Here is a 72,089-nt window from a genome sequence, read left to right on the forward strand (position 1 = left end):
AAATGCTTACTCTAATTGATTGAAATAGAAAAGATTAATCGTTAGTTAAGCATAAGTGATTACAACCTACAATAGATACAATAATATGACCATGATCACTTAATAAAATTTATTTGTCTTTATGTGTTCTTTATGTTGATAAGAATAAGGAAGTATGTTTTCCTTTTAATATAGCAACATATCTTATATGATATTTGAAATGTTCATTGTATACACTTGTTAAGTGTTTTGCTTATAAAAATGTTGATGATTTACTTTTTCTTATGTAACTCTTGCTACAAATGTTTAAATTTTTATAATACAAGTTTTGGTATAATATGTTTTTACAATATTAAAACAATGATTTATATGTATTTAATAATATTTGTAATGAAATATGATAGTAAATATACTTCTATTATAAATTTTAATAATTTTAACATATGTAAACAATAAATACTTAATCTATGATAGATTTAATATTTTAAGTAATGTTGTGTTCATTATATATTTTATAAGTTATATTATATTATATCTAACAATATATTTTTTACATAAGTATTAATATATAATATTATACTTCACATTATTAAAATCAAGCAATTTTAATATTAGTATGTACTAGTTGACATACATATTTTCAAGTTAACAATATTTATCTTACTCATTGCATTGGAGTTTGTTTAGTATAATATTATTTAAACAAAATTTACAAGTAGTATCACGTACGCATGCTTATTTGGGTATTTTGGTTTCATATTTAGTTGAGATGTTCAAGCATACATTGTTACTTATATATATTGTATGAAATTACTTATATTTAGATATTTTAATTACTTATGTTGATATTGCTACATTTGATATGATGATCACTTTAGTATTCTTGAGATATTTGACTTATATATGGATATGTTGGATTATCCAGACTTAGTTCTTACATGTTGTCTATCCATTTATATGGATGATTAAATATATGTTTCGATTGTGCTTGTGTATATGGTTATTGGCATACTAATGATACTAATAAAACTTGATTATTATGCTATCATGTAATCTTGTTTGATGTGCGTGAAGGATGTTGGGGTGAAGTTGTAGTCACTTCTTCGAGTGATCTACACGGTATCTCACTCCCCCTCCTTGTTTCTTATTGTGTATATGTATGTATATATCATCTTTGTAATGCAATTGTAGGTAGGTATTTAGGTATATCTCCTCTAAATTGGCAAGATTGAATGTACCTCTACTCGATGAAAATTGATTGTTAATGGAGACAACTTCATATCCACATTGCCCTTCTAATTGTACTTGATTCACATTTTGTTTTGTTTTTTTGCCCTTGCTTGTATGTGTGTTTCTTGTTATCGCTTACCTACTAGGTTGAGAAGTTTAAACAATTAGTAAGCATGAAATCAACAATTAGTAAAATTAATTTTTAAAAGAAAACAAAAAAAACAACAATATCGTTATAATTAAGTAAAATCAAACTAACTAGTTAAATTAACAATACACCTATTGAAATTTTGCAAAGCTTGTTGGATAACTAATCTAGCATTAATATTTAATATTGGTAATAATAATATCATTATTATTTCACTAATATTGTCATTGATATTATAAGATCAATTGTACAAATAATATAGTTAAACTATTTGTATTTATTATTAATAAGGACTTGATTTAATTTATAATATCAAGGCTAAATGTTATTTTATTCAAGGGAACATAATATTATCTTTATAAAATGTTAGAGTAATAAGATAGTTTCTTATTAGCTTTATTCTACTTGAGCTAAATTTTAGGCATATAATAATTAATTCTTTTATTAATTATTATAATGCAACCTAGGTTTTACCTTTTAGAGTTTCTAATATCCTTTATAAGGATGATCTCTCTTTGTAATTTTATTCATTCACTTTTGATTAATACCAATTCTCTTTTTCCCTATCAAGAATGTCACCTCTGTGGATCTGGGAATTCCAACCTCTATCGCTTGTGCTTCTCTCTATCTGTGACAAGTGTTTGCATGCAAGTGATTCTTGGGAGCTATGGGGTTGATCTGTCATCAACTTCAACATGGTATCAAAGCTCTAGATCTTCATGCCCTTGCTTTGTTTGTGAGATGTTTGGCTTAGTTTTCAGATTTATGTCTTCTCTTTCAAAGGGTTTTAGTTTTTAGAAGATTTTTTATTGGATCTGAGCAAGACTTTTATTTCAAGGCACTTTGAGCACAAACATACATCATTGTTGAGCTTAGAGCGCTTGAAAACCCCTATTCCCATATAAAACATGTCTAGTGTGGACATTGTTGAAAATCTGAAGCAAAACAAATTTAGCCCAAGGTCATAGAGCCTTGGGCTTAGAAATCCAGATGACAATTATTTAATTTTTTTTTTCAAAAAAGTAATTGAAAACAATGGCATTATTTTTGTTTATTTTTTAAACAAAAATAAAATTAGCGTTCAAAAAAGTGCACGCGATTGTTACAATTGTAGAGGCATTTTTTTGGTGGAAACACACATTTAAAGGAAAGGGGGTGTGTGGGCCCAGTTTGACAATGTCTACATTGAACAACCTTAAGGTTTCATTGATCCAAACAAAAAAAATACGGTTTGCAAACTGCACAAAGCTTTATATGGTTTGAAACAAGCTCCTAGTGCATGGTATGAAAGACTACATGGTTATCTGGTAAGAATTGTTTTTCAAAGAACAAATGATAATAGTAATTTGTATATTAAAGGATCACATAATAAGATATTGCTAGTAGAAATATGTTTAGATGATATTTTATTCATAGGTAATGATGACTTATGTAAATCATTCTTTGAAGAAATGAGGAAAGAATTTGAAATGTAAATGTTTGAAGAGATAAAATTCTTTGTTGGTTTACAAGTTCATTAAATGAAGGATGGCATCTACATAACTTAGTCAAAGTACATCAAGGAAATATTGAAGACCTTTGGAATGGAAGATTCCAAACCAATTGGAATACCTATGTCTACTGGACACATACTGTCTAAGAATGATAATTCAAAGGAGGTAAATCAAACTACCTACAGATCCATGATTGGAAAACTTTAGTATGTGGTACACACAAGGCCTAATATTGCATTAGCAATTGGTATAGTTGCAAGATTTTCTTTATTTCCTAAAGAAAATCATATGATGGCAGTCAAAATAATCTAAGATATCTAAAAGGCACTCAAGACTATAGTTTATGGTACAAGAAAGGAGAAAACTTTGAGTTAAAATCCTTTACTGATGCAAATTGGACTGGACGCATTGATGACAGGAAAAACACCAGTGGAGGAGGATTTTTTCTCAGAAAGAGGTTAGTGTCGTGGACAAGCAAGAAGCAGAATTGCATCTCTCAATCTACAGTAGAGGTAGAATATATTGTTGCAGAAGTTAATTGTTCTAACATAAAATGGATCAAGCAACTATTGTCTAGAATGAAGGAAGAAATTAAGGAACCAGTGGTTATCTATTGTGATAATACAAGTGCAATCAACATATCCAAGAACCCAGTGATGCACACTAAGACAAAACACATTGCAATTAAGTATCATTTTCTAAGGAAATTAGTTCAAGAAAAGAGGTGAGATCCAAAATATGTGAACACCAAGGAGCAGGTTACAAGCATATTCACCAAGCCATTATTGAAGGATACATTTTTGTATCTTAGAGGTAAGCTAGGGGTCATTCCCCTATCTGATCCTCACTAGAGTATAAATTAGTGATGCATCAATCAAGTTTCATTGAAGAATTACCAAATTGATGCAAGTTTGTTAGAGTACATTGCATATGAGTACATCAGGTACATTACAATTTTATTATATGAAGTCTTTGGCATTTGATGTCAAAGAGGGAGAGATTGATTTCATGTCAAAGAAAAGAATAAGAGGGAGAGATTTTTATAAGAGCAAGAGGGAGAGATTGATAAGACATAATTTGAAGATATATGACAGAGGGAGAATCTCATAGGGAGTTCTTCTGGATGGAGAATCGAAATCAAACAAAGGATATTATAAAATCTTATAAATAAATTTGCAGCTCTAAATTCTCTTTGCATAATGACATATTGTGTTGCCATTAATGTTAGAGGGAGGTTTTTCAAAATAATTATTCAATTGTATATAGTCATTGATGTTACACAAATGTCAAGCTTTAATTAAGCACAGTGTAAGTTGAGCTCAGTCGGGCACTAAAGGAGATTCCAGTATCAGTCGAGCAGAAGTTAGTGTCAATGAAGATAATTAGTATTAACTGAGTTTGGTAGGTCAATAAAGAGAGTTAGTATTAACCGAGTTTGGTCGGTCATCAAAGGAAGTTCTGTATTAACTGAGTGATTAGTTCAGTGTTAGCCGACTGTCAACATATTACTTTTGTTAATTAATTGGTTAATACAATCCAACTAAATGGATGTTAAATGTTTGTATGGAAGGGTATTCAAGCCAACTTGACATTGAATATCATATATATGAAAGTCCAAGTTGTGGATTGAATCAAGCAATTGGGAACAATGTAAAAGAAGCTAAATGAGAAGGATATATGATTAAGGAAGAGCATTCGAGTAAGAACTAGACTGAGCTACAAAGAATATTCTGATCAGGAAGGATCAAGAGGTTAAACCAAAACAACAATCTGAATCTACAAAGTCAGTTGCTTCAACAATCAGGTCAATCATTGTTACTGACTAACAATTATAGTAGTGAAGAAATGTCTTAACAGAGTTGGCTTAACAGTTAATTTTGTAAATCCTCTAATAAGGTGGCATTTCTAGATTGAAGTGTTGGAAGACCTCTAACAAGGCCACTCCTTATAGGGTGATTCAAATCCTCTAATAGGGTCACACTCAACCATGTGTTTTGAAACCTTTAACAGGGTTGGCTCCTTATAGGGCTCACTTCAAAAGAGTGAAAAGTTGTAACTAGTTGCATTGGTGGTTTTCCCAAATTGGGTTTACATGTTAAATCTTGGTTTCTCATGTGTTCATGTTATTTGCTTAATGCTTTATGTTTTTGAAACTAAGTTACTAAAGTTTAATACACATTATTATCTTAAGACTACTTTGTTAACCGAGTTATAGTGAATATCTAGTTCTAACCGAGCATAGAAAGGATTTGGTTTATTAAGTGAGAAGTCTATATTGATATCTAAGGGACTTGGAATTCATTTTGTGGTAACTGATTCACCCCTCCTCTCTACATTACTCCTTGAATTTCCAACAAAAGGATGGGTAGGAGAAGGTATGGTCATCTCTTGGATGTTGATTTGGAAAATTGAGAACTTTTTCTCTCAAAAGGTTGTTGGTTCCACATGAGCTCCACGTAAGGGTCAAGGTCCAAAGAGATTGACAAGGTAACCAAGGAGTGGGAGCTATGTAATGAAACCTCTCAACATGTTTCATGGGATTTTGTTATGTTATTTTTAGACTTGCCTCTAGTATAGGGTGCTTCCTGTGGAAATTCATTTGTTTTTTATGATTTTCTTTTATGTAGGACTATTCTAGCTCTTGAAGCCTTTGAGCATTTGGAGTCAAGGTCCAAAAAGGAGGTCTTGACATTTGAGGAGGATTTTTTAATTCCTAGAGTAATAATTATGTTCCCTAAATTGATAAATTAATTTATAAAAAAAATGAGTTGTAGATCTAGAAGATTGGATGGATAGAATTGGTTCTAAAGAATCTACCTTATCATAGACATGAGTGATTTGAGCGATAGAACTGAGCAAGATCTTACAATCATTTTGGCTAGGATTATAGGATCTAAACAAATCCATTCTTGTTTCAAAGATTTATTTGATTATTGTAAATATATGGAAAAAAGGAGAATAGGGGCAAATGTTGCAAATAACAAGTGTGAATGAGGCTAGAGTTTAGTGTATGCATATTGTGCAATCATGACATGTAGGGTGTGTTTTGAATTAAGCATTTATATATGCATTCAATTTATGAAGGTGTTTGTTTATGTATCAATTATAAAATCAATCATGTCTATGTTGATTACAAATAGTAATGATTATTGCCTAGGAATTCATATGACATTGCTACAATGGTCAGAACGATTAAAATATAATAACTAAAATCAATTACAAAAGTTTGTACTTGTGTAGAAAGTTAGTCCCTTGTTCCAAAAGTTTTATGTTGTATCCTAATGTCTACTTTGTCATTTTATCATTTTTCCTTTGGATTCTTGTGTTTCTCTATGTTGGCTTTTGGTTCCATGTGTTTATTTATGCTTATTTATGTGTGTAGCATGTAAGGGCCTAAAGTCTATCTCCTAGCCCAGGGTAGTGGCCAATAGGTTCCACATGGTTGGATAGTGAACATTTTTTCACCAAGGATCATGATTTTAATTTGTGGATTTTGAATGATTTTTACGACATACTGGCTTCTTCTATATGTCATCATGTTAGACTCTTGATACATAGTCATTTTTGTAATATTCTATTATATGATGTAAAAGAGTTTATTTGACATTGTAAACTTATGCACATTTAAACACTTGATTATCATGTTATGATTATTTACTGTAATCATTGAAATGTATCGTTGGATGGATTATGTACTTATGTATTAAGACTATGTAATTGTTTAGACTCTTAATGGATTTATGTTGATTATTGAATTATTGACCTAATGTTTTTGCTTTAGACTATGTTGTGTTATTGGTTATTTGTTGTGAGTTGCAATGTTAGGGAACCTAAGAGGATGATATGTTGTCATTGTAATATGTTGTTAACGTGATGTTTAAAAAAATATTGCATGTCTTTTAGTTTTTCCATGTTATCCTCTTGGTTCCCTCATAGGGACATTTCATATAAGCTCTAGAAAAATATTTTTATTATAACACAATATATATGTAACCATACTTTAAATATAAATATGTGATTCAAAATATTGTGCAACTCTACTGCATTAATTTTAATATTTGTAATACATGTTTCTCATAGTAAGTCTTTGCTATCTTAAAACAAAAATTTACATATATTTAATAATACACATTATATAATTTTTTTTATGAAATATGATAGTTAATATAGTTCTATTATATTTCTCAAAAAAATAAAAAATAAAGAAATAAATACTAAATGTATAATATATTTATTATTTAAATTACTATTTTGTTCATTATATATAATATAATATTATATGTAATAATGTATATTGTATATAACTTCAAGTAAATAATTTTAAATTATAATTGTTGTACAATCCAATTTCTTAGATGAAAATAAATAGCTTTATGTTTTGATTTATCATGCATAGCAGAAAAATATATTGCTACCAATGGCAATATACCTAAGAAAAGTGTGTTCTCATGTATTGCAATGATTGCAGGATATGCATAAAATGAATTTGCTGAAAGTGTTTTAGAAACTCTCAAGCAAATGCAAGTAGGTGTAAAGCTTGCTTCAACAAGATTTATTGAAACTAAGGTAGAATGTGATAAATATCATCACCTCTTAAAGTGGAATTTCTCCTACACCATATACAACTAAATGTGCAAACTCCTAAGTGTCTCAAATACAATCTATTATGTTCGTATTATCCTATAAGCTTAACTAAAGTGTAATAAGGTAAATAATTAATCACAATAAACTCATGTATCACAATAGAAATAACATCTCCTTGCTCATGTCTGCAACGAATATGCCTTTGGCCATGTCCTTGCTTGCATCAGGGCTTGCGTTCGCTTTGCCCCCATGGATGACTACTCCAGGGTTTGCATTTGTCTCTTCCATTGGCGTGGTTGTGGATGGGTCTACCTTGGCACCATTTGCTTTAGACTCCTTCCTGCGCAGCATTGCCCTAGTTGGGACTTCGTCCTCTCCTGCTCGAGCTTGCTGTGGCACTAGTTTTGACTGCCGCTCTCCGGTTGCGCCTGTTGGGTCAATTACTACTCCTCTTGGTGCCACCTACACGAATGTTGCTGCTTACGAGGCCAACCTTGGTAGTTTGAATATGCATTTGGGGATTCAGGATGTTGTGCCAGTGGCTATCAACAACCTAATAATAATTGATTTAGAACCTGATATTGTATATGAGATCTATGATCAGTTGGATGATTTCTCCTCCACTGTCGCTATCTTTTGCTTTCAGGGTTTCTGGCCCACTCTTTTAGCCCTGCACGCTTGGATTGGTTATGTTTGGGTGCCCCTCATTTTGGCAACCACCCAGATATACCTTGTGGCAAGGGGTTTTTCATTGTGAAGTTTGATACTACTGAAGGTAGAAATGCCATCCTATACCGTGGTTTCTCTTGGGGGGAAAGTTTCCCTTGATGGCTAAACCTTGGTTAAGGATTTTGACCCGTCAACGAAATCTTTTAATAAGATCCCTCTGTGTGTCAGGTTGTCGAATCTCCCTCTTCACCTCTAGTTGGATTCAGTCTTGGAGGCGATGGGGGAAGCCCTAGGGGATTTCTTGCTGGTTGATACTGCTTCTTCTAATGTGTTTCAGACGACACATGCTTGCATCCTGGATGAGATCGGCCTCTCCAAGGGACTCCCTGAAAAGATTAAGTTGGACTCTCTACTTGGTTCTTGGATCTAGCTTCTTGATTATGAGGGTATCCCCTTCTGTTGTAGGAAATGCCACATGACTGGCCACCTTGCTGCCGATGTTCCTCTAAAGAATCTAGACTGAAGAAGTCTCCTTCTTGGTGGAAGGGGATTTCGGATTATCACTACACGGTTCAGAAAGCCTCCTCTACAGGGGATGGTGACTCTTCTTAGGACACTTTGGTGGTCGGCTCGGTTGCTATCTCAGAAGGCATGACTGTTGCCCCTACATTGGTGACTACCCCTATTCACCCCTTATCGGATTCTATTGTTGCCCCTCCAAAGGCTCCGTCTCTGGATGTTGCTGCCTCGTCTCAGGATGTTGTTGTCCCTGTTTCAGTCACGATTCATTCCTTGGCTACAGAGGTTTTGGGGGTTGGTTGTCGTGATGCTAACTTTGTGTGGCAGAAGGCTGCTAGTTTAGTGGAGGATGGATAGACCACAGTAAAAGGTTAAAAGATCAAGCCCTCCACTCCTTTTGATATGGCATTACAATCTCATAAAACAGGATTGAAAGGGAAAGCTTGAGTCCCTATTGTGGTTGTTCCATTTTTGGTTCTCTTAGCTCTTTTGGCCTGTTTGTTCTTTGTAGTCTGTCATGATAAGGGGCTTACTGTCTATTCCTCTTTGTTACTATGGGGTTTCAGGTGCCCGTTGTAAACTTGTTTTTGTGGTTGTTGAGTACTGTGTTATCTGCGATGCCACCCTGGTCACATGTTCTTGGTTGTTGATCTGTTTCACATTTGGGCTATAGTTGTGTTCGGTTTGGGCTTCATTGGAATGTTTTTGATATGTAAAGAGTTTCAAGAACCCTTCAAAACCTGTTTTCCTTAATCAAAAACATTGCAAGTGTAAAATAAGAAGAAAAAAAGGAAACAAGGTGGTTGATCTTATTTCCTAATGTTAGATGGAAGATGACCCAATAGGCTCAAGTTAGACTTAAACGCTAAGTGAGTCAATGATCATTCACTAATAAGGAATAAGAATGATTCAGATGAATTGGATTTGAGCAGAATTGATATGATGATGCAAGATAAAAACTTAAATAAGATAGTTAGAGGAAATATAGACTATCAAAAAATAGATAGACACTTGCAATGACTTAAAATAGAAACCATAAGAATTTGAATGTGATGAAATATGTTGATGCAATAGCTTTGACTTTACACGAAATCCCAAAAGGAAAACATAAAAAATAAAATCTCGTGTAATTGATGTTGGTGTTCACCATATTATTTGATGGATAAGAAGAGAAAAGACCTAGATGAATGTAAATGTATGTATATCTCCTTCATTGATAGAAAACTCCTTTACTTGGCCTACAATGAGGGAAAGAAGCTTGATTCATTGAGAGAACCCTTTAAATTCTTGAGAAGAAGTCTAGATCTTGAATACTTGTTGATTATTGCCTTGATTGCTTAATAATGGTCGTGGATGCTTGAGAGGAGATGTAAAATCTTGTCTTAAAAACTTGATGCCTCAATGGAGAAATATGTGGTGTTTATATATAGGGCTCACAACATATAGGGGGGTAAGACTCAAGAGGGTTGACTATAAATCCAAATACCCCACTAAATTATCAAGATGGGGCCCAATTCAAATTTCAGCCAAAACCTTAAGCAACACAACATTGTAAGGTTTAAATACATAGAAGTACATTGTCATTCTTTTTGTAACTTAATCTAAAATCAAGCTATGGAATATATGTTATGAGAAAGACACTTCAAATTGCTAATATATTTGAGAGAGCATTGCCTTTACTATTATTTGTTAAACATGTAGTCTTTTATTTTATTAAAGCTAAAGTAGTTTTTAAAGGGTCCTTGAAATAGTTCTTGAAACTATTTTAAAGTGTTGATCCTTATGTTCACTACAAATAATCATAGGTTCATTTGACAACAAGAGAGATTTTTTGACGTAGAAAGATCACTAATTTTCAAGGAAACGTCAAAATAAAAAAATGTTAGATAATCAATTTGTTAAATTCAATCTTTGTAGAATTGAATATGTTGAAAACTAGGCTAATATTTGATATTGTGTACCTTTTTTTCACTATAAATAATCTCATAGATTTGAATGTTTGAAAAGGGTGAGATTTTTTTTAGTGAGTAGTCATTAACTTGTTAAAAATCATCTAGGAATAAGAAACAAGAGATCGCAAATTTGTAGAATCTACATTTCAAGATTAAAGTTTTGAAAGTCTAAAGATGTGTAGCAATGCAATTGACAAGTAGTTTGGGAGTTGAAAAACATGGTTTTGAGGAAAAAAATATTAAATGCTCAAAACATACACTCCACTACATGACTTATAATGAATTTAAAAGTGTTCAAAAAAGAAAAATGTTGATTTTAATGTGAAACCACTAATCCTTTGTTTCACTAGAAATAAGCATCGGTTCAAAGGTTTGAAAGGGTAAGAGACATTTTGACTCAAATAATATCATTAACTTGTACATAATCATTAGAGTAATCATAACTAAAAGCATTAATGAATTTCCAAGATTGTCACTTTTGAGATTGAAGTTTTGATAATCTAAATATGCATTAGTGATGAAATTTATAAAGGAGGGAATATAAAATATTAAAGATATGTAAATGATAGCTAAGCTGTGCAAGAGATGCAACATTCACATTGTAATAGTAAATGGCATACACAAGCATGTTGGAAACTACATCTATGATCAATACTAGATTGAAAGAGTGAATCTATTATCAAATTTATGAATAAGAAAAATATTGCATATGCTCTCAAGGTTTTTCAATTATAAATCTTCATATGTGAAAAAAGATAATAGAGGTTTGAATGTTTGAAGAACTTGACAAATATTTTGATTTGGAAATAAAATTAAATCGTACAAAATCATCTCATGAGAAACATTATTTAATGAGTACTTAGGATCAACATTTCAAGTGTGATGTTGGGAAGATCAAAAAGATCAACTAGCAATGGAATGCAAAGGTCAGTTTGGAAGTAAAAACCAATTCTCATAAAAAATTGTGTACAAATCCTAAAAAGTTCAAATTATGATGAATACTTTTAAGTTTTAGGTTAATTATCAAAAATTCTATTTTACATATCAATTTTAAACTTTGTCTTGTCTATCACAGTTGAATTTACATAGATTTAGATTTAGGTTGCATTTTATCTTTTCAATTTAGGCTAAGCATTACAAACTTATATCAATCATAGAACTAATTGATTAATTCTATTATATTATTTTTTGATCATCTTTCATTCATGCATTATACATTTAAAAATTAATGTTGCGTTAAATTTTCATTCATTTTTATATTTTGTTGTACAAGCACAATCAACATTTTCTTTAATTTTACATCTAATATATATGGTAAACTATTTTTTTAATTTAACCATCTATTTATAATAGTGAGTAGATTTCCACAATCTATGAACATTATTTGAATATTGTTTTTGGGTTTGATTGCATGAATGTTTATTTTCATCAACACTTCAAATCACACTCGATGATCCATCATCAAGACAAAGAGAGACAACATAAAGAGAAAACAAGATGAGTTGTAGATCTAAGACTAATAAGAAAAAAGGAGACACAAATTTTAAGCCAAAAAATAAAATAACCTACCACAAACACCAAATCAATAACAAATTCAAACAATAAATATTGAAGATAAATCAAATACACAAAATGTAAACCATAAAATAAGAAATAGGAAACATAACAAAAAACAAAGTTCAAATAAAATAACTACAAGATTTTATTTTTTAAATGTGTAATAAAAATAATATATTAATCAAAACAATTGTTAATAGATTCCCTATTGTTTTGTTCTTAAGGATCAAACCCCTCACTTACAATACTTTAATATCAAAAACAATATATTATTCAAAACAATGTTGATCAATATTCATTTATTATTAGAATTGTTTAATGAGACTTCCCCGAATGGTTTGTGTCAGCTTCCCCAACTCTTGGCCATGACATATTATCTATCCGATCCATAAATTTGGGCTAGCTTCGGACCCCAGAAACTATAGGACCATCATGGTTGGACATACCTTCACCAAACTCTATGCGACGTGCTCAACAATATCCTGTCTAGTGAGCTCGATCAACAACATTGTTAAGCTAAGGGTCAAGCTGGGTTTCGTTCAGAGTTTCAGACCACTGATCACGTTTTGACTTTACGGGCCATCATTGAGGAGGCTCGCCACCGCTCGGCAAAAGTTTATTGTTGCTTTGTTGACTTCCGCAAAGCCTTTGACTCTGTTCCTCAGGTGACTCTCTTTTAGCGTCTTAGGGATATCGGGATCTCATAGATTCTTCTTACAACTATTAGCAGGTTATACGAGCACATTGAGCAAATTCAGGACTTCACAGAGCTTTTTTGATCCTATCCAGAGCACTATCGGGGTGAAACAGGGTTGTCCTCTCTCCCCCACTCTTTTTGGCATCTACATCGACGAGCTTGAGGCATTTCTACGTGATTGCTTGCTCCCTGGTGATGGTTGTTATTTACATCAAGTATTAATCTCTATTCTCTTATTTGTTGACAATGTGATTCTCCTAGCATTTTCTCCTGATGGTCTTTAACAACTCCTTGATGGCTTGGCCTCTTTCTGCGACTCACGTGAGCTAGTTGTAAATCTAGGCAAGACTTGGGTTATGGGCTTCAATTGTTTGAGGACATCTCATCTCCATTTTAACTTCCAGGTTACCGAGATCGAGATTGCATCTTCATATACTTACTTGGGGGTTAAGTATTATGGAACTCGATTCAGCCTGAGACCAGCCATGCAGCCCAGAGTCAACAAGGGGCTCGACTCCCTCGCTATTCTTGAGCATCAGTGTTTTCAACACCACTTCTAGGACACCACATCTCTTCTTGACTCCTTGGCCAAGCGGACTGTCCTTTATGGCTCTACTATTTCAGGGCCCTCCCTCTTGGAGTCTAACTGGGCCTCTGTTGAGAGAGTCCAAACTCTTTTCCTTCGGTGCATTATCAGATGTCATCGGTTCACACCACACAACATTGTTCTGGTTGAGTTTGGTGCTCATCCTTTCAAATTGGGGACCATCTTTGATTTAGTTTGGCTTCTTCACCGGCTTCGAAACCTTGCCGATTCCTCCGATGATCATCATAGATATTCCTACTTGGCTTATTGCTCTTCTATGGAGGTTGTGGATTCAGATTCTAGTCACATGTCTTGTTGTTGGTACACCTAGGTTTCTGCTCTCTTGGGCTCGATTGGTATTAGCTTGGATTGTCTTCCCCTCTTTCAGTTTTCTCTGGACGCTCCTACCCATCTTCTTCCATCTAAGCGGGAGTTAAATGAGCATGTTAGACTTGACATCTACAAACAATATGTTATCGCGACTTGGAAGAATCCCTTAGGTGGGCTCCGTCCATGCATGGCCTTCTATGCTGAGTACTCTCTTGATACATAAGACGAGATCATCTTACGTCCTTGGTACCTCACTCGTCATTAGACTCCCACTTTTTGCATCTCCTTGGGATCTTTTAGGGTGGGATCTCATCGGCTACGTATTCTAACTGATCACTAGATTGGTAGGGAAAACATGATCTGTCAGCTTTGTCACCTTGAGGAGGTCGAAATCGAGTCTCACTTTATTTTTCATTGTCCCATTTACTATGAGATCCAAGGGAGATTCTACTGTTTGTTCATAGAGTGTTGATCTCTTCCCTCATTCTTTAGATATATTGACCAACATTGTCTTGCACTCTACCTTATGGAGACGATGTAGCTCCGCGAGCACACTATACAGCTCCAGCTTTGCTCGACTTCGACCCCTATGCAGCTCATCACCTCTTTCTTCAATCCTACATTTCCTGCCCGTGGATCGAAGCGGCCTCTTTGCACTATCTTGGTTCACATCAAATCTGTGAGACCCCGCAGAGATTATACTTGGCAACGTCCCTCTAGTAGACCTTAGAGGCAACCTTCCAGAGTATCTAATTGTCCTAATGTACACCTTTCCATTATGGACTACTTCTCGCCTATGAGAAGTTCTTAGTTCTTTTGTTGTCTTGCTTTCACATTCTTTTTGTGGACACCGTTTAGTGCTCCCCTGTTGGCGTTTGCCCTTTGTACCATTTATAGTCCCTTAGACCCTCATTGGTTTCTTGTTGGACATTAATAAATTTATCTTATCTTATCTTTATCTTCACTAATTAGCTATTGACAACTCTAATGTGTCCATTATACAATTTTTTTTATAGTTAAAAATAGTCAAAGAGAATCACCATTCTCACTTGTAGTGACTTTAAATTTTTGTATTAAAAAGTTAATTTTATTGATTTAATAGTTATGTTAATGTGTGATATAAGTATTTTTAAGTAGAAGTTAAATTTTAAAAATAGGATTAGAAATATATATTTTGATATAAGCAATGTGTTCTATTGTGTTGTGTACTTATAATCAGAAGTTAAATTTTTTAAATGGGGGCTTGAAATATATCTTTGGATATAAACTATGTGTTATAATATGTTGTGAAATGATAGGTCTTGAGTATAGAGCGTTAACACACACACATATAATTAATAGTTCAAATTTAGCTAAATGCACTATTTTATCCACCCTTATAATTATTACAATTATCAAACTCTAAGATCATTGATTTATCAATTTCATTTATCTTTACATTTTAGACTTTTCCTTCAAATATTATGAATATCTACTAACTTACTCTAATCTTCATTATAAATTCTTGTTATTTGAATATATTACATATTTTCAACTATATTGATATCAAATGTACATTATTATATCTTATTATTTACGAGTGTTACATAGCTGCAAAATTTAACCTCTCTGCTTAGCCTGCTTATATTTTTTTTAAAAGTAACCATGCTAATAATGAATCTATTGCATCTTCTCTCACGGAACCCACATAATGTGATAATGAGATTTAGATGCCTACCGACAGTTATCCATAATTGTTGAGACAAAGAACATGGTGGACGATTGTGTAAATGAGGAAGTCAACAAGAATGAAGATCTGGGCTTACGTTCTTCTGCGGATTCTTTTACTGGAGAAAATAGTGTATTGCCTAATCTTGTGAAAAACACACCAACCTAATGTTAACACATCAACCGAGGCCAAAACCATAGACAGGTCAGTAACACCACCCAATTGTCCTTCTCAAAGAACAAGCCACGTAGAAGATTAAAATGTAGCTTTTTAATCGTAAACCCACGGCAACGCTCTATTTCAATCTGCTGATAATATTTTCTCAGTTTTCCAGAGTCAAATTTTCTCCGTTAGGAGCTTATCCCCTGGATCTGCCATACACTAATTGTTTTGGTAGCACGCCGGGACAATTTATTGCAGAGTATATATCCATGCCTGTGTTTCTTCTTTCTTGAAATGTTCATTGCAGATAAATAAAAAGGTATATAGAATGAAATAAAATTAAATCACAACTTCTGTACTTATTATACCGAGAGTTTCTAGAGTCACAGAATTGTGGTTCAAAAACCATGCAAACAAAATAAAAAGGATGGTTAATGCCGTGTATATATCTAGTAATATTGCCTTGGTTAATGCCTTGCATACATTTCTTACTGCAGAGTATATATCTAATCATAATGTCTTGTGACCCGCTACCGCCATAATATGATTAGAGGGAAAGTTACTTTAGTTCAGTGAACAGTTCGGGGTGGTATACCATTTCATTAACTTTGTTCTATAAGATGTAGATGCTCATTAAGCAAAAAACTTTCCTACAAACGCAAATTCAAAGCTATAATTGTTCAAATTTCTAATACTAAATTACGTGAGCTCATAGTCATCCAATAGGCACTGCCAAAGAACGCTAGGCAGGCGCTTCTATGCCCAAGCGTTGAGTTTGAGAAAACTTCAATAGTTCACACTGATAAAAACTAATTACAAGACATATATAGTTATGTAGATTACAATGCTGCAAATATATACACAAGTCTACTGTCTGAAAAGCCTGATAAATAATACAGGCAGACATGCAAGACTTTTCTGTTGACATAACAAAACTTACACATACGCTAGGGATAAAACTAGTTCACAATTTTAAATAGTTTTAAACAGTCCATATTTTCCTTAATACCTAAGCTAACCTTACAATATCATCCAACTTATACCCGTTTGCCAAGGCCTATCAAGAGAAGAACAATGCCAACCATTGATGAAATCTTGATAGCCCTCTCCATAAAATCTCCATCTTTCTTCACAAAGACCGTGTCTGCAAATTCCAAAAACTGGTTACAGACTTCTGTTATCTTCTCCTTGAATCCCATCATCTTTGCCTTCATATTCTCAATGGCTTCAGTAAAAGGATTCTTACGATCATGAGGAGGCTTGTCTACAGCTTTATTTTCATTTGATTTCTCTGATTCACCTGCTTCACAGTTACATCTCTCAAAGTCAATATATATAGGGCAAATGTATATTTAGAAAGGTACTAACCTGCTTAATATGAAAAATAAATTTCGCAGTAACCTTTCAATAGTGATTGTCTGAATTCTTGAACCTTCTCATTTTTCGTCATAGCATCCCAAACATCTTTGTCTAAGGCTAGTGAGGCAACCATCCCCTGCATTACAAAACCCCAAAGAAAACCCCATGAATTACCCAGTTATGGAGTAACCAATTAAAAACTTAGACGTAGAATGTTATATATCAGAGAGAACGTATAATCCAATTTAACTTGACATCCTGTAATACTTGTAACTGCATCTATATTTACCAATCAGCCAGATACACCATATGATTGAAACTTGATATTAAATAAAACCATTTCTGAATAGCATCAAAACATTTGAGGCAGTCTGTTAGTAAGAATATCAGAATGGTGTAAATCAAGATTAGGAATCAAAAGAAACAATTGAATTTCATGATAATTGCAATTAAACAAGGAATACAAATGAGTACTTGTTTGCTATCAGTGAAAATTTCATTTACTTCATGATTATACAATGGCAAAGAAAAATTTAATCAAGTGAATATCAGATAGTAGTAGTGCATAATTGCTTCACAGAGCGAACAAAACTCGTAGATTTGTTTAGAAGATTGAAGCAGAAAAATGCATATTTGTCAAGACTCTCGAGACTGGTGCTTCACGTACCCAAAACATGCCACAGATAAAACATGTGCTTCAAGTCTCCCTTGAATGTAGTGACTGGAGAGCTCGACAGGATTACACATACTGAGTGCCTTATAAAGGGATAAACAAATAGATAGTTCATTTAGACTAGGAGTTCCTAAAAGTATGATGAGGAGCACCCTGGGCAGTTAGGTGATCAGTATCACCCCAAAACAATTTTCAGTTTTGGCATTCAGTTTTGGCTTGTTTTAAGTTTCAGTTGGCATATTCAACACTTGGCAAACACTTCTAGGCCGACAATTGTTAGGACGCTAAAAATATGATGAGGACCATCCCGGGCAATCAGGTGATCAGCATCACCCCAAAACAATTTTCAGTTTTGGCTTGTTTTGAGTTTCAGTTGGCATATTCAGCACTTGGCAAACACTTCTAGGGCGACAACTGGTAGGACACAGTTGTATTGGTCATGCACCTTAATATCGTATTCTTGTCCAGCATCAAGATGGCTGCCAATGTTAGATGCTTATTCAAGCCACCATTAGGTTATGATTTGTTTGCAATCATGAATTGATCATTGATACTTCCAGCACAGTCACCAATATTGAAGCAAGTGCTTATTTATTCGCTGCAGTCCAGGCAAAAGCAGACATTGCTGCAATTTGCAACATTGTTGGAATGCTTCAATTGTGGTGAATGGCAACTGGTTCTTGAATGACAGGAAACATTTCAAAGGCTACCCAGTGGCCGATTTCAATCATCATATGCCAAAGTCTGGATGTAAACAAGTTCCTACACAGAAAGATTGAGTTGTACTCTACCTGAATTTTACATAAAAATGTCACCCCATGAAGCTGGGACTCTTGTGTGCATACCTCTTTGTTCTCGGATGTTAAACTGAGAAAGTCTTTGTCTTGACTGAGAGAAGTCATAGAGGATGTAAAGAAACTAAAGAATTGGATAACCATTCAGCCCCAAGAAGAGAGGGTTGAAGGAAAATTACATGGCATCATGGGGAAAGTAAGGAAGGAATCAGGCTGTTACCCCAAAAGAAAAAGGTTAAAAATGCCCTGGGCAGCAGGAAGGAAGATCGGAGGTTGTGGGAGATAGAAGAGCAGCATGGAAGAAGAAGAGGGGAGTAAGCCACGGGGGTAGGAAGGAGGCCACCAGAAGACATTAAATAAACCTATACATTGCTGTTGGAATAGAGAGGACAATGCGAGGATAAAGATTAGGGAAAGCTAAGGAAAGTTTGGTGTAGGACATCGAGGATGTGAAAAGGGTCACAGAAATAGACTGAAAACAGAGGCCAGTATCAATGAATGGTTGGTAATATTGACAACGGTGTAGGGGAAGAGAGGAGAGGGCAGTAAGTTGGGGGGTTCCAGGGAACTCAAGCAGAAGTGGGGGTCAGAAAGGAAGAAGGGCTGTGCAATGACACATGGTGCCATGGAATTGAGAAGGATAACAGTAAAAGCATGGTGAGTGGAAGCTATGGGTGTTTTAAAATAGAAATAAAGTAATGGGCAGGAGACAGAGATGTATGGGGAACAAAAGAGAAGATTAGAAAAACGAAGCAAAGGTTGCACAGCAGGGAGAGTAAGAAGGGGCTGATACAAGGCATCACATGGTGGATGGAATAGGAGAGAACAGAGGAAGGGGGACAAAAAGATGTCATTAGCTGGCCATAATTGTAATAACGTGTTTGTGCTTTGCAGTATGGAATAAAATTTTGAATTCTTCATTGCAAATCAAGCATTGATCTAAAACAGAGTCTCTGTTTTGTGTTATGCATTTTAGAGTTTGAGAATTTGCGAGGTGAGGAGGGTGTTCGTCATGCGCCAAAATATACTTGCATGGTGAAATCAAGTGCATCTGATGATGGTTCATAAAAGAATACTTCGATATTTTCAGGTTAAAAGGAAATAGGGAGCTGTTTGAAAGGTTTAGGTGATAGAGTAGATTGGTAGCAGTTTGAAATTTTGCAAGTCTCTTGAGCTTAAGTATTGCAAAATTGAGAAATGGCAAATAAATTGGTTAAGAATAAGAGCAAGAAGGCAATGGTCAAATGTTTGGATTAAGTTAGTCAACGGCATTGAAGAAACATCAACACTCTATTAAGAAATTGCTTGATTGAATAGGAAAGTTGGTTCACCCTGCCAGATAGACTAGTGGAATCCACCACCTTAAATGGCAGCCTGCCAAGCAAGGGAGTGGAATTCACTTAAGTGGCGAACTTCCAGAAGTCAATACCAATGTATGACGTAGTCTTGCAAAATTGTCTAAGTTAAATAGTCATAACAGAAAATACAGGTCAAAATGTTATTTAAATAGTCATAACAGAAAATAAAGGTCAAAATGTTATTTAACTCTTTCAGTGTGGTTCTGAATGACAAATAAAGGAGTGCAATCCACCACCTTAGTGGCAATTTGAAAAATAAAGAAGTGGAATCCACTCACATAAGTGGCAATGGAGTGAATTACATCTATTGGACAATGGGACCCATTGTGAGGTTTTCAGACCATCGTAATGGGGACCCCAACTTTTTGTTTTAACAGTATAAGTGATCTTAGCTGGCTTTAGTGGCAATTTTCAAGTTTCCAAGTCTGAGAGATGAGTTTAAGCAACTTTAGCTTGTTGGATATTCAAGTCAATCATGGGTATGGGTGAGAGCTGGGCTAAATTATCAGAGAGGTGAAGTTGAAATCAAGGGATTTGTGATGAAACAAGTTGGATTCTGTTGAAAATCCTTGTTCCAATCTCAATTTTATCTTCAAAAGTTAGGAAAGGTTGTGGGAGATAACACTGCTCGAAGTGTGTTGAATCCTCAATTTGGCTAAGTTCGAAATTTTTCAGAAACTCTCAAAATCTAAAATCTTTATTATAAATCCTATGAACTTGAAACCACTCTAAAACATCTTGACAGTGTTTATATAAAATATAACTTAGAGTATAAGAAAGTAACTTGAATGTTATATTTTATATAAATTATTTCGCCCTCTAAGCTAAAGAGATTGAAGTGGGCAAATTGGGAATAACTTGAAAAATAAAAAAATCTTGAGAGTAGGTCGGAATACGACCATGTCTCAGGATTCTTAATCCCAACAACCTCCAAATTTCCGCGCAGCTATAAGGCCCAATGAATTCCATTTTTTGGGATATGTTTTTCATTTCAAGTCATTGGAATTGCCTAATCAAGTCAGAAGGAGGCACCCAAATTCAATCACATTCAAGGTTTAAAACTCAGGTTTTTCAGGGCAAAGGAAGTTTAGAAAGATCAAGCTCTTGCAGATCTGAGCTTCTAGATTCAGAATTTTAAGGCTAAATGCTTTGATTGGGTTCTACTTTTGTCTTAATGTGATCAGATTTTAAAAGTTTTAAAAAACCAGTCTTCCATGTTAAATTAGGCAAAATACTCAATGATATTGTTGGAGTAGAGTGATATCCTCTAAAAATTCACTTCTTAGCATCCAATGTTGATTTTAGGAACAAGTATGAAATCCAAGCTTTTAAGAAGTGTTGTTGTCTTGTTTTGCAAGGAGAGAATGATGGAAAAGTTGAAGGCAAGAGAAGGCTATGGCGAGATTTCACCGAGAGGACAAAAAAGATGATACTTAAAGTTGGAAGTGCAAACTCTAAGAGCAAGATCAAGATGGAGTTCCAAGAGCAAAGAACAAGGAGAGGGGAAAAAATCAAAGTCTAGAAGTAGAATTTTTTTATCATCAACTTGAATTTCCTCTAGAAATCCAAGTCCACTCCGAAGGATCCAGCTACATGAAGACTTCATCATTATCACGGTGATAAGAAAATTTCCAAGAACAAAGAGTGGAGAAAATTGGTGAAGATGAAGCAATTTGGGAATATCTCATCAAAATTGAAGGCTTGGTAATGTTGAGTGTCAAGAGATATTTTCTCATCATCAAAGAATTAATCAAGTCAAATGATAATGTTGATATGGTGTCTATCCATTTCCAGCCAATTGGAAAATTCTAGATACACATGTGTAAGGCATCTAGTGCTTCCACCTTATCTGTTTTCTCAATGGCTCTCAAAAGCATTGCAATTTTCTTATTGGCCCACAAAGAGGTGCCTTTGTGTAATTGGATGCTAGTGGTGGCAACCCTAATTAGAGTTTGTAATGGATAAATCTTGGCCATTGATCTTAAACCAATCTTAGTTCTTCATTGCAACTGAGCAAGTATAAAAGGCCAAGGCCTTCTCATTTGTAACACATTAGGTGAGAGATAAGTTTAGATTAAGAAGATATTAGATTAGAGCAGTTCAGGGAGAGACTTGTTGAAGTTGTTTAAATAATGCTATGAAAGTTTTGTTGATTCATTGGTGGCCTTCATAGTGGATTACTTGTGTTGCTTTAGAGTATTGCTTGGTTTTACATTTCCTCACTTAGAGTAGATTTCATTTCATGTTGATTAGAAGTAGTGTTTAGTTGAATGGAAGTGATTTCAAATTCATCTTTGGTGAACTTGCTTAGACCAAACCACTAGTTGCTTGTTGAATGAAGGATTATCTTATGTGGTCAAATGGCATAAAATCACAAACTTAACTTCAACTAGTGTTGCGCATTAATATGCATCGATGGATGGTGTCAATGGAATGGTGATAGTTTGAACATCTTACATCTACCTTAGGAGATCGCAGTAGCTCAGTCGATGTGGATGGCTAAACTAAGTCTAGTAGAGTCACAAAGACATCCACAATTTCTCACACTTTTTATGAGTAGATTAGCTCTCTAAACCCTTTCCCTTGCAATGGTTTGATTTGAAGAAGTTGAAGTCAAGATGATTTCCATTGAATGAAGAGCATAAGTCCCTTTGTGATAACCAGCATATCACATCATAAAACTGAGTGAAAGTCCACAATTAAGAAGGAACTTTGAGGTTGTCTCATTTGATCACATAATTCATTACATTATTTAGCATATGAGCATCTTTATTCAAGAGAGAGTTTGAGATTTGGTGTTTCATCCTGGAATGTATTCAATTATGCATGTTTAGTGGAACAAAACTCAGATCAACAAGACCAAAAGGATCAATTTGAACATGGAGAATATGAAATTAAGAAGCAATTTGAAGTGAGAAAAACTTTGAGCAAATCATGAAAACCCTAATGCTGATCGGTCAAACTTGATTTAAGTTACTAAGGGCCGATAAATGAAACATGTAGGCCTCAAGTTAAGCCTATAGGCCCCAAATTTCAAACATGTGGACTTGAGGCCTAAATCAGAACCTGAATTCAATGAAGATCAGACCTATGATGAAACATATGGACCTACAACCCAATGGCAAAGCCTCCTATATCTAAACATTTGGGCATACAGCTGTAATGTATGAGCTAATCTCAAGTATGAGACCGTATATCCAAACGTGTGGCGTCACAATCCAAACAATTAAGCCCTTAAATCTAAATGTATAAGCTCCATAAGCTCAAACTCCATGACCTAAGCGTACGACTCCATGGTCTAAACCTGGAGCTTGGCCAAGGCATGTGGGCATTAATTTCAGATAGGACAGACCTTGAATCAAGTATGTGAACCCCCTCAAACTCAATGCAATCATACCTAAATGGGCCTTAGACATGAAACGTATGGCTTTAATTCAAACATGTGGCATCATATTTTAATACAATAGCTTAGGTCCAAAGTCTCTAACGTGTGGACTGAAATTAAATAGGCCCACCCCACAATTAGTGGCATATGACTCTGAACCCAATTGTAGAGGCTAATAAAATTGCTATGCCTAATTATTTTAATTCCCATAGGCTAGCAAATTTAATAAAGGGATATGTCCATTTTCAGTCATGAAAAAGGACCAATTTCAGTGGCTATCAATTTGATTTCTTCCACTTCAGTAGAGAAGTTTCTACAGCCTGATTGCATGCTTTCATGACCTGGCAATTGGGGGTACAAATTAGAATGTTTCCATCGAGTGATATTCCAATTTAGAAGCAAGAAAAAAGTCTTCTTTTTGGAGTGCTGGGCATTGGTTATAAGGAATTCGATTGAAGAGATAAGGATATGCTGAATATTATTATTTTCTTTATATTCTGCAAGCTTGGTCACTTTAGTCTTTCTCAAGATGCAAACCCTAGAGAAGGTCTCACATCTGGACGAAATCCCAGATTAATGAAGGTCATTCAGAAGTAGGTGTGCACAGCAATAAGCACATTGGTAATTTTGCCAGGTTGACAGTAGCAGGGAATAAACAGCTTCATATAGCTGGTAAAATCTGACAGAGAGATCGTATTACAGCCAGTGATTTGATTGAACACTCCTAATTCTAAATTATCAATATTGTCTGATTTCAGATATGGTATGAGCATTAGGTGCCATCCGTTGTTCAGTTCCTTTGTAATAAATTCTCTATAATCAGAAGGGCACTGTTGTCGGCATGAAAGGGAAATCTATATTGCTCGTGCAGTTAATATATTAATTTTATGTCTGCAATTTTATTGAGTCAAGTTAAGAAGTTGCATTCTGAATTGTAAGACTTATATCTGTTGAGAATTCATAGCATAGAATATTTCAGAGGTATTAGAGCACACATTGGCCCTCCATGTAGTTGCATGTCAGAGATTTCTCAATTGCTTGGTAGCTTTTTCAGTCACATGTTAGAATATCTGGTTGCATGTTGCTTCTAGTCCCTTGCATGTCAAATTAAAGCTGTCCCATGCACTCAAGAGGAATAGGATCATATAGATATTTCACCAGAAGTAGAGCCGGTCAACAGTCAGACGCATCTGATGAAGAGAATCCCCGATTTGATCAAGGCAACATGGCAGAACAAAGAAACGATGGGAGTAGTGATCAACTGAACCTGGCACAGCAACAGCAATAGATGATGCAAATGTTTATGCAATCTCAACAACAACTTCTTGCTCAAGTCAAAAATCTATGGGTCCAACAACTGAATGCACAAAATCAGGATGGTGATAGAAGTGGTGCTAGAAAAGAACAGCATGGTAGGATAATGTCTAGCATTGTTAGAACAGAAGACACCACCTCTTATCAACCTCGTAGTCTTGTTTTCTTACTAAGGCTCATTGAAGCAGCAGTTCTAGAAGTAAAGGTAGAGGAAACACGCATCACAGATGAAATTATGGTGGTACAAGACAAATTTGCAACTACCAGCTGATGTAAGGCAACTAATGAACTTAAATCAGTTCATGAACTGGCATAAAGACGGGTAGAAACCATTTAGAAAGACAAGACAGGAGACTTAGAGGGCGAGTTAGGCAGGGCACACAACCTATGGAGTATAAAGATGATTTGAACAAAATAACTATACACACTTTTAAGGGAACCAATTACATGTCAGCAAGATCATGGGTTCTTAAGTTGGATACATTTTTGGCACTCAAGCCCATGGAAGAGGAGAAAGCAATTCAATTTGCTACTATGCACCTGGAAGGAGTAGCATATATGATTGGTGGCATCATGAACTTGTCTCCTGGAATCATCGCCACAATTTAGTCTTATGAAGTGTTTGTGAAGAGGTTGGTTACTCGCTTTGACTGAAAAGACATAGAGGTCTATTACAGAGAGCTACAGCAGCTTAAGCAGGCAGGACTTCTAGACTCTTACAAAAATGAATTCCAAAGAATTGTCGTATTGGTTCCTGATATGCCACAGAATAGAGTTACAATGCTCTTTGTTGAAGGTTTAAGTGATAAATTAAAGGGTTGGTTAAGGCATACATCCATGGTTCATTAGATGATGCTATTGGGTTAGCCACGAATTTAGAAGTCGCAACTTCTTACCTGTCACAGAGGAAACATGTCAGTTCTTGGAAATCTGATAAGAGAGGTTCAAATCAGCAGATGAACATGAGCTTCAATCAGCAAAGAAACATAACTTTCAAAACTAAGCAGGAGAAACAAAATGAATTAAGGATGAGAACATTATGCTTCGGTTGTAAAGAACCGTGGGCATTTGGTCATGGCTGTCTTGGAAAAGCCAAGATTTATTTGATACAAGTCCATTTGGACAATGAGGAACAGAGTAAGCAGGAAGACAACACTGATGAGGATATTGCTCAACAGGTTCAGCTAAACAAATTGAGTTGGAAGATACTATGGACAGAGAGACTCCTTACATTGCCACATTATCTGGGGTCACCCTTTCTGACTGAAAGGTGTCCTTAAAGGACAAATAATGATATGTTTAGTGGACAGTGGAGCTACACACAATTTTATAGATGAAGGATTGGTGAGCAAGCATGGACTTCACACTGAGGAATTTCATAGATTCGGCATTATTGTTGCAGATGGTTTTCCATTAAGTTGCAATTGAGTTGTGCCACAACTGAACATACAGAGGGGAGAGTATACTTTGATTGGTGATTTCTATGTGCTTGGGTTGAGCAATGTGGACGCTGTTTTAGGAGTACAGCGGTTGGAATCATTTGAATGTTATTTTCAAGACTTCAAGCAGATGCAGTTGGAATTCATGGCTAACGGAAAGAAAACAGTACTTAAGCTTGTGTCTCATGGTGGACCATGGGTGGTTTCCCCAAAGAGGATGGAGGCTCTTTTTAGACACAAGGATGTGGAACGGGCAGCTCACTGTTTTAGCAAACCACCCACTAGTAGTGCGTCACCTTATCATGTGGATATCCAAACATTGTTAGATAAACATAGTGCAATGTTTGGAGATGTTCCCTGTCATCCAACTGATTAGGGTTTTGAGCATGCGATTGAGTTAGAGGAGGGTTCAAAGCCTATTATCACAACAGCTTACAAACATCGCCATCACTTTGAAGAAGAAATTAAAAAAAGCAATTAAGAAGCTGCTGATAATGGGTCATATATGCCCTAGTTCCATCTCTTTTGCTTCTTCTGTTGTGTTGGTCAAGAAGGATGGAAAAATGTGGATGTGCATATATTACGGGGTGCCAAACAAGAGGACTATTAAGAATATATATCAGTTTCCCAGGATTGATGAGCTTCTCGGTGAGTTACATGGAGTATATTCTTCTCTAAAATTGATTTGTGTTTACGCTATCATCATATTAGTGTTTGGGAAGAAGACTACTTTTTGTTGTCACTATGGGCATTTTGAGTTACTTGTTATGCCATTTGGACTCACAAACGCCCTAGCAACCTTCCAGTCTTGCACGAACCACACATTCCGTGAACAATTGCAGAAGTTTGTTATGGTTTTCTTTGACGATATACCGATCTACAATAAGACATGGGATGAACATTTGCAACACTTGGATGTGGTTCTAAGTATAATGGAACAACAATCACTGTTTGCAAAGGCTTCCAAATGTGAGTTCAAAATGCCCATAGATTCTCTATTTAGGACATGTGATTAGGGTGGATGGAATGAAGGTTCACCAAGAGAAATTACATGCAATCTTGGATTGGCCACCTCCCAAAAACATATCTGATTTGAGGGGTTTCTTGGGTTTGTGTTGTTATTACAAAAGGTTTGTAAGAGGTTTCTTGCAATTGGCATCCCCTTTGACTGATATTACTAGGAAAGGTGCATTCCAATAGATTGGTAAGGCACAAATTACTTTTAAAAAACTCATTGAAGTTATGAGCACATGCCCAGTACTGGTGTTACCTAACCTCTCACGTCCATTTGTTGTGAGCGTGATGCCTTAGGCCAGGGAATTGGTGCAGTTCTAATGCAGGATATGCATCCCATTCCGTTTGAAAGCAAGAACTCAGGAATCTAGAAAGGTTGTAGTCCACTTATGATAAAGAAATGCTATCTATCATGCACGCACTAGCTAAGTTTTGATAGTATTTCATGGGTGCCAAATTTGTTGTTACGAATGATCACAACAATCTTATGTTTTTCCTAGAACAAAAAGATCTCAATGAGCAGCAACAAAAATGGGTGAGTAAGACTCGGACATATGATTTTGACGTAGAATACATTAAAGGAAAAGCTTATGAGGGCATTTCATGGTACTACTCTAGCAAGACATCTAGGCTCCTTCAAAACCTATCGCCAAGTTCATGAGAGTTTTACCTAGAAGGGGTCAATAGATGATGTATTACAACATATTAGAGAATGTCTAACTTGTCAACAAAACAAGTCAGAGCGCACATTTTCTACAGGTCTTCTACAACCACTTTCGATAGCTGAACAAAAGTGGGAAGGGTTATCAATGGGATTCATCATAAGCCTACACCGAGCACAAGGGAGAGACTGTATCTTCGTAGTTAGGAAGAGGTTAACAAAATATTCTCACTTTTTTGCCATTGCTATCAATTTTTCAGCATCCTACATTGCTGAATTATTTTTCAAAGAGGTTTTTAGATTACATGGTCTACCTAAGAGTCAAGACCATTGTGAGTGACTCGTACAGCAGATACATTGTATGTTTTGGCAGAAATTGTTAGATTGGCAATAACAGAATTAACTTCAAGAACCAGCTACCATCCACAAACAGATGGACAAATGCAAATCATAAACAAATGGGTAGAGGGCTGCTTGAGAAACTATGTTTTGGGGCAATAGTGTGCTTGGGCAAGATGGCTTCATTTAGGTGAGTATTGTCACAATACCACCTATCATATGTCTATTGAAATGTCTCCATTCGAAGCCTTGTACGGATATGATGCTTTATCATTTGTACATTTGGCATTTGATGAAAGTAAGGTCCCTCGTGCAAAAGAAACAATTCCAGGATATCAAGATATTCTCAAGGCACTAAAAGATAACATCCAACATGCACAAAATCAACAGAAAATGTTTGCAAACGGGCATAGAATTGAGAGAACATTTCAGGTTGGGAATTTGGTTCCTGTGCCTAGAACCAGAAAGGCAGCCATCATTGAAGAGTAGTTGTGCAAAAAACCTGAAGCCACATTTTCTGGTCCATACAGATTCTCAGGAATATTGGCAAGGTTGCATCATGAGTCGGAGGTGCCTGAAGGAAGTAAGATTCATTATGTGTTCCATGTTTCCTGCAAAAAGAAGGCATTGGGACAGCATACTGTTGCATCTCCAAAGCTGTCACCCTTAGATGAAGAAGGGAACTTTGTCCTAGTCCTTGAAGTTATTGCTGATTGGGGGGAAAGGAAGTTAAGGAATTAAATAATCTGGGAGGACCTAATTAAATGGAAGGATTTACCTATGAAAGACGCAACCTAGGAAGGCGCAGAGATTTTGACACATCCCAATTTGGAATTGCTAGCAGACCAACAATCTGAGAAAGGGAGGACTGTAATGTCCCCTTTCGTCTAGGTATTTGTATTAGTTAATCAATAAAATTGCTATGCCTTATTCTGTTTTAAATTCCATAGGATAGCAAATGTAATAAAGGGACTGTTAAGAATATTAACTAAGATAAACCTACAGGTCTGATAGTACAGACCGTACTTCCTCTTAATAGTAATATATCTCTAATGTTGGCATCTAATGATATATATATCTCTCCTATAGGTGCCAAGTTAGGAAGGGTTATGTCCCTTGAGGGACATACCCTTTACAAAGGATATATAAGTAGGTTGTAAATGCAGATTATAGGACACACAGTTACAGCAGTCTGCTCCTATAAGCAATTTATATCCTGCAATTTATATCTAAGATTCTCTATCACAATAAAAGGTTAAATATTTAGTATTGTATCTACATTATAAGAAGCACTAATTTCATCAATATTCATACTACTTAGAAGATCATTCTCAGCATATAAGACTTGATTAAAAGTCTGATTAAGAGATAAGGATTTAGTAGAAACTTTACATGGTATTAGAGCTTTGGTAATCGAACCTAGGCTCTGCTAAATTTCAATAATCAGACTTTGTACACATCAAGCAACAATCTTCTATCTTCCATTGCTTACACAATCAGACCCGAGGACAGGTTTGATGGGAAAGAGCACTTTGAAGCCTGGAAGTTCAAAATCATGATAATTCTTGAAGAGAACAATGTAAAACAATTAATTGATGGAGCATCCAAACAACCCCCAGTTGAACCTCACAAATCTATCTGAAGCAAAGGAAATAGAAAAGCTATTCAAATCATCTTGGATGGAGTTAAAAATGATATTGTACCTATCCTTACAAAACATCAAACTGCCTTTGATATGATGAATGCATTACGAAATGCCTAGAAGTAAACAATGCAACCAGGGTTCTTGCACTAAGAAGGCAACTGAATCACATTTAGATAAAGAAAGGAGAATCAATAAGTTCTTACTTTTTAAGAGTTGCCGGCATTAGAGATGAACTATCAAGCATAGGAACCATCATTAGTGACACAAAATTAACACTTATGGCTATAGATGGATTGCTATATTCATGGGAGACATTTACACAAGGAATAAGTGCCAAAGATCAGCTTTCGGACTTTAACAGAGTCAAGAATGATTGTTTTCAAGAGGAATCCCGAAAACTAAAGAAAGGAGGGAAACCAAAAGTAGAAGATGAAGAACTTCATGTTCTTAATACAAATTCCTATAAAGGCAAGAAGAAGCATTTCAAGAAGAAAAAGGGAAATCAAAAGAATGGAAAGCCCAAGAAAGATCTATCTAAAAATAAAGTGTTTCAAATGTGAAAAATTTGGACACTATAGGTCTAATTGTCCTGAAAATTCCAAACAACAGGCAAATTGTACAAATGTCATTAGAGAAGAAGATACTTATGATCCTGAGAACCGTGTTTTGTATTCCTCTCTATCAAATGAAATTTCAAATAAAGCATGGGTAATTGATAGTGGATCTTCTAGACATATAACAGGATACAAAGAAACTCTAGATTCTTTATCAGAGAAGGTTAAAGGTGAAGTTACCATTGGTGATAACTCAGCACACTCCGTTGAAGGAATTGGAAATTGTACTTTGAAACTAAAATCAGGAAATAGTCTTCTTCTTAAAGGTGTACTCTATGTACTAGGGATTAAAAGAAACCTAATCTCAATTACAGCACTTGAAGATGATGGACACAATGTTGCATTCGTGGATGGCAAAGTATTAACTTGGGCTAAGAACTCGTCCATCAAGAAAGCAAAGTTAATTGGTCAAAGAAAGGGATATTTGTATGAATTGAATACAGAATCTAGTCGATCCATTCAAGCCCTAGTCCACGAAGCTGAAGATTCAAATGAAATATGGCATAGAAGATTAGGGCATCTAAATTTTAAAACTTTATCAACTATGGAAAAGATGGTTACTAGATTACCCAAATTAAATAAAGACCACCCTAGTATTTGCAAAGGGTGTGCTCTGGGTAAAAGCACCAGAAGTCCCTTTCATGATAGTACTAGGAAAACAAATAATGTACTAGAATTAATTCATTCAAATTTATGTAGACCTATGTCTATTCCTTCTCTTGAAGGATTTTGGTATTATATCTTGTTCATAGATGACTTCTCTAGGAAAACATGGATTTACTTTTTAAAATGCAAAGAAATCCTACAAAGATTTAAAGAATTCAAAGCATTAACTGAAAATTTTTCAAGACATAAAATTAAAGCCCTTAGAACTGATAATGGAGGAGAATATACCTCAAACTTGTTTAAAAGGTTTTGTAAAGAATCAGGGATTAAGAGGGAGTACACTGTTCCTTATAACCCATAGCAAAACGGAGTAGCATAAAGAAAGAATAGGACAATTATAGAAGCTATTAGGGCTATGATTTTTGACCAAAACCTAGAATATTATCTTTGGGTAGAAGCCTCTTGTACTACTGTATTTATTCAAAACAAAAGTCCTCACTCCTATCTTAAAGATAAAACACCTGAAGAAGTATTTACTAAAGTAAAACCCAATATAAGTCATCTTAGAATATTTGGATGTCCTGTATATATCCATGTTCAAAAAGAAAAGAGAACCAAGTCAGAACCCTTTGAGAGGAAAGGTATTTTTGTAGGGTATAGAGAAACTTCTAAAGCATATAGGATTTTCATACCTAGACAGAAAACTATTGAACTTAGCCGAGATGTAATCTTTGAAGAAGATCTTGCATTCAAAAGAGCCATAAGTTTTGATGAACCTTCTCCTTTATCTAGTTCTGAAAGAAATAGTGAATCTAAGTCCTAGAGGGAGAACTTAGAAGAAATCGAAGATGAAATTCAAAATATGAACCTTGAAGAAAATTCAAAGAAAAGACCACTTTAGGGCATTAAAATAGTTGAAGCAACTCAAGACTTTGTTGCACCTTCCAGAACAGTCAGAGAAAGCAAAAGACCTAAAAGATTCTCTAGTTATATAGCTAACATAAGTGATTTATCCAAAACAAAGCCAACCAATCCCTCTGATGCTATTAAACATACAGCTTGGAAAGAAGCTATGACAGAATAATACCAATCTATCATGAAAAATGATGTTTGGAAAATTGTTCCAAGACCTAAAGGAAAATCTATTGTTTCTTCCAAGTGGATATTTAAAATAAAGCATGCTACTGACGGTAGTATTGAGAAGTATAAAGCCAAATTTGTAGCCAGAGGATTTTTTCAGAAAGAAGGGATTGATTATGAAGAAACCTTTGCTCCTGTTGCCATATATACCTCCGTAAGAGCAGTCTTAGCAATTGCCGTATCAAAGGGATGGAAGGTACATCAAATGGATGTGAAAACAACATTCCTAAATGGAAAGATTTCAGAAGAAGTATATCTGGAGCAACCTGAAGGATTTGAAACTCATGATCCTAACACTTTTGTTTGCAGGCTCAAGAAAGCTCTCTATGGGCTTAAACAGGCTCCCAGGGCTTGGTACGAAAGAGTTGATAAGTATCTCACCAGCTTAGGATTCTCCAAGAATAAAGCTGATTCAAATTTATATTATAAAAGAGATAAAGATGATATGATAATTCTGATACTGTATGTTGATGATCTACTAATAATAGGTGATGATCATCTCATAGATCAATGCAAAAAAGATCTAACTGGAGAATTTGAGATGAAAGATTTGGGACTCCTTCATTACTTCCTAGGATTGGAAGTACGGCAGAATTCTGACAGTATCATACTAAATCAAGGGAAGTATACATAAAATATTTTAAAGAAATTTGGAATGTGGAATTGCAAACCTATGTCTTCTCCAATGGAGACTAATCTAAATAAACTTAAGGAAGCAGCTGCAGAATCACCATCCATAGATTCTATTCTCTACAGACAGATGATTGGGTCTCTTATGCACTTAGCAAATACAAGACTAGATATTTTCTATGCAGTTAATGCCTTAAGTCAGTTTATGTGTGAACTGAAGGAGATTCACCTAGTCACAATTAAACACATTATGAGATACTTACAAGGCACTCTTAATCTCGGACTCAAATATGAGAAAGTTGCTTTAGACTTACATGGATTCACTGATTCAAATTGGGGTGGAAGTGTTAAAGACAGGAAAAGTATTTCAGGATGTTGTTTCAATTTGGGATCAGCAATGATATCTTCGATATGTAGAAAGCAGTCTTCAGTAGCACAGAGTTCCACAAAAGTTGAATACATTGCAACAGTGATGGCCTCCCGAGAAGCAATATGTCTGAGGAAGTTACTTGTGAGATTATTTGGGCAAGCTATGAATCCCACAATTATTCATTGTGATAATCAGAGTTCCATCAAGCTCTCAGTGAATCTAGTTTTCATGTCAGGTCCAAGCATATTGAAATTCCTTAGCATTATGTAAGAGATATGGTAGATAGGAATTTTGTAAAATTGAAATACATTTGCACTGCAGATCAGACAACAGACATACTCACCAAACCTCTATCTAGAGTGAAGATAGAACACTTCATGAGGAGACTTGGTATGGTTGAGTTGTAATCCATTTGTACTCTCTTGATTATTAATAAAATAATTTTATTTTGTCAGGCTATTGACTGTTATGGGCTCCACCATTTGTATTCATTATTTTAAGAGGTGACTATCTCTGAAAATAATGAACACTCGTATAAAACATTATGAGAGGAGATGATCTCTTGGATAATGTGCTAAACAGTAGAGTTCTACTGTAAGATCTAGATGAGTTCAAGATCATATTGTGATGTTGACATTGCTATGTTCATGGGTCACAAATTGGATAAAGGAAGAATCTTAGTATTCTCTAGGTTTATCCTGTATTCTGGTAGATCTTAAAACTCGGGATCATGTTGTGATATAGAAATACCAGTTTCTATGAAATCATAACTTGGATAAATGAAGAGATTACTCTTCAAATTTATCCTGTATAATATCACTAGTGGCAGTGATTTGTCATATCACAGGTTTAGTAATATGACTTTGTATCATGTGTTCTATGATACCACATACTAAGAAGAGATAGACAAACATAGAGCATTAATTCTTGCTTATTCATATGTATTGGTGTTGCTAGATATAATATCTCTGTGTAGGATTATCAAGTTAAGAGAAAGTGTTAAGAATATTAACCAAGATAAACCTACAGGTCTGACAGTACAGACCGTACTTCCTCTTAATAGTAATATATCTCTAAGGTTGGCATTTAATGATATATATATATATATCTCTCCTATACGTGCCAAGTTAAGAAGGGTTATGTCCCTTGAGGGACATACCCTTTACAAAGGATATATAAGTAGGTTGTAAATGCAGATTATAGGACACACAGTTATAGCAGTCTGCTCCTATAAGCAATTTATATCCTGCAATTTATATTTGAGATTCTTTGATGAAGTACGGCTCTGATACCACTTGATGAAGGTACGCTTTGATACCACTGACAAAGGTACGCTCTGATATCACTAATGAAGGGCCACACCACCCTTACCAACTCAAAACCAAGAATGCAACAATATGAAGACAACGAGATGACAAAATGTTTCAAACAATTTGATTATACTTGAAAATCCTTAGCAATTACTATAACATTTCTACAAGATCCAATCCAAGCCCAAGCTAGCCCAGATCCACACTCTAGTAGAAACCTCCAAGATCTCAACTTGTGCTCGCAAGCCACCAAGCAACCTCCTTGTTTCTAAATCGCAGTCACTAGCTCTTCTCCAACCTTATCCAAGATCCAAGTGTAAACTGCCTCACATTCGACACTCTGTCTACACTCACAAATCCACCATAATCCTGCTGTAAATTGCCTCACATTCGGCGCTCTGTCCACAGACTCAAGAAAACTCACTCTTCACTTCCTCCTTCTTTTTCACACCTTGAAGCCTTCCAAGCTTTCCAAGCTTCACCTTCCACAACTTTCACCTTTCCAAGCTTTCCTTCCAAAGCTTCTACTTCCCGAGCTTCTCCTTCTTGAGCTTCCACTTCTCAAGCTTGATTAAAAATGCTCATATGCTTTGCTTAAATAGGCACTTACCACCTAATGCATGACTTATCCACAACCTTCTAGAATTCCACCTACACAATATCCACAACCTTCTACAACTTCCAAAACCTTCTACAATATCCACAACTTTCTACAATATTCATAACTTTCTAAAATTCTTCCCACACACCTCAATAAATGGAATGACAACCATTTATTTTTTATTTTTTCAATTATGCCACCTATGCACCTCGAAAATAGAAATCCCCTTTTCCTTTCTTTTCTCCTTTTTCCCCTTTTTTATTTGTTTTTATTATTTCTCCTCTAATTTTCGTCACTTTCTCTCTCCTCCAGATATATATATATTTTTTTTAAAAAAAAATTTCAATAATTTTCCCATGCACGATGCTCCTGCATCATTCTCTATCACAATAAAAGGTTAAATATTCAGTATTGTATCTGTATTATAATAAGCACTAATTTCATCAATATTCATACTACTTAGAAGATCATTCTCAGCATATAAGACTGGATTAAAAGTCTGATTAAGAGATAAGGATTTAGCAGACACTTTACAGGGACATACCCTATCTTTCAATCAAGAAAGGGGACTGATTTCAAGTGTTTATCGATTTGATTTTCTTCCACCTTAGTTAGAGTTTCTACAGCCTGATTGCATGCTTTCATGGCCTAGCAATTGGGGGTTACAAATTAGAATGTTTCCATTGAGTGCTCTTCCAATTTAGAAGTGAATATCAATTTTTTTGGATCATTGGGTATTGGTTATAAGGAATTCGATTGAAGAGACAAGAATATTCAAAAGTATTATTTTCTTTATCTTCTACAAGCTTGGTCGCTTCAATCTATCTTAGGACACAAACTCTAAAGAAAGTCTCACATCTGGATGAAATCCCAAAAGAATCATGGTTAGACTTTTCAGCTGTAGGTGTACACAGTAATAAGCACATTGGTATTTTTGGCATGTTGAGAGTACCCGAGAAGAGAATGCTTCATCTAGCTGGTAAAATCTGACAGAGAGATTGTACTACAGCCAGCAATTTGAATGAATACTTGTGATTCTATGTTGATGTTTTGGTAGCTTTGGAAGGATAAACCTATGAGATTAAAGAAAAACTAAAATAATTACATATGCACACGCGCGCGCACACACACAACTATAATTAAGTTTGTCATTATATTAGTTATATTGATAAATAGACATGTCTCATGAAGGGACATGTCTCTTCTCTTGGTTTATTCCTCATACAAATACAAGAGGACACTACCATTTGGAAAACACATACCAAACATTATGGTAGTGCTATTACATTTGCAGTGATCCTTAGAACCTTAACATGGTATTAGAACCAACACCAAATGTAGAAGATAACATAATTATCGTGGCACATATCGCAGAAATGCATTTGCACTTACAAAGACTAAAAGATATATATCGCAGAGGATAATACATATTATAGAGATTATTATACATACTGCAGAGTGCATACCAAACACACTTGTCCATAGGAAGATCAATCAAGGTTGATTGAAATCATTGAACATAAAGACGGACTAATAAGCTAAATAAAACAAAAACAGCCATCCCTTCAACAACCACCCCGGAAAAACCAGATAGACAAAAAATCCTCCAAATTTATCAAGGATTTCATGAGAACTTGATAAGCCATTGCCTTCAATGGTTATATAAATAGTAGATTGAAGCAGACTTTTCAACTTCAGGTGCACAGATTTTACTTTCTTTATTCCTAAAGAGAAACAGAGAAAATCTGCATTTTCTTAAGATGGAAGAAGTGACAAAAGCAATGGCGAAGTTGGATCTCAATGACGATAAGGAAGTGCCGAAGAAGAACTGCATTCAAGTTTCTAATATGAAGAAGCCGCTCTTTTTCTATGTAAATTTGGCTAAGGAGTAAGAAGCCTTATGTACTTCCGCTCGAGCTGCATACCCATACAAAAGTAGTGAGAAGAGACTTGAGATCAACGACAGGGCCTACTAGCTTAGACCACGTAAAAGAGAAATGAGAGGAGTTTGTGAAGATATATATAAATGTTACATCCCAATTTTTGACCTAGTTTGGAATATAGACATTGAGGTTCACATGAAGTCAGTTGGTAGTTTAATTTGATATAATCTGGCGAAATGGTAAGTTAGTTGGTCGTTATGATTTCAAGTGCAGATGACATGTTAGTTGATTGTTAATCGCGAAATTCATGGAATTAGGATTAAAGGTTAACTGTTATGATTATTTATGGTTATATAATTTATAATTTAACTACGGAGAAAATTCTTGCAGGGAGCATGCCGAAGAGGTGGAAGTATTGTTAGAAAAGAATTAGGCAGAGTGTCACCATCACTGGGCAGACAGGTAGAAGACCTAGTGACTTGGAACAGAATACATCTGTGGAATCGCATGAGTTATTTTAATAAATAGTTCAATCAAAATAATTGAGTTATTAATAATTTATTTATTTAAAATAATTAAATTATTTGTAAATCGTATCTTAAAGGATTTTAAATTATCTTTTGTCGTAGTATTTTTTATAATTGTTTATAAATGTTCATCTAACTATAACCTTGATTTGGCACCATCAATATAATAGTCGTACTTTATAATAATGTTCGGATTATAATGATTGTATTATTATAATCTTCGAATTTTATTCTTTCCAACTTCTTATTCCTTTCTTTTAGTAAATTTAATATTTGGATTTTCCAAATGGTCATCTTGATTTTCGTTGGGATTTTCTTGTAACTGATGGAAGCCATAGAGTCAGGTTCTTATTATTTATTTAATAGGTGATGTTGCTTATTAGTTTTTAATAAATTAAAAATAACTCTTTTTAAAACCTTGTATCTTCTTTTCTTTCTTGCCTTAGCCGGATTGATTGAAAATTTGAGTGATCTTTGTAACTGCTGGGTAGCCATATGGTCGGCTCAACATTTTATATGCAAACCTTGTCATATCTCAGGGAATTCACCTTTTGTTTTACAACTTCTTTTACTTTTTGGACGAATTGATATTCCTCAAGTTCGAAATTCTTTTGAATTGTGTGTTGTATCAGCAGAACTCGGTTTTAAATCCTTCTTGTTGATAGTTGACGCCCAAACCATTTACCTAGGTTCTCAGACGTGGAAACCAGAGCAAGGAAGACGTTTTCACTCCAAGTATCCGCCCATTTCATATTGCATTAAGTCACGTTTAAACCTACGCAGGTTTGGCATATGATTTTCATTGATATTGAAGGTATGAAGCCATGCGTTTTTCTTTCAGCCTTTTAATTTATTTTGTAATGGATGTAATATATATAAAGCTGATTGTAGTCATTACAGAATTTCGAGTTCATTTATCACAGGGCTAGGTCATATGAGATATCTTTTGTATTTTATGAAAAACGCTTTCTCTTCCTTTTCACAATGATAATAATATGAAATCATCCCTATAAGCCGACCATATAGCCAATGTTTTTGTATCATCGAATTGTTCAAAGAGCCAAACGTAAATCCTTTTAGTCTTTATTCCTTGTTATGATTTAAGTCCTGGATGAAGTCGTCCACAGTTATCTCTCTCAATTTATTATATATATATAAATCTTGTTCAAGATCAGTTGATTCATTTGTCATATTTTCTATTCAAATTAGTAACTGCATGATACCCGAATAGACAATTTCTCTTAAATTTCTTTTATCTTAAAGACCATCTTCTTGGATAACATATATCATACAATTTGAAATCATGTTTAATGCAGAGATAAGTTAATAAAGCAGAGTTTTTCAACAAACGTACAAAAAGAATACCAATCGACCATAGTAAGAAAAATGAGGCGAGTCTTTATGAGACCACAGTAAATTATTATGTCAGCATCAGGGAGTCACCAGTTGATGGCCTCAGAGAGGTGAGGAGGTGCAGAAATCAAGATTGTCATCAAAATAAGATAAAATATGATTAATAATAATATTGATTAATAATAATAGCTCATGTATGTTTCACTCATGAAAAATGTTGTCAAAATTGTTGAGATCCTTAAGTGGAATTCTGTAATAATCAAATCCGTACCAAAAAAGATACTTCATTATTTATCATTTAAAATTAAATAATAGCTCATGCACATTCCTATTACTGTGATCTCCTGCTACCGAGTCGTGTGGTGAGTTAAATTATCAGGAAGCCCAGTGGATGGCAAGATGACCCCTGTTAATTCCGAGTAGGGAGGGCCTTTCTCGTCAGAAATTGTGTGGGGATAAGTTGTGGTCCACGGTTGGGTGGCAAAGCCCTTGACATTGTTTCACCTCTCTCAAGATGTTGGATATGCGTCACACAAAGATAAGCCATGCATTCAATTGTTTACCGGAAATAGGTATTATCATTTTTGTTTATTAGAAGGTAAGATTAAATTGAAGTATTTCACTGTTATCATCATTTTACTTTCATATAAATGAATATTGAATATAAGTATTTAGCTAATCTTGAGAAACTGTCACAGATAAGTAATCGGAAGGAAAAGAAATCCAAAGCCCTAATTGATTATGTGACAGTTGGAACCTTAAATGATACAGTGGTATTGGAAGCCCTAGTTGAATCCGTGGTATCAAAAGCCCTAGTTGAATCCGTGGTTGCGGAAGCCCTAGATTAAATCTGTCATCGCGGAAGCCCTAAATTGAATATGTGGACGCGGAAGCTCTAAGTGGTAAAGCGATATCAGAAGCCCTAAATGAACCGATGGTAATTGATGCCCTAATTGGTAAAATGATATGTAATGCCCTAATTTAAATCATATTGGTAATTAGTTGTAATCATCATAGGATTTTTAAGATAGCGGTTTTTAGATGATGGTCGAGTTGTGAAATTGTTATAGTATATTTGTGGACTAATCTGGGTGGTTGCAGAAACATTCTTAGTTGATTTTCAATCTCAGTTTTCCGAGGTATGTGATTTCTTTTTCTGAAGTAATTTCATTTAATGGTATTTCAAGTATTTAGTTAAGAAATTTTGTTTAACTGAATTTAACGGTATATCTTAATCACATGAACTTGAATGACACAACTACCTTACTATGAATTCGATATTATAACTGTATTCTTTGAGTATGTTGAATGTTAAATTAGACCCTAGAAAACCGGATGTTACAATAAAAAAGAGAGGGATATACCCGACATGGCACTTGACCCAATGACATGGCATTTCGTATCACCATGGTGATAGAGTTGAAGAGAGTTATGTTTCAAACTTTGGAAATCGCCAATTCTTGAGTACTATCAACATGGGTGTGAAAATGACATGGCATTCCATATCGCCATGGTGACAGAGTTGGAGAGAGTTATGTTTCAAACTTTAGAGATTGCCAATTCTTGAGTACCATCAATATGGGCGTGAAATTATACTTACTTTGCGGCCCCACCATAACATAGGCCACCATGTATTGACATTAACATAGCAACGACCAAATTGTACGGAGGTAGTTAGTGAAGCCGTGACATGGATAGGGATTGAGCAACGGTCTTAAAAGGATAGGGAGATGCATGGCCCCACACCTTAGATAAGAGGTATGATATATTACAATTAATGATATTTGTAATCATTTAACTATATTTGTATAGAATTAATTCATTATGAATGTATACAATCAAATTACTAATGTTCTTATAGTTAAAATATTATAATATTATTATTGAGAATAATTATTAAAAGTGTTTTTTATTGTAAGAGCTATTTGAGTTGATCTTTTTCTCCGAGAATGTTATTGTAGGAAAAGGGAGATCAATTTCAGACTTGGAGGGAGTTTTGACAATTCTTCAAAGGCAACTTTGATTGAGGAGCTCAGATGATTTATATTCAGAGGGAGTTCAAAAGTTTGTGTGTATGACTATGTGTTTTAAATGGGTCTATCCCTTGTGTATGTCATGAGGAAGTGATGACTTCCAAATGATTATCACTCGTATTTGCAAAAGTTATTGAAAGGTGACGATCTTACAATAACTTAATTTTCTATTATGGATATCTTACAATGTCTATGCAAATCATGATAGATTAAACTTTGCATGGTGCATGTTTATATGGTACGTATTATGAGAATAAGTGTGCACATACCTTATAAACATTGTTTGAGTACATGGTGAATGTAATGCAAATTGATGTTCTAGAGGCCATTACACAGAGTACTTGGTGAATATCATGGAACTTGATGTTCTGGAAACCATTACTCATAGTACTTGGTGAATATCTTGCATCTCAACATTCTGAAGGCCATTACTCGAAGAATATTTGGTGAATATCATACATTATTATTCTAGAGAGCAATACTCAAATGTGATATAAAAATGGTGAATATCATATGTTCATATTCTGGAGACCATTGTCTTATTAAGTACATGGTGAATACCAAGTGTTGATATTTCGAAGACCATTACTTAGAGTTTTGGTAAATATCATATGTTGATATTCTAATATCATATGTTCATATTCTGGAGACCATTGTCTTATTAAGTACATGGTGAATACCAAGTGTTGATATTTCGAAGACCATTACTTAGAGTTTCGGTGAATATCATATGTTGATATTCTAAAGGCTAATATTTTTGATATCATATGTGATATCAAAATGGTGGATATCTTCTGATCAAAGATGTCTTTAAAATTTGCCATACCTACCAATGGTGTAATACGTGTCCCATGTTTATCCTCCCTAGCTAAGAGGGAGTGTTGATGTTTTGGTAGGATAAGCCTGTGAGATTAAAGAGAAGTTACATATATAATTAAGTTTGCTATTATATTAATTATATTGATGAATAGACATGTTTCATGAAGGGACATGTATCTTCTCTTGGTTTATTCCTCATATGAATACAAGAGGACACTATCGTTTGGAAAACAAATACCAAACATTATGGCAGTGCTATTACATTTGCAGCGATCCTCAGAACCGTAACATTTTAAAGTATCAATATTGCCTGATAACATCAGTTATGGTATGAGCATAATGTGCAATCTATTGTTCAGTTCGTTTGTAATAAATTCTCTATAATCAGGCCATTGCTTTTGTGATAAAAGGGAAATCTATATTGCTTATGCAGTTTATTAATTTTCTGTCCACACTTTTTTTTTGAGTCAAGCTAAGAAGTTGTACTCTGGACCATACGATTTATATCTGTTCTCATAACATAGAACATTTCAGAACAGCAATATGCGGTGGCCTAGTCTATTGAATTTTGAATATGTGAGAGTTGCTTACCACATTCTTTGGTTGGTCTATATGTATGGTTGGATGACGGATAATGATTCTTGGTATTATTCTACTTCATCTCATACAGCAGGTTCTATAACTGGGATCCAACTATTGACTGGTTGGATGTATTGTTTCACATAAATCCCATTATGTTACTTCACAGTTTGTGGTGTATCAGCATTGATATCAGAATAGCGCAGCATTTTGGTGGAGCAACATTCCTGAGGTTGATATGGGATCCAGGTATTTGGTTCAGCATGAAGGTGTGGATTACTTGACGGCAGGCAATCTACAGGAAGGGAGGGTTTGTAAAGGTAGTCATTTGTTGGATGCATTGTCATGAGTGCACCCTAATGAGTTGCTTCATGATATGTGGGGTTTGAATATTTATATCGGAGTGGAGCAGTGGATTGTCCTGTGATTGCTAGAGGACAAGCAATCCCGACAAGGGAGGACTGTAATGTCCCCCTCCGTTTAGAATGCCAATAATTGAATGAATAAAGATGCTAGCCTATTCTGTTGAATTTTCCCCATAGGCCGGATCATTAAAATAAAGGGGATTTGGGAATAATTAAATAAGAGGCGAAAAAGCTAAATTCCCAGAAAATATTATTTTAGTTATCCATTACAGGGTCACACCTTAAGTTCCTATATTTCAGTCACAAGTTGTGGAGCCACTCCTATGTTGCTTCCTTATCAAGGTAGGTTGAGTTTTTTAGCAATTGGCATCAAAGTTGGCTTTCGAAGTTGGGTCGCTGAAGTCTTTAAGAAGAAATTGTATGATGATAGATAGTCATTCTTACACATCTTTGATATTTAATTTTCTCTGCAAGAAGTTGAACTTCTTTGCCTATCAGGATGTACCCCTGGGAAGTTCAAGCTTGGATCTTAACCCAAGACAATATTGGACAGATAGCATCCATTCTGATCACAGTAACAGGATCATTAAACTTAGTAACCCCATTCAAAAGGTAGAAGCAGTTCAGTTAAATACAGGGGCAGATTGATCTGATTTTTCATGCTAAAGGTTGAAGCTTGACTCCTAGTACAAAACAGCCTTCAAATAGAATCACAGTTCCATATTCCTGCCTTGGGAATCACATGCACAGACCGAAATCAAGCAGTTTCTTTATCGCAGCTTCTCATGAGTTTAAGGCTACTATTTCCAGAAGTACACAGCAGCATATTATGTATTCACCTCTTCCTAATCTAAGTCACAAGTTAGGTCAGATTGTTCCCAGTTTCTTACAAGCCATTTGAATGTCTCGAATAATGCGGTTATCTGTGTTTCTTTATTCAAAAATCCCATGAGATAAACTATGATTTGGTTTCGTTTTCTAATCTGATTCTAGAAATTAGAAAAAATAAAATGGCAAGGATATTTCAGTGATATCAGAGCACATTCTGTCATCAGAAAGAAAACCAAACTGCACATACTGTTTTATGTTAAGTCTTAGTAATAGTTGACCTCCTTTTAAACAGTTCGTTTATACTTCATTGTGCACTATACCTTATGCAAGGTGAGGCATAAGTCACAACTTATGAATTTAAAATCATTCATTTCTCTTAGTTAATTAGATGCAGAAGAAACTCAAATCATTTCTTGAATTTAGAGCCAAAAAGTCATTGAATGTTTTAATGAAAATTTTCATTTCTAAAAGCCATGCCAATACTGTGCCACCCCTCATATATCAATGGACTGGAAAACAGGAGCAGATTAATTAATAATGCCATGTCTGGATTTTTAGTAAAGTACGCATTTAAGGTTTAAAGTGAACTTTCTGTGAGTGTAATGGTTTAGAATTTACTTGACCTCAAGCTTCTTTTACACGGTCATGGTTCACTTGTTTCCAATATGTTCTGAACTTTAAGATTAAAGAGTATTTTAAGAAATAATGATCATTTGGTTATCTGATCAGTCGCTATTTTGCTTTTCTTGTCAACCTTGCAATTTACACAATTTTCCAAATGCAGGGAAAACTAACATTGTAAACCATCCTCAAAGACTACAAGCAAATAAAACTCTGAGAGATGTTAAAGTAACATAGACCAGAACTATAAGTGATGGGTTCCCAACTAGATCTTCAACAAAGCAAAATCATTCAAAAGTAAAATTAGATAACCTGAATTGCAGGATTACTCTGGAGCAAATTAAATGCCTTGATAGCATTAGAATATCCAGATTTTGGCAACACTTTGTCATTGTTCTCTTTCAAAACTGAATCAACTTGATTAACTAAGTTCTCATAGGATGAACCCACAATCGCTCGCATATTAGAAACTTCAACCGAATCGGACTTCTCATACACAGACTGGAACAATGATGACACTGACTCATGATCAACTGTGCTAGAAACAAAGGCAGCATTCCTGCGAAAAAGAATAACAACTAACGATTACTGTGCAAATCATGATTTTTAAGTTAGTATAATTTCAATGGTCTGTGTAAGCAGTCCATTGAAATCAGGAATTAGATATTTAATATGGCATTTGACGTAGCAGACAATTAGAGGAGGTACAGATCATTGATTTTACCTTGTGTACATAAAAACAACACAACCATCACAATCATCATTTTGTATGCATATCAGACGGCAACTTGAATACAATTAACAACCAAAGCAAAGACTAGTCACTCGTGTTCAAATTGGTGCACAAAAACTAAGACGAATTATCTTTCATTTTTTACCCAATTGCGTTCCACCGGCCATACAAGGACCTAAAGTGATCAAAAGCTTGCCCCTCCCATTTATCTCTTCAGTCGAGATATGCGAATAAACTGGTCCAGGCAGACGTGTGCTGCATTCAAAATATGCACGTAGGCTAATAACTCCCCAGTTCCTCACATTTTAGGATATTCCTTTACAACTAATGTCAATTTTCTAATTATAGGCGTACTCTTACTGTTCCTGTTTCTGTATAGTCTACAATCCAGTGATTTAAATTCCATACAACATGTAATCGCCAATCTATGGCATCACACGGGCTTATATTGACCCTCTGACCTAAATTTTAAGAATCTCTAAAAATAAAAATTGGGTTCTTGTTAAAACAGAACCCCATCTCAATTAACATATTCTCTAATCAATAGTTGCATTTCCTAGATTCACTGGAGACTCTCCTAGACGCACATCGTGAAATTGGGGATTGAACTAGTTTTATAATATAGATTGCAGGACTGGGGGATCAAATTAGCTTCTCTAAGATACACGTTGGGTTTCATATCATGCTAAAGGAGTTGAACAAACGAACCACGAAACTCAACCAGAATGCAGCAAACTATAACCACGTATAATTTAATTGAATGTGTGTGTGTGTGAGAGAGAGAGAGAGTGATTTTGGAATAGGAGAAGGCTAACTCACTGTTTATGGGCATCCAGCAAATCTGACGTGTCTTCCAAAACTTGTTGCTGAGTTGGTAGAGACCCAAATACAAGGCGATCAGAAACATGGTGATTTTCATTCGGGAGAGTTTGAAACCCTTGTCCGTAACCCTCATTAATCACTTTTTCCTGCTCGGGACTGAACTGACAAGTGGATTCAACAGATGTAGAAGTGGGAACCGTTATTTTCTCTGAAGTAGTAACTGAATTCTTCACCTGGTAGTGCGCCGCAGAGTAAATAGCAGCTCCGAGTCTATGAGTGGCAGTCGCTCCCCCTCCAATTACTCTGCTGATACCTTGCATGGCAGCTCTTCCTCCCATTTCTACCGATTGCAATTAGCACCAGCTCCACCTCTCGATTTTCAAAGCTCGGTTAAGGAGAAAGCTGAAATCGTGTCCGATGCTGCTTTCCTTTTTTTCTTCCTTTGTTGACTTTAAGAAGACTTTTCATATGAACTATTTTATGAGGAAGACACTAGTCTAGGGATAAGGAGATTGGCGAGTGGAAAAGTTCAGATATTGATGGGCTGCACGCTGAATTTTTAAAGTGGGGGACAGATTTGTTGATTTCACACATTAGGAACATTTTTAATATGGTCAAGCAAGGCTGCTTTCTCACGGAGTGGACCACCAATGTAGTTAATCCTTTCCATAAGAGTGGGGATGTCAACAACTCTTCCAACTACCGCACCATCATAGTGAACCCCCTATTAAGCAAACTCTACGGGAGTATGGTGGAGCAGAAAATCAGTGGATGGGTAGAAAAAGAAGGGAAAAGAGCTATGGGACAGGCGAGTATCAGACCAAAACATTCCACCATTGATCATTGCATTACCCTAAGGTTCTTCATCGAAAAAGCGTGGGATAAATTGGGGGAAGAGATTTTTTGCTGCTTTGATGACTTTAAGAAAGCTTTTGACATCATCCCTAGAGATAAGTTATGGTATAGGATGGAAGAATTGGAGGTCCCAACAGAGTATAGAGTTGTTGTTTATAAACTTTACTGACAGGTTAAAGCGAAAATCAAAACCAAAGTAGGCATGTTAGAATGTTTTGGCAGTGAGCTAGGGGTCAATCAGGGGTGCCCATTATCATGATCAGATTGCTTCTGTATGTTGATAACCTTATTCCCATTGCTAAAACAACACAGGGGCTGAGGGAACATTTGAAGAACTTAGAAACCTTTTGCACATAAATAGGGATGGAGGTCAACACTTCTAAGACCAAGATCGTGGTCTTTTCCTTGAGGAAGAGAAAACAACAATGCACTTTCATATTTAATGACAAAGCGCTAGAAATTGTAGAAGAATACAACTATCTAAAGATAGATTTCCATTACCGGCTCAGTTGGGAAACATGCAGATCAAAAAGGATATAGGGGGGATGGAAGGCATCTTATCTTCTTCAAAATAGGTGTAGGACAACAGAGTTATGGGATTGGAAGACTAAGAAAACCCTCTTTGGGTTACTAGTGATATCAGTTATTTTATATGGCAGCGAGGTATGGGGGAGTTGCATATCAAACCAAAATGGCAACAAATTGAAAGAATTCAGAAACACTTCATCACAACTAATCTCAAAATCAAATCAATGGTTCGCCTTGATAATTGTTAGATTGTTGACTTATCTAAAAAAAGTGAGTAAAATGGATGCACATCGCTGGCCTAGTAGGGTGGTTGTCAGAGAATTGGCTCGTCGGAAGAAAGCATGGAAGAAACAAAACGATAAATGGTTCAACAAGTGGAACAATAACTACCAAGAGTGCCTAGAAAACAATTCTGAAATTAAAAAAAAAGGTGGCAGAAAAAATCAGATCTACCATGTGGGCAAACCAGTTACGTACAAAAAAGGCCTATTATGTCAAAGAATTTAATCTCACATGTGAACATGATGACAAAGAATATTTAGGCGTCGAGATTAAAGGAAAGGCAAAAATCCTAATCGTTCAACTGATATCTGGTTCCCACCATTTGAGATGTGAAACTAGTACATGGAAGGCCCCTAAGGAAGAGTGGGAGGACAAAATTTGTAGATTTTGCAATGAGGGTGTGGTGGAAATAGAGTGGCACTATCTAAAGGATTGTACAACATATAAAGACATTCGTAGTTAGCACAAAGAAAAGTTAAAAGTGAACAACATAAAAGACCTTTTTGAAGGACTAAGACTCCTCTTTACTTATATAGATTCACAACAAAAGAGACAAGCTGGAGAAATCAAATCAGACAGACTAGGAGTTTTATGTGGGTCCCTTAGGCTTATGGCCTCGTGGATGTCATTAAAAATCTTTCTTTCATTCATTCATATTGTCCATAGGGATAAACTATGGAATATAATAGAAGAATTGGAAGTTCCAAAAGAATGGCTGCTCCTTATAAGCTTTATGAACAAGTTGAAGCAAAAATCAAAACTAAAGAGGGCATGTTAGAATGCTTTGGGAGAAACATGGGGTCAAACAGGGATGTTTGTTGTCTCCTACCTTGTTTGGCCTTTATATTGATAAGTTGGAAGAGTGGCTAAACAAAGCCAATGGAGAGGGAATTAGCTAGTTGTTTATGTGATTAGAATGCTTCTTTATGTGGATGAACTTATCCTCATTGCTAAAATTGCCCATGGGCTAAGGGAACTTGAGTAATTTAGAGACCTTTTGCACCGAGGTAGGGATGGAAGTCTAACACCTCTAAGACTAAGATCATGGTCTTTTCCTTGAAAAAAAAATAGTAACATACTTTCATATTTAAGGACAACGAATTAGAAACTGTGGAAGAATACAAGTATCTGGGGATCAATTTCCATTATTGGTTAGGTTGGGAGACATGCATATCAAAAAGAATACAGGGGGGTTGGAAGGCCTCGTACCTTCTTTAAAACAGGTACATGAAGGTGGAGTTATGGGATTGGAAGACTATGAAAATCCTCTTTGGGTCGCTAGTGATTTTGGTTGGTCTTTATGGAAGTGAAGTATGGGGGAGTAGCATATCAAACCATAAATGTCAACAAATAGAAAGAATACAAAAATATTTCATTACCACTAACCTCAAAGTCAAGTCAATGGTTCCTTATGAGATTCTCTTGGTAGAAGCAGTCATGTTCTTGGTGGAGGCCTCAACAATTATTTTCTTGCTAAGCTACTTAAAAAAAGTGAGAAATATGGATATAAATTGTTGGCCTAGGATGGTGGTTGACAAGGAGCTAGACCGTCGAAAGAAGACATGGAAGAAACAAAATAGCAAATGGTTCAACAATTGGAAGATTGACTACCAAGAGAGCCCAAAACCCAACTTAGAGATTAAAAAATGGGCGTTGGAAAAAATCAGGACTGCCATGTGGACAAATCAAATAGGTAGGAAAAAAGCTTGCTATGTCAAAGAATTCAACCCTACATTCAAACATGGCGATATAGAATACTTAGGATTCAATATCAAAGGAAAGGCTAAAATTTTAATCACTCATTTGAGGTCCGGATCACACCATTTGAGATGTGAAACTGGTAGATGGAAGGTCCCTAAAGAAGGGTGGGAGGAAAGAATTTGTAGGTTTTACAACAAGGGGGTGGTGGAAACGGAATGACATTATGTCAAAAATTGTACTACATATGAGGATATCCACAACCAATACAAAGACACCTTATAGATGAACATCATAAAATAACTTTTTGAGGGACCAAAACTTCACAAGGTGGCCATCTTGTTAACACAAATCCACAACAAAAGGGACAACCTAGAGAAATCTTAGCAAACTGATTAATGGTTCTTCTTTTGGTCCCTTAGACCATTGGTCTCATGGACGTCATTAAAAATTTTTTTTCTCATTTCATTCATATAATTATAAGAGCCATGTAAAAAGGTAGATTACCTCCCCCATTACATAGGGAATGATGAAATCAATTGTGTCGGATGTTGCTTTCCTATAATTATAAGAGCCATGTAAAAAGGTAGATTACCTTCCCCATAATGTAATATAGCCAATAACTTCTCCACACCTCTAATTCATTTATGGAACACCTAACCTCATATTCCTAAGTAGTTGTTTATGAGACATCTAACCTCATGTTCCTAAGTAGTTGTTTATGGACAATTTATCCTTAAATTAAGAAGCTTTAAGGTTGGAGGAAAAGATAAATTAGAATCTTCAAATTTTAACATAAGCTTTCCAAAAAGACAGGTTAAAAATAAACATCTGCAATTTATTGGAAAATTGATACATGTCTTCACCATCTTTATTTCTCTTCTCTTTATTTGTCTAAATTTTATTTGCAACAAATATTATGCAAACATTTATTTAAAATTTTATTTAACAATAGTGCTAAAAAAAAGCAATAAATTATGCTTACATGGGGTCGTCAGCTCTACAAATTAGTGCTAAAAATATTGAGCAGCAACTGCTAGCTAAAATAAGCTTAGTAGTTGCATTGGGACTTGCCCTACATTAACTTTATTGGTAGATAATTTGTGTTCTTGAAAGAAAGGTCATAAGTGACTTAATGATAAAGTGTTAATAATTCTAATAGAATGCTGGATTTATTTATTCTTCATTATTCTAATGTATTCACCCAAAATATAAAGGATACTTGGTAATCATTGACCCTAAAATTTAAATCATTGATGAAGACGAGGCAAGACATTTTGGCCAAACTAACTCTACATATAAACCATAGCTAGAGAAAAAATTCTAGTATGATGATTACTACAAATCTAGCCATTCTTTGTGGCTCCTTTGGTGTTGAAGGTATAATTTTGAGGGATTTTCACAAATAGATAAATGCTAAGAAGAATGATGATGTAGTAAACTACTACAAGGAATATGAGACTTCAACTTCATGATACTCTATAGCGATGCCAAATACTTTGATATGCAAAGCTAGAACAAAGAGGGAAATAAGTTTCTTAAGAAAATGAGATCAAAATTAGTTAGTTAGATTAACAAAAAAAAGATTCAAATTTTGGAGTCCAAACAAGATATTGTGGTTATGGATGAGGGGTCTACAATTAAGTGAAATGGGGTTCAAATTGATACACTCTTACTTATTCCAAAGTTGGAGAGTGTCACATGGAGGATTGGTATGGTTTTGATGGCATAACATGTCTAATATTTGTATGTATCAGAAAAGAAATTATTCATGTCTGGTATATGTATGTATTAGACAAGAAATTGTTGGACTAGTCGTCAATGTTCCCCTTTAGGATTCATGACACGACTTAACCACCTCTTTTGTTTTATAAGTCTAGTAGTTGTATTGGGATTGGCAAGTCAATCTTTTGGTGCAACGATAAGCCTAGCTTGTAACAAGTGGTATTAGAGCTTATTCATAAGTTTTAATCTCTTCGGGTAACACTAGGCGGTATTGTTGGACTAAACACCAATGTTCCCTTTGAGATTCGTGACATGGCTTAACTACCTCCTATGTTCTATAAGTCTAGTTATTGTATCAAACATTGACATGCTAATCTTTTGGTGCAATGATAACCCTAGCTTGTAATAGAAATCTCATGTTTTCAACTTGCATGTGTGACTAATGAATGAACATTAAAGTGTAAGAGTTTGGGGAAGTCAAGGAGGTTGATTGAAGACCTTAAATTCACTATTTCACATTGAAAGAAGCTTTTATGTGTGATAAGAAAAATATGCTTTTATGATTATCCCTATGAAGATGATTGTGAATGTCATAACATCAATATATTAAAAAAATGATAGAACACTATAAATCATCTTGATTCAAGGTTACATGCATATAGAATGTGTTCCTAGATATGTTAGGGTCCTAAAAATATAAAGACAACAAAAAGATGTCATTGTTTAATTGGGTTCGTGTTAGAAGTTGTGATTGTCCCAGGGAAAAATATCTTTGGGTTTGAATTGGACATGGAGCATTATACAAGTGATATAGGAGTCAAACAAGTTTGTCCTCTATCACTTACTTTTTTTAGCGTATATATTGACAAACTTGAAGAATAGCTAGATGTACAAAACAGTGAGGGTATCCAATTAGGTGACTTTTAAGGCTTCTTTTCTATGTAGACAATCTCATTTTGGCTTCCAAATTTTCTTATGGTTTGCAAGAACATCTATTCTCTCTTGAGTGCTTTTGCAAAATTGTAGGGATGTAGGAAAATATCAAGAAGACCAAAGTCATGATTTTTCTAAAATCAAAAAACATCAACATAAGTTCTATAATGAGGGAAACATTCTTGAGGAAGTTGCAGAGTATAAATACCTCAGGATTGATTTCAACAAAAAACTAAGCAACAAAATTCTACATGAGAAATTGGGGAAATGGGCTTCGGAGAAAAAAATGCATGATATCATTGAGTTCAATCCCACATGCAATCAAATCCAAAAGGTGTACATAGGGGCCATAACCAACTCTCACCAGTTATGTTGTGAGACCAAACATTGTTAAAGGCCAAAGAGACTTGGGAAGAGAGAGTTTGCATATTTTGCAATTCTGGTAAGGTGGAAACATAACACCACTTATTTTTAGAATGCGATGTACACAAAAAACAAGGTCAAATATGTGGATATTATATATAATAACTCTTTACACAACTTATTCTGCAAGGAGAACATTGATGTGCTAGATTTATAAGATGTGTACATAGATGCATCAAAACATTCTTGTATGTTAAAAGAATGGAAACATCATGATGGAGGATGGTAAATATGTTAGCATGAATGATGGTGGTATTCCTTTAGGGGAGTATCCTAGGCATTGGAGAGCATGTGACATGACTAACATGTTGCATTAATGACTATGTTTGTCATTGATGACAACATAGTATGGTTTCGGTAAAGACTGACAGAGTAGCTGATATAGATCGTGGTCGTATGAATGAAGAGTTGATGTTGAGGTGAAGCACAGTTAAGGACCTATGTCTACACTGTGTCTTGGTGTTGAGGTTAAGTGTGTGTGACATAATTCAAAGATATGCAAAAGTTATGTCTGGTTTACAAAAAGCAGTACAATGACAGAGTATATGTTGAGCAATTTCTATTGATTGTATTGTATCTCCTAACAAAGATAGAATCAGGTCATGTGAGATTAGATAGTGACAAAGGATAGTCTAGTGATAATGTTAGTGAGTGTGCAAGGTCTAGAGTCATACATGTGAGAACTTGTAAAGAGTATAATTATCTTAATGTGGTCCTATTATAATTAATTAGGAAAGCCTCAAGGCCGACTCAAGGAATTGTTTTAAGGACATCGTATAAAGGAAATTATTTTCCTTTATTATGAAGTGTGAAATGTGTGTTGATGCGAATGGACTATGAATAAGTGTGAACAATAGAAGAGTGATTGGTAAATGAGATTAAGTGATCCAAGTGATTATTGGATGTGAAGTTGGTGATCTGGTATCAAGATCAGAAGGACTAGAGAAGTCCAATTAACAGGACAAAGGAAGAGGAAAGAGAAGTATTGTTCAATTCTATTATTCTGTAAGGAATAATACAAATATCATTTTGATAGTGAGTTCATTGGTCTTGCCCCTAAAGCTATTTGGACAGTAGGTCCATCTGCCTTCTGCAACTCCTAATAGAGTTGGCACAACTCCTAACGGGGTTGGAATCTCCTAACAAGGATTCAAAGTCTCCTAACATGGACTGATATGTATAGAATGTATTTCATAGGCTCCTAACAAGATCCATCCTCTAATAGGGAATATTTATATTAGTACATAATTTTTTGGGTACCATCCACATCAGGGTTTTCCCTATGATCAAGGGTTCCCTAGTTAACATATCTAGTGTTATTGTGTATGAGTATATTGTTATGGTTGCGGCTTATATTGCTCATATAGTTAATGTTTAATAAGGTTGATAATTGCAATAATAGTTAGATAACTAATTCACCCCTCACCCACCCTCTCAATTAAATTGGACTATATATTCTAACAAAAGATGCACATGGATCACTTAGTAGAATAGAAAAATGAATTCAAGAAAAAAATCCTTGAGATACCAAGGAATCACTCTTTTAGATACAATGTTTGGGAGAAAAAAGATAAATCAAATCAACGGGGGAGTAATTACTTGAACAATACAAATCATAACTTAGATGAGGACACTTAAGAGGCATTGAAATTCTAGGGGCATTAATTAAAATATGGCATGAATGTCACCCACTTCTCTTTAAGGCAAATGATATTTTTTTCATCAACATGAAATAAGGGGATACTTGAGTGGGATCTAGGGCCAATGGAGAACCACTTTAGAACTCATCTTACACATCAATAAAGAATTGAATAGAAGAAATGCAAATTAACATATCAACACAACCCAAGCCATTCAGTATGAGAATGATGGCCCAAGCTATTTTGTATGAGAATGCTTCACTCTATTGCCAACATTGCTCAAAATTCAGCCATATTGTCTTAGACTATAAGGTTCCCCCTCACAAAGAGAAGGAAAAAATATCATCGTTGTGGATTGTTGTGAATGTTTCACCAAAATGATAAAACTCTCATAAATATTCATATCAAATTTTGAAACTTTTGAGGTAGCAGATTGTAGAAGAAGACAAAGTGAAGTAAAGTCAAAGTTTTTGCAATAAAGTGCTACCTACTGACTTTTCAGCTACCTTCTTGATTTTGGATCAAGTGCAAGAGAATGTTTTTGAATATCTTTGTGTTTATGTCTTGCCTTTTTTCTTTTCCACTAAGGTAATGAAATGTGTCCCCCTCCTATATGTAGCTTGTTGCAATCCTATATAAGGATTTTGGAGATGTGGAGTTGAGGTAGGAAGTTTGTATTATAAACTCTTATGTTATTTTATAGTCCGTCTAGTTTTTGTGATTGTATGAATGTATTTAGTCTTGTATACTTGGAAATACGGTGAATATGAATGATTAAGCTACCCAGTTTTGAGTTATATTGTGAGTCCATATCAATGTTGTCTTCATTTTCAAAGAAAATAATACAAAAGGAATTTTTGCACATCTGTGTGTCTGAATTTTGTCTCTTCCCTTGTATATCTGTGATCTTGAGATTGAAATGAGCAATGTTCTTTCAGTTTAATACAATTCAAATAAATTGTATATCTTTTATTGATTGCTTTTAGTTTAAATAACTATGTAATTGCTTTTAGTAAGTGGTAGAATTTTGGGTATATGGGAGGATATGATAAGAATGAGGTTTAGAGTCCACTATTGATAAATTTAATTTCAATTCAATTCAATAGGTCTAAATATTGCTAGTTTTGACTCTATATAACAATGGATAAGACACTGATCAACTAATTTCAATTACAAGTAGATGGTTTATACAGTTGCAATATATATATATATATATATATATATATATATATATATATATATATATATATATATATATATATATATATATATATATATATATATATATATATATATATATATATATATATATATATATATATATATATATATATATATATATATATATCTATCAATCAAAATCAATTTATCATTTTATGTAATGAAGAACTAAAATTGTTGGTTGGTACTTATTTGTTTCTACCTTTTGGTTATAGTTAGCTACTGCAATAAAGAAGTTTGTGAGCAAATTATGGAAGGACATTGACCATCTTTTTCTATAAGGGATAAGGTTTGAAAGAAGAAATATCAGTGAGATAGTGTTTTAAAGAAAAGGATCAAATAACCTATCACATTTATATCCCTAAGGTTTTCCCACCTTGGACTTGCAGAGCCTAAAGTGAAGGGAGTCCTAGTGACTCTTTTGAAGTTGGCCCAAAACTAAGATTTAACCCTACTGAATATAGGATTTAGATTATCCTTAGGCTTGTCCCTATCTTATGCTTCCTAGTATTAGGTTTAAATCCACTTGATATGTTCCTTACTAGAAAGAACTCCAACAGAAGGATTTTCCTGTATCAGTTTATTTGATTGGACAATTTTGTTGGTTAGTTCTAGCTGACTCATGGGATGAATTTCATTTGTTTAAAATTTTATTCAAGCCAACTTGACAAGGTAAAATATATAAGTATAAATTCAAATTGAGGATTGAATGGAGAAGAAGTATGGGATTGAAAAGATAAATCAAAGAAGTGAATTGGAAGGATGTCAAAGTATTCAAGTTGATAGAGTTGCATAGAACATTTTGATAAGAAAGATCAAGTATTCAAGCCAAAATAGAGGTTTGAAATTAGCAAATATAGTTGCATCAACAATCAGGTCATATCATTGTTATCTCTAATAATTGTAGCAGGGAACCAAATCTTCTAATAGATTTATCTTAACAACAATTTCCCAAATCCTCTAACAAGGTGGCATTTCTAGATTGAAGTGTCTAAAGACCTCTAACAAGGCCACTTCTAACAAGGTGAACTAAATCCTTTAACAGGGTCACACCTAACAGTGTGTTTTGTAACCTTTAATAGGGTTGGATTCTAATAGGGCTCACTTTAGAAGAGTGAAAAAATAGTAATTAGTTGTAATTGGTGATTTTTCCCAAATTGGGTTTCCATGTTAAATCATGGTGTCTTTTGTGTTCATGTTATTTGCTTTATGCTTCTGCAACTAAGTTAATTAAGGTTAATCACACTTAATATCACAAGATCTACATGTTTAGTGTTAACAAAGTAACAATACATATATTTAGTATTAACCAAGTGTTTACTGAGTGACAATCATTCTTAGTGTAAACCGAGTTATTATGTTAATTGAGTGCTTTAGTGCTAACCAAGTTAAAACAATATTTCAATTTCAATAGAGTTTGGTTTTGTTTTGTACTGATATCTTAAGGTATTGGGATTTATTTTTGTGGTAATTGATTCACCTCTCTCCTCTAAGTTACTCCATTTACATTTCCAACATTTGGTATCAGAGCTTTTGGTGCTTGTAGAGAAGGTTTCAAGGACCTAAGCTAAAGATCAAGATGTCTTACATAAGAGAGATTCCTAAGTTGCACAAAGATAACTTCCAAGCATGACATGAACTCATGAAGCCGCATTAGGAAATGATTGGAGACTCAGGCCTAAAATATCTGAACACCAAGTATATAGAACCTACTAGAACTATGACTATGGAAGAAATTATAGAAAACAAGAATCATAACATAATGATGATTGACATTGCTTCCACTCTCAATTATGTTGAATTTGATGAACTCAAAGATTGTGCTACTACTTATGAGATGTGGATCAAGCTAAAAGCTATCTATGGAGATAATGACAATGTAAGGAGAGCTAAGGTAGAAAGTCTCAGAGGTCAATCTGATCAAATGAAGATGAGAGAAGATGAAAACATTGCACAATACATTGAAAGTGGGAAAATTGATGATGTAATAGTGGTAAGAAAGGTATACAAAAAACTTCTTCTTATTTATGCAATCAGACTGTTAGCTATTCAAGAAATGAGATGTGATCTTAAGAATGATATAACCTTAGATGCACTAGTGGGAAGGTTGATAGCATTTGAGTTAGATAATTTTGATAATTATGTTCCTAAATCCAGTAACCTCGAGTTTGCATTCCAAGCCAAGTTATCACTCAAGAAGAAAGTTGCAAAGTCTAAAAGCAAGAAGTCTGATAGTGAAGAAGAAGATGGTTTTGATGATGACCTTGAAGTCATTGAAGTATTGATTGCAAGAAGATTTCCCAAAGGAAAAGGAAAGTACAAAGGAAAAATTCCTTTGATCTTCTTTTCTTGTGAAGAAGTTGGTCACTTTGCTACAAGGTGTCCAAACAGAGAAGGAAAAGAAGAAAAGAAGCATGACACGTACAAAGGCAAGAAGGATTTCAAAAGCTACAAAGAGTACAAGGATAGAGGTAAGAAAACTTGTTACGTGGCTAAGGATTCTGATAGTAGTGAAGAAGATGAAATGGTTTACATTGTTGTTAAGGATGAATTAGATGATGAGAATGATAAGATGGCCCTCATTTCTCATGTTAGTAAGAATGATATATGGATTATTAAGAGTGTATATTCTCACCACATGATTGGTGATCAATCTAAATTTGAGCACTTGGAACATTATGATGGTGGGAGTGTCAGATTTGGAAATGACAAACCTTGTTATGTGAAGGGAAAAGTTTGTATTGCACTAACCAATGATCTCAGATGTGACAATGCTTATTGGGTTGAAGTAATGAAGCATAATCTTCTTAGTTTGGCACAAATGAATAACATTGGATTCAAGGTAGAATTCATGAATAGGAAAGCCTAGCTACTATGATGCAAGAGCATCTTGCATTAGAAAATAAAGAGAGAGAATTTTTTTTTAAAATGGAGGAGAGAGAAAGTGACAAAAATTAGAGGAAAAAATAAAAATAGAAAAAAGGGAGAAAAGAGGAATTTCTATTTTCAAGGTGCGTAGGTGGTGTAAATAGAAAAATAAGTTAAAATGGTTGTCATTCCATTTATAGAGGTGTGTAGGTGGAATTTTAGAAGTTTGTTGGCATTTCCTTAAATCATGCATTTAATATTTGTTGGGCCACATGGGGGTGCTTAGTTGTATTTGGGTGGGAATTGAATTTTTTTTTGTAAGATATTTGTATTTACCTTTTATCCCACATTGGTTGTGTTTGTAACATCTTGGGTTGTAAGTGCCTATTTAAGCAAGGCATATGAGCATTTTTAATGAAGCTTCAAGGTGTGATATCTTCTTAGTAGAAGCTTGGAGAGAAAGAGGAAGCAAAAGAGTAACTTTTCTTGAGTCTGTGGATAGAGCACCGAATGTGAGGCAATTTACAACAGGATTGTGGTGGACTTGCGAGTTTGTGAGAAGAGCTAGTGGTTGTAGTTTAGAAATAAGGAGATTGTTTGGTGGGCTTGTGAGTACCAGTTGAATCTTCCTTGTAGGTTTCTACTAAACTGTGGATTTGGAATAGCTAGTGTTTGGGTTGGATCATGAGGGATCTTGCAGAACTGTTATTGTAATTATTTTGTATTTGGCCATAATCGGGTAGGCTAGACAACCCAACACATTGCATGTAACAATTATTTTATGAATAAAGAGTTGTGATTTGGTATCAGATCTTGCATTTTTATTGTGTTTCCACTGTGTGGTTATTTGTTGGGGGCTAGGACATCTCCTTAAGGGATTCTCCTACCTTGCACTGTGTCATACTGGATGGAAATGGAAATATAGTTGGGACTAGTAATCAAACAAGAGGTAATCTATTCTACCTAGATATAATTGTAAATTCATGTTTCATAGCTCAAGTAGAAGAATGATGGTTATGGCATAAAAGGTCGTGTTATGTAAATTTTGATAACCTAGTCAATATAAGCAAGAATAAAAGGGTTAGAGGCATTCCAAGCTTGAAGAAACCTAATATGGGCATATGCAAGAATTGTCAAATTGGAAATATGGGAAAGACAAGTTTTAAAATCAAGGACTATCATTCTAAAGAAGTCCTGGAGCTAGTTCATACAAACCTTTGTGGACCTATTGGCATAAAAAGCTACACTAGAGATAAGTACTTTATTTTGTTTGTTAGTTATTATTCTAAGATGGTGACAATTATGTATTTAAAGGATAAATTAGAGCCTTTTCAAAATTTCAAATGGTATCTGGCAAGAGTTGAGAAAGAAATAGGAAAGAAACTAAAGTGTCTAATGTCAGACAAAGGAGGAGAATTCATCTCTAATGAATTCTGCAATGAAAGAGGAATCAAAAGACAGGTATCTGCACCTAGTACACCTTAATAGAATGACATTGCTGAGAGAAGGAATAGATCAAGCATGGATTGTGCAAAGACATTGATAATAGAAAAGAGCATTACTATCAAATACTAGAAGGAAGCAATCAACATTGCAGTTCATACCTTGAACAAAGTTCAGTTGAAGGACTCATATCAAACACCATTTGAATTATGGTATGGCTATAAATCTAATGTGTGTTTTTTCAAAGTATTTGGAAGCAAATGTTATATTTTGAAGGAGTCAAGAAAAGGAAATTTGATGTGAAAATTTATGAAGGCATATTCTTGGCATACTCCAATAAAAGAAGAGCATACAAAAATCTGAATCTATCTACTCACAAAGTTATAGAAAGTGCACATGTAAAGATTGATGAGTTTGCATAAGGGTCTAAAGAAAAAAGCAGGAAAGAACCTAAAGACTATAGAAAATTTGTTTCCTATGAGCCTAATACTATACCTGAAGTTCAAACAAATGGTAGTCAACAATCTTCACCGCCCAAGTTCCCAAAATACCCAGTTCAACCTAAGTTGCAACCAGTGCAACCTGAGTCATAGTCAAAAGGACCTAAGTCATAGTCAGAAGGACTTGAGTTTCAACAAGTGAAAATTAAGTCATCTAATGGACCTGAGTCACAAATAGTTGGACCCGTGCATGATTCAAAAGATTATGGTGAGCCTAGTGAATTCAGAAAGAAGGAGCCCAGACTTGTTGGATATGTTAGAAGGCATCATGCATACCCAAGCAAATCATTAGAGATCAGTCAAATGGTACAATGAAAAGGAAAAAATTAAAAGGTAAATGTTTTCTTACTTGGTTTGAACCTAGAACTATCAAAGATGCATTAGAAAATAAAAGCTAGATTGAGGCAATGAATGAAGAAATTGATCAGATTTAAATGAACAAAACTTGCACTTTTGTTCCTAGACCCAAGGACAAGAATGTAATTGGCACAAAATGAGTATTCAAAAATAAGCTAAATGAGAATGGAGAAGTTTCAAGAAACAAGGCATGATTAGTTTGCAAGGGTTATGCTCAAGAATAAGGTATTGATTATGGAGAGACTTTTTCTCCTGTTGCTAGACTAGAAGGTGTTAAATCACTGCTTGCATTTGCAACACATAAAGGATTCAAAGTATATTAGATGGATGTGAGATCAACATTCTTGAATGGAATCTTAGAAGAGGAAGTCTACACTGAGCAACCATAAGGTTTCATTGACCCTAGCAAAAGGGACATGGTTTGTAGACTACACAAAGCTTTGTATGGTCTCAAACAAGCCCCTAGAGCATGGTATGGAAGGTTACATAATTATCTCATAAAGATTGGTTTTTAAAGAACTAATGATAACAACAACCTATACATCAAAGAAGGACTAGACAAGAAGATTGTGTTGGTAGAAATTTTTGTGGATGATACATTATTTATTGGAAATGATGATATGTACAAATATTTTTCTATAGAAATGAGTAAGGAATTTGAAATGTGAATGTTTAGAGAAATTAAATTCTATGTTGGCTTACAAATTCAACATATGAAGGATGGCATCTATATTACTCAATCAAAATACATCAAGGAGATACTGAAGAAATTTGGAATGGAGGATTCTAGAATAGTTAGAACACCTATGTCTACTGGACACAAGCTTTCCAAAAATGATGATTCCAAAGAGGTAGATCAAACTACATACAGATCAATGATTGGAAAACTTTAGTATGTAGTGCATACAAGACCTGATATAGTATTAGCAGTTGGTATGTTGGCTAGATTCTCTGCTAATCCTAAAGAAAATCATATGATGGCAATCAAAAGAATCATGAGGTATCTGAAAAGTACTAAAGATTATGGTTTGTGGTATAAGAAAGGAGGAAAATTTGAATTGAAGGCATTCACTAATGCAAATTGGGGAGGAAGTGTTGATGATTGGAAGAGCACTAGTGGTGGAGCACTTTTTCTTGGAAAGCGGCTAGTATCTTGGACAAGCAAGAAAAAAAACTATATCTCTCAGTCCACAACAGAAGAAGAGTGTGTTATTGCAGTAGTCAATTATTCCAACATTGTGTGGTTCAAGAAACTGTTGTCAGGTATGAAGGGGGAGATCAAGGACCTAGTTGTTATCTTCTGTGATAACACAAGTTCAATCAACATATCCAAGAATCCAGTGATGTATACCAAGACCAAGCACATTGCAATAAAATATCATTTCTTGAGAGAATTGGTGTAAGACAAAGAGGTGAGATTGGAATATGTGAATACAAAAGAACATATTGCAAACATATTCACCAAGTCATTACCTGAGGATACATTTTATTATCTAAGAGGTAAGCTAGGGGTCGTTCCCCTGCTTGAAGCTCACTAATCAGATTTTAGTGATGCATCAACCAATAATTTTGAAGATCAGACGAGTTGATGCAATATTGTCAGAGCAGATTGCATATGAATCTATACATCAGGTACATGGAATCTACATTGACTATTTTCTTTGGCATAAGATGTCAAAGAGGGAGAGTTTGTTGTCATATATTAGAGAAATTTTTGTGAATGTTTCAGGTGTCAAAGATGAAGAATTTGTCATTTTGTCATATCAAAATTTTTGAGTTGATATCAAAGAGGGAGAGTTTTCTATTGTAGTCATTTCAATCAAAGATTGATGATAGAGGGAGTTTATACTGATAGATGGAGTTCTCATGGATGAGAATCAGAATGAAACTAAGGATATTATCCTTACTTCTATAGTTCTCTAAAGTTTCTATGTATCATGACATGTTGTGTTTCCATCAATGCCAAAGAGGGAGATTGTTGAATATAATCATTCAATTGCATGTTGTCTTTGATGTTACACAAATGTCAAGTATATACCAAGCAATCAGTGTATGCCGAGATCACTTGGGACTCAAAGAAAGTTTCAATGTATGATGAGAATTTCAATGTTAACCAAGTTCATAGCTAGTGTAAACTGAGATCACTCAGTTACCAAAGGGAGTTTGCAGGAAGACATTGTCTACCAAGCTCACTCGGTTACCAAAGAAAAGTTGGCATAGAATGAGTGTTAATCAAGCTCACTCGATTACCAAAGGAATTTTGAAGGAAAGTCATTTTTGAGTTAGTGTTGATCGACTTAGGTTGACTAACGAAGGATTTTCATATATCAATTTATTTAATGTGACAATTTTGTTGGTTAGTTCTATCCATCTCATAGGATAAATTTCATTTGTTTGAAATTGTAATCAAGCCAACTTGACAAGGTAAAACATATAAGTATAAGGTCAAGTTGAGGATTGAATGGAGAAGGAGTATGAGATTGAAAAGACAAATCAAGGAAGTGAATTGGAAGGATATCAAAGTATTTGAGTTGACTTAGCTGCAAAGAACATTCTAACCAAGAAGGATCAAGTATTCAAGCCAGAATAGAGATTTGAAATAAGAAAATACAGTTGCATCAGCAATCAGGTCATGTCATTGTTACTCTTTAATAATTGTAGCAGTGAATCAAATCTCCTAATAGAGTTAGCTTAACAACTATTTGCCAAATCCTTTAACAAGGTCACATTTTTAGATTGAAGTGTCTAAATACCTCTAACAAGGCCACTCTTAATAGGGTGAACTAAATCATTTAACAGGGTCACACCTAATAGTGTGTTTTGTAACCTTAGAGAGGGTTAGTTCATAATAGGGCTCACTTTAGAAGAGTGAAAAAATAGTAACTAGTTGCAATTGGTGGTTTTTCCCAAATTGGGTTTCCACTTTAAATCATGGTGTCTCTTGTGTTCATGTTATTTTCTTTATGATTCTACAACTAAATTAATTAACGTTAATTACACATAATATCATAATATCTGCATGTTCAGTGTTAACAAAGTAAGAATGCATATATTCAGTATTAACTGAGTGTTTATTGAGTGAAAATAATTCTTAGTGTAAACTAAGTTATTGTGTCAACCGAGTTACAATAGTATTTTAGTTTCAATAGATTTTGGTTTTATTTTGTATTGGCATCTTAAGGGACTTGGATTTTGTTTGTGGTAACTGATTCACCCTTCCCCTCTTAGTTACTCCTCTTACATTTCCATCAACTAGTTCATGCCAACATCCTTGACACTCTAGTCTCTAAACAAGTGAAGCCCTCAGATGTATATAAGGAGAAGCAAGAGGTAGAGGAAACAAATAAAGTTACCAATGTAGACATTTCTACCAAAATTCAAGAAGGACTAAATGTGTCAAAATCTCACATTGAGGAAAATAAGACAATGTTGAGTGCACCTATTGTTATTTCTAGCATTGACTTACAAGCATGATTGAGTTATGATACCCCTTCACCATCTCCAAAAGTAGTGTCAAGCAACAACACTCCTTCACCTCACAAAAGGAAAGCAATAAAGGATAGGTCTCTAGATATTCAAGTTAGTCTAGATGAAGTTTTTGAGATGCTACAATTGGATATGGCAAATCTCATTCTTGAACAGATAATTTTGTTGCAATTAATTTTGGATAAGAAGAAGAAACAAGAGGAGTTGAGAAGACAACATCAACAAAGGTAGCTATTACATGGTGTTAAATACTTTTTTGTAGAGGCATTTGATATACAAAATTTTTATGGGAAAGCCCCAATCATTTCGCATCTTGTAACTATTGTTGAACAAATAAATAGTGGAGATATAGAAAAAAATGAGAAATTGATGGATTGGCTAGCAAAGAAATTTGAGAATAAGGTTGTGGACAAAATTTCAACAAACATTGTCAAAAAGAAAGTTCAATTGCAAGAACATGTATAGAATACAACACAACTTATATAGAAAGTACAATATTTTTATAATATTTTGTGTGATGTGCCAATATTCACCAGTGATCTTTGGGAAAACATCCAACAGATTCAAGCTGAATTGTAGAGAACGAGTTGCATTATTTCCTAGTCAACTAAATATAGCTCAAGGCTTTATAATAATTTACTAAATGCACGAGGAAATTTTTCTAAGCTCTAGGTAGCTAAAAGTAGCACGAGATCAAAATTGATCTCTATCCAATTCATGTTGATACCTCACTTGGAGGTTATGCATCACAAGTTGAAATTAGTACATGATCTTATTAACAAAGATCATAATCTTTTCGTTGCTAAAAGTTCGATTGATTTGGTAGCTAGATTAGAGTTATAGAATCATATTATGGAATCAGAAAGAACCACTTGGGATCATGCACTTTCTATGATCAACAAAATTTATAAACCATTTAGTGAAAAATATAGTTCGATTCCACCCATTCAACCCCAACACTAGACATATGTGACAAAAACAAGGGGGAAAGAAGAAAATAAAGGGGGGAAGAAGTAAATAAAGGTGGAATGTAATGGTGATTACATATTTTGAATGAAGGTAATAACAGAGGAAAGAAGCAAAGAAGGGAAGAGTCAAAATGAATCAACATTCAAGATATTAGAATTCACAATCAAAACACAAACTGGCTATGGCACTAAAACAATCAGACTACTTAGAGTCATGCGTATATATGTATTGATACAATGTTCCTATTCATTTTTTATTTGGCATAAGTCAAAGTTTTGTGATTATGCCAAAGTTTTGTAATCATTCCTACTCATATTACCATTGTACCAATGTAATTATGACAGAGCGCTTTTGCCACTAATGTTAAAGGGGGAGATTGTTGGTATCTCTAATTGTTGTTGTCTATTAGTGTCAAACACTTAGTCAAATACTAGGTTATTGTCTATTAGGGTTAAACAATTAGTCATATACTAGGTAGAGTTAGAAGGCCATCACTGCAACCAAGATACTTTATATAGGTTGAATCATGTAAAGAATTGTGTATAAAACATGTAAATGCCAAGCTCTATAAGAGCCAAGAAAGTCTTTGGTTGCCGAGTATTTTCAATGTCAGTTGAGTCTAATGTTTACCAAGAAGTTCAAGCACATTGAAGCTGAGTTACATAGAAGGTGCCAATAATAGTAGAGACTAAGTGTCAGTAGCATATACAGTGAATGTCGAGAATCATAGATAGTTAGTTCCAAGAAATGTAGAATTGACATTCAAGTTAGGAATGATACAAACTTTGAGCTAAAACATTTTAGGTCGACATGGACAAGATATTTAATACTTGTAGAGGTTGGTATAGAGGTTATTACACATTTTATGACATGGATTACAGATCCCTATGTTTTATGATGAACCAATCAGATGAAGAGGGGAAACAAGGAAGCATCTAGAAAACTCTTTATGAAATCTTTAAATAGAGAAGATCTTAACCTAGTCTGATATGGTGAAGTGTATGGAGATGAAGAGTGAAAAAGATATTCATGCAACAACAAAGTAGATTATGTGTGATAGTGTGAGCATTGATGAAGAGGCAAAGAGGTATGTTATTTCAAAATAGGAGAAGCGACCTAATCAAGCAGTGAAGGACAATAAAGTTTTATCAGATGATAGATTAGATTAGATTGAAGAGAGGAGATCCAACATCAACTTATCAGAGAAAACCAAGGATCTGGTACTAAATCAATTTTAATAGATTGAGTCAGGGATAATATCTTAATAGAGGGGTCTTAATAGATCTTTATAAATATCCTAACATATTCCTTACTTTATTGTAAGTGTAAAATCCTTTGACCTGGTAGGACTTAACATGTCTTGAAGGTTTTAACATGGAAGACCCCTCATATGGTAGATCATTGGATATGGTCAAACATTTTAACCCTAACAAGTTAACTTTATTACTGCAGTAGTGAAGATTTGTGGGTGTCATCCACCCTAGTTTTACCTTCACCTTGGAGGGTTTCTGGGTAACAAAATCTGTGTTATGTGTTTACATTTCATGCATGTGATTGATAGATCATACCTATATGTTACTATAGTTTGATTTTACAAGTTATGTTATGCATGCATAAGACATTGGTCATGAGATGGTAAATGTGGTGAATGCAAGAGAGTATTGTTAAAAGAGTTTAAGTCTTATAGATCCTGATTCACCCTCCCCTCTCAGTATCTTGGTTTCCAATTAAGACTTTCAATAAACAATTGGGGAAATATTATGTTCTCATGCACAAGGTCTTAATCTTCATCCTTTTCAGCTTTCATCACACCCTCTACCCCTCTCACAACATTTTCCTTTTGCAGGCCCCTTTGGCTAACACCAACCCTGATGTAATGTTTCTAGAAAATAACCCTACCCCCAGGTGTCCCAAGAGTCCTTGTCCACTAGTGGAAAGAAACACATGAAAATCCCAACCATTAAAATCTTTAAGAAGAATCCCAAGTTGGACTCTCTTGTTGTTTTGGGTGATTTTGATATGGATTTTGGAGGTGAGAATAAGTGCTCCCATATAATTTCATCCAACCCTAGGTGGAAACAAAAGGAAGACATGAATTTTAATTTGGAGGAAGTGGAGTTAGACTCTCAGTCTAAGGAGAGTGAGAAGAAGAAGTTGATTAATGAAAGGAATACATATTTGAGGAGGGTGAGGATGTGTTAGAGTTGAAAGTCTATAGAATTACCCCAAAGGTTATTGTTAATTCCATGAGCAACGATAATACCCAGGTTTCAGTTAATTTCAAAATGGATATAGTAGATCTTACCATCAAAAATGTTACCAAGAGTTTGTTGGATACCTCCCCCATGATAAACACCTTCCCCCTTACCTAAGTAGACAAGGATACCTCCACCTCTTCTCCTAGAAAGCCTACCACAAATGGAAAGAAACATCTTGATAACCCCCCTAACCCACCCTCTATGAAACATTTCCTTTGTGTAGGATAATGTAAAAGATCAAGATGGTGGCCTATTGGTTGAGGAGATAAAGAGCCTTAGAAAGGAGATTGATAGGATGAATTTTTTGATCTCTAACCTAGATTTAAACTTCACCTCCCTTATTGATTTCATTTTCAAGGTGATGCACTATATGACTACTACCCTCTAGCTCCTCCAATAGGAAAAGGAAAAAGGTAAAAATGATGGAGATGATAGCAACTCCTTGAGTCTCTATAGTATCTTGACTGATGAATGGCTATGGCTACTACTATCTAAAACATAGTCCCTAAAAGATAGGGGGAATTAAGGGCTTTCCCTTAGGTCTTATTTTCTTGTTTTGATAAGATGATCTTTCTATTAGAAGAAATCTTCAATTATATGTTGTCATTGATGTTACACAAATGCCAATACTGAGCAATGGGGAGTTTGTAGTATTAACCTTGCATATCTCAATATTGACTAAGTAGTTGGGTGAAGAAGACCTTTCAATATTAACCAAGTAGTTGGTTAATGAAGGATATCTTGCTTCTAGTATTGACTCAGTGGTCAAAAATCAAAGGAATCACAATATTAACCAAGCGATCAATCCTAGTATTGACCGAGTGACAATAGAATGTATTTTTCTATATTGAATTGATTGAGGTCAACTAATTGGATGTTTATTGATTATTTGGAAGGGTATTCAAGCTAAATTGTCTTAGCTTATGATATATAATAAAGGTCAAGTTGTGAGGATAAGATGTAGAAGAGGAATAGAAAATAAGATGGATATGTGAGAAAATGCAAAGCCAGAGTAGGAAAGTGTGAAAGATAAGTTGCAAAGAACATCTGATTAGGAAGTATCTAGAAATAAAGCTAGAACATAGATCTAAATCTACAATGATAGTTACTTAATAAATCAGGTCAAATTATTGTTACCTTCTAACTATTGTAGTAGTAAAGAAATCTCTTAATAGAGTTGACTTAACAGTCATTTTGTAAATCCTCTAACAAAGTGACATTTCAAGATTAAAGTGTTTAAAGACCTCTAACCAAGAAACTCCTAATAGGATGATCTAAATCCTTTAACAAGGTCATACTTAATACTAATAGGGTTGGCTTGCTATTTTTGGAGCTAACCCCCTTATGAGGATTTGTTTGGAGACAAAAAACCCTAGATCTTAAAGATTTGATCATATCACCCAAACAACTTGGTTTTGGTCTAAATATTTTTTGCAGGTTGACGACATATCAAAGAAGCTTCAGCAAAATTTTTAAATTTTTCTAAGGTATTTTCTATTTTTTATAAGTTTTTCTTATTTTTTCATGAAATCATTTTAGATCATGAATTAGCAATTTTTGTGGAAAAGCCTATATTTTTGGAAAGGTCTCTAAATTATAAATAGGGTTGGTTCTTTGTGTTTCCATTTTAGAGATCATATTAAGGCTCAATAATTTGATTTGCAAAAACTAGTTTGTTTTGGAAAAATGACTGCCTAGGGCACAAATGAAAAGATCTTTCCAAAAATTTGATATTTTTGGAAAGCTCTATAATTTTTGATAGGGGTCCCTTTTCTGTATTTATGGTTTTTGATCTAAATTCATATCATATAGGTCCAATCTTGTTGACTAAGTAAAAAATCAATATTAAAAAAAGGGCATTTAATAAATAACTTGCACTTAATTTTCACATGGATCAATGCATGATGTGAGCTTTCATTTGGGTTATTTTTTGGTTATTATCACTCTTAAAAATCATATTTTGAGATCTAACCCTAGTTTTCCATAAGTTGGATATATATTGCATATCTTGTGTTTACTTGTTGCTTTGTTCATTGCGAGCGAGCGTTCAAGTGTAAACAAAAGGTACAATAGAGAAAATATGCATTGTAAGGATTACCAAGTATTTTTTTGGATCTCTATAACATTTGGATTTGAAAATAAAATGAACCCTCTCATGTGTTTGGCTTGAGTGCTTTTACATGCTTTCATAGATTCACACTTCATTTGTTGCTCTAAAATTGGATCTAGATTTACTTTCATGCATATGTGTTTACATAGTAATTAGGCCTTATGAACACTATTTATTGAGTTCTTGAGGGAATGTGCTTCATTCACTTGCCTTACATGCAAAGCTCTTCTCGACAATAGATCCCTTTATAGGTAGGAAAGTATATTTGTTATTATCTCACTATTTCACTTGGGTTTGTCCTCAACATCCATTGGTATTTTCTATTTTGAGATTGGTGGTGTTTGTTTTTGGCTTTTCCAAAAGTTTTTGAGGTGATTTCAAATTAGCGTGTTAGAGAATCTTGTTTCCTATGTTTGGGTAAGGTGAAGAGGCTAGAGGAGTATGCTCTATTCCCTTTTGGGCACATTAGAAACTTGGAACCCTTGAATCCAAACCAAGTCCCCATGTGGTACAACTTTGTGATTCTTCCTTGATTAGAGAGGGTTAACCATAGTGGACATTCCCTTTATTAGGTCAACCGCATGGATGAAACCTCAAGCAGTAGTAGTCATTTTTGACGTGGTAGTAGCAACCACTATATAAATGTCCTTGTGGGGGAAATCCTCATGGGTGTAGTCTTTTTTTGGGTTGTTGGATCTCCTCAATATCTTCAATTGATTAAATTCTCTGAATATGTCAAAATCCTCATGCACTAGGATTAGATTTTGCGCACTCTAGATTGCAGATGTTGTAGAGTTGAACATTACTAAGAACCATCATGCTGTAAAATTTTATTTTCGAGGACTATATGCATGATTGGAAACATTTTGAGAACATACACAATGGTGGTTCTAGGGATTAAACTGATACTGTGACACTATTCTTGTTCATGTGCAAGGTTACTTTGTCCATTGCTCATTGTTTGAAGATGTTTTCTTGAAATTCTTTATTTCTATCTTGCATGCCTGGTTAATGATTCAAAATTTATCACACCTAGTTGGATATTTAAAAAAAAAATCTGAGTTCCTAAGTTAAGACTTTATGATCAAACTGCTTTGCTATCATATTATTTCTAGTCTGCTTAGGTTGATCTGGTTTAGATTAGGCTACTTACCCCATTGGTAGAAATTTTTTTGCACCTTGGATTATTGTTCTTTGACCCCTTGAATTAGTGACCTTTGATTTCACAAGTGACGTTGTTTAGAGTTAGAGAGTTAGAGACCATCCTTGTTGAGAAAGATGTACCTTTTGATTCTTTGATATTATGCTTGGAGAGTGTATATATATAGTAATCTCTTGTCCATCCACTTTCATAATTTTTTTTTTTTAATTATTTATAATTTGGGTAAATCATCCTCCTGGTCCATATGTGCTAGGGTGTTCACCCAAAGTTGTGGGCACCTCTGTGGCAGTATTGGTTTATGCCTATTGCAAAATTCCATCTTATCACATCTCTTTTGGACAAGTGAGTGCTTTTACTATCCTAGTTTGGTACCAAAATTTCTTAGGGTTATCCTATCACCTAGTACCTTTTCTTTCATGCCGGTTACAACAAGATATCAAGTAGATCAAGGAAAGTGACCTCAAGCCTTCTTTAAACAATTACCTTTAGTTCAAACTCATCAAAGATGTAAGGGAAAAGAACTTGTGTTTGTTCAATTGCCTAAGAATACTCCAGCAACTTTGTTTGACCCTAGTAGTGACCTTATTGAGTTGAGTACACCCTTAGCATCACCTCACTCAGACGTGGATATGAATTTTACAATGGCTCCACAAAAGAAGAGTCAAAGTGATGAATACTATTTTGACCTTTTGAGTGGTGATCCCACTCATGAAAATAGACCAACCTTACCCCATATCGAGGATAGATATTTGGATGCACACCAAAAGGCTGAGAAAGGTAGGCATTATACCTATCAAGAATAGAAATCCCAATATGATGATCAAATTAGTGAGCCTTCTAGTGCTCGTGTGAATGCAACATTTATTGGTAATCAGTTTAGATATTCAAGACCATGTACACTGATCATGACACCTTTAGGTTATGTGAGTGACAAACTCAAAGTACTTGAGTGTGAGAGAAAAGCCCTTCTAGAGGAACAAGCTAAGAAGGAAGAACAATTTAGATGCCTAGAGGAAGAAAGGGAAGTTATGATTGAGATAGGAAAACCTGTCAAGAAGCACAAAACCTTTTTGTGGCTCCACAACTTGAAAATAAATTCAACAATGTGCCCATTGGCGGTGGAAACAACTCTCCTGCACTCATTCTTCCTGAGACTCCACAAAATGGAAAATAGTCCTAGAGGAAGGAGATATTCAAGACATGATGATTATAGGAGACCAACACCTCCTAGAGTTTCAAGACAACCTTCACAACATGCTCATCATGGTTCACAATATGGAGGTGGTAGCTCGAACTTTGATTGCAATTCTTATGATTTCATGGCTATGCAACAAGACCCACATTTTCGGCAACATATGGAAGCATATATGGAACAAAACAAAGATGCATGCTTTCAACATTTAATCAACAAGGGTGCTAAGGTCCCTTACAACTTATATGTAGACAAAAAGATTCAAAAGCATGATCCCTCTATGAAAGAAGAAATTGACCAATTGAAGAAACAACTAAAACAAATATCAACACCCAAGAGTTCTTTTTCATTTGATTCAATTTGTCCTAATCCTTTTGATAAGAGTGTTGACATGAAAGATTTTCTTAGAAAAATTAAGATCCCCCAATATGAAAAATATGACCAAAAAGGGGATTGAATGATCATGTGCGTTAGTTCTATACTATGAGTTTTGAGTTTCATCATGAGGACTCATACCCTATGAGATTATTTCTAAGGATTCTTAAGGGTCAAGATATGGAATGTTTTACCAATATAACTCCTCCTATTAAGACATTCCTTGAGTTAATTCAGATATTTATTCAACACTTTGCATACAATCTTTCATGATCCATCTCACTATTGGACTTATGTCACACAAAGAAAAATCAAGGAGAATACTTTGTTACTTTCTTGCAAAGATGGAGATTACAATGCTCTCTCTATTCTAGGACTATTCTTGAGAAAGAAAAGATTGAATTCCTCATTAGTAACATGGTTCTTGAGATGAAGTATGAAGTTAAGAAGATGGTTTTTGAGTCCTTTGATACAATGGTTGAAGCCACATTTTGAATTGAGGATGTTTTAAGAGAGAAAGATATTTTGATAAAAAATGGAAACAACAACAACAACAACAATGGTCAGAATAACAACAACAATAACAAGGATAAAGGAAAGAACACATATTGGAATAAGAAAAAACAAGTAGT

General features: G+C 34.7%; 1 protein-coding gene across 1 annotated transcript; it reads right to left on the bottom strand.

Annotated features, from left to right (window-relative positions):
• Positions 1 to 16,277: 16,277 nt before the first annotated feature.
• LOC149553836 (uncharacterized) lies at positions 16,278 to 45,799 on the bottom strand. The gene is made up of 4 exons (XM_089789188.1): positions 45,430 to 45,799; positions 44,190 to 44,436; positions 17,016 to 17,109; positions 16,278 to 16,914 (listed from the first exon to the last, which is right to left on the bottom strand). Exons 1-4 carry the CDS (start codon positions 45,768 to 45,770, stop codon positions 16,652 to 16,654), a joined length of 945 nt encoding a protein of 314 aa, XP_089645314.1. The 5' UTR covers positions 45,771 to 45,799; the 3' UTR covers positions 16,278 to 16,651.
• Positions 45,800 to 72,089: the final 26,290 nt, after the last annotated feature.

The sequence above is a fragment of the Cupressus sempervirens genome, chromosome 6, assembly GCF_028749045.1.
Source record: "Cupressus sempervirens isolate cs-2001-9-10 chromosome 6, ASM2874904v1, whole genome shotgun sequence".
Lineage (NCBI taxonomy): Eukaryota > Viridiplantae > Streptophyta > Pinopsida > Cupressales > Cupressaceae > Cupressus > Cupressus sempervirens.

Excerpts from the sequence above, each read along its gene's own strand:
- LOC149553836 (XM_089789188.1), bottom strand. The coding sequence starts at position 45,770 with ATGGGAGGAAGAGCTGCCATGCAAGGTATCAGCAGAGTAATTGGAGGG. Across the intron at positions 44,437-45,429 it reads TTGCTGGATGCCCATAAACA|GAATGCTGCCTTTGTTTCTA; the intron begins GTGAGTTAGCCT and ends TCTTTTTCGCAG. Across the intron at positions 16,915-17,015 it reads CAGACAATCACTATTGAAAG|GTGAATCAGAGAAATCAAAT; the intron begins GTTACTGCGAAA and ends ACTGTGAAGCAG.